Raw genomic sequence first — 68,846 nt, forward strand, 5'->3', positions numbered from 1 at the left:
AGCTTGGCTCGAGCAGACAGGCTTATCCCCAAGGCAATGTGTAAGGTATTTGCATGTAGACACCACAATGATCCCCCCTCCGCACACCACAAACTTAGACCACACAGGTGAGTTATATCAAAAATAATATATCTTTATCTAGTTTCCGCAGTTGAAATCAAGCATCACAGGTTTACACAGTATTCGCTTTCTTGGTTGGTCGGGATCGTAAGACGATAGTCTCTAGTCTCTTGAGTGATTCGATACTCACTGAGAATGAATCAGTTTGTAGGCTCTCGATGTTTTAGGCAGCTACGTTGCTCCGGCGGTGTCGCTGCAATCGTTGTACAAGCGCTCCTCGGGCTGTTCGGTGCAAGGATTCCACAACTCCCTCGACGAGCCCCCAGTGACGATGTCGACGTCACTAGTCAGCCACTCACAGCGCGGCTTCGTAGAGCAGGGAAATACGACTCTCGATCTGCTTCAGGCCTCCGGGTCACGGCAAGGCACGTGCCGATGAGCACGCCGATCTCTTCTTGATGCGGCAACCGGTGTCGGGCCCGGCTCGGTGCAGTACTCTCCAGCAAGATAGAGAGCAGCCAGCCCACCTCACAGGCAGATGTTGAGAAGCTTGGTAGAACAGTCCACGGTCCCTGCGGCACACAGCAGCGCAGGTGGGACACAGCAGAGTCTTGAGTTCTTGGCAACTTTTCTATCCCTGGGTTGCGAAACAGGAGGCCAGCTCTTCTCAGGCCCTTGGAGATTCAGTTGAAGACACAGCACACAGCAAAGTCTTGTTTGGTCAAGTGGATAGGGTCAGCACACAGCAGGACCCCTTCTTCTCCTTAGCTTCAGTCGTTACGCCAGAACAGGTCAGCCTTTAGAGCACACAGCACGGCAATCTTCCTTTAGTTCTTCAGCGGTCCGTCTTTCAGCAGAGGTTCCTCTCGATGGTCGAATCCAAAAATCTGTTGTCAGGGGTCTTGTACTTATACCCCTAGAAGTCTTTAAAGTCTTTGTGCAAGTGGGTCCTGAGCCCAGTCTGATCCAGTTCTGGGTGTTGCTGGAGCACTTTGTTTTCCTGGCTTCTACATTCTTTTCAGAGCGAGGGGAAAGGTCGTCAGCCGCCCAGCAGGAGGTGGAGCCAGCAGAGTGGCAGGCAGGCACAGCCCTATTCAATCCCAGGTGCTATCTCCTCCCTCCACTCTCCTTGCGATTGTCGCCATTCAGCAGAGGGCTGACTCAGCCAACCTCCCGGGGGATCCCCAGCCCCTGTCACTCTCAAACCAGACAGTCAATCCACAAGCGCGCCCAGGCACACAGAAGGGTCAGACAAGAGAACAGCTACTCTCTAAAAAGTACGGTTCTCCAACTCAGGATTTAAAAACAATCTCTCCTAAAAGATGTGTTATTAAATGCTGAGCTCAGGGATATCAAACACTCATGTCTTATCTTGTTCGTATGAGAAGATAGGCGGATAGCCATTGGCACCCGCCTCCCTCATGTTAGCCTATGGAACAAGATAACCTTGCAGTAGTGAACACACAAAATGGCCGGTGTTCACTACCAGAACATGTTACCTGCACTAGTACATGCTCTACCTTCTACATACACTGCACCCTGCCCAGGGGAGTACCTTGGGCCTTCCATAGGGATGACTGATGTGTACGAAAAGGGAAGGGTTAGGCCCGGTCAGTGTGGACACTGGCCAGGAGGACATGGCAGTCCGGGGACTGCAGGCAGGCCTGCGGCGGCAGGCCTGAGACACTGTTTTAGGGCTACACAGGTGGGTGGCGCAATCAGCGCTGCAGACCCACTAGTAGCATCTGTCATCACCAGCCCTGGCACACACAGTGCACTTTACTAGGGACTTCATGGTGATACAGATATGCCAATCAGGTATATCCAATCAATACGATATTTTACACAGGGAGCACTTACACTCTGGCACTGATTAGCAGTGGCAGAGTGTCCAAAGCATCTAAACCAGCAAAACGAAATCCAGCACAGCATCAAAAATCCATGTAGCAGAGGCAAAAGATAGGGGAAAAACCCACGCCAAGGATGTCAGGTCTAACAATTAGTTAGACCAGGCTTCTTGTCCTTTGGTGGGGGGAACGCAGTTGTTTAGATATTTTTGAGGTATGGGAGATTTGTAGGAAAATGTGGACGAGCAGGTGCTGTGTTTCCTACAACATTTACTTACTCTGCGATGAAGGCTAAAACACAGTCTGACAGTGTAAATAAGAATTGGCAAACTTTAATGTGCTAGGCATGCAGAAATATTCTTTGCAATAATTAGTACATCAACGTCAGACTCATGGTGCTTGTTTAAATTACCACAGTCCTAGATAACAATATACATGTATCATAAACAATGTTCTAAATAAAATAAATAGGGCAATATGCCAGTAGCAGTGATAAAGCCGCAAAACCAGATAAACTCAGGAGTACATGCCAGAAAGTTGCCAAATCTTGGGCAGTTGTGCATGGGCTTACACAGAGGCGGCTGAAAATACTGCTAGTAATCAACTAGGCAAATTACACAAATCTTTCCCAAACCAGAAGGGGAAAAGAATGCAGAGATCAAAAATATCTGTTGCTTGGTGCCTACACGGTCTGTGAAAATGAGCGCCGGAGATTCGATTGCAATCTGTACTTCATGCATCAAGTGATCATTAGAGCAAGACTGAGGTCAGTGTGTGTAACATTAATGTACTACTTGGCGGCCATACTGGAAGGGGTAAACATTGATCTGCTGTTGAATTCTTTAAATCGAGGCTCTGGGATACACCTGTAACATCAGTGTGCTGTTGCTAACCATATTGGAGCAGATAAAAGGCTTCAAAAATACATTTTTACTGGTGGCAGGGAGACTCTGGTAATCTTTTTGCCCCAACCCCGTCCCTAACCCTTTGGCTTTCAGGGTCGTTATTGTATAGTGGTCGCCTGAGACCGGTACTTGGCATGGCCTGGAAAGTTTTGCCTAAGTTTACAGAACTTTGATCGGTGTTGCCATTGGTGAACTACGTGGAAAAGAAGGTAGACAGGAAGTTCAAGATTAAGTATAGGAAGTTTGGTTGCTTAGAAGTTAATACTTGCAATCATAGGCTGTAGGGGAAAGTTAAAGTTGCTAAACATTGAAATGCACTACAATACAAATGAGATAGTTATGGGGTGAGGTATGTGGTTGGGACAGTAGGGGTGGGGGTAGAATATTGTATAGTTCATTTGATGTATAGGGAGGTTTTAGTTTTGTAAGGAAGATTGCACAGGTAAAGTAAGTGATGTGTACCTGCTTCAAAACAGCGGCCTTTTTCACACAATACAACTGGTCTGTTCTGCACCCATCCCTCCCAAGGGGCTCTGGGGACAGCCAACCACAGGGAGGTCCACCCCTGGGCAAATTGGGGTGGTTGTGCAGCCCAGGGCTGCCATTTTGTATTTGGGCTATTTTGGAGTCCATTGTTGACCAACAGCCTCATGGGGGCTGTTTTTGGGCTCACTGCTGCCTTTTTGGGTACAGGTGACCTGGTTACTGGTGGAAGAGAGTCTCTGTGGTCATCTATTTGCCCTGCCGCCCGCCCCAAACTTTAGCTTTCAGGTTTTTTTTTTGTTTGCTTTGCGGTCTCGTTGTTGCAACAGGTGCGCAAGTGGGCGGGTCGTTATTGTATAGTTGTCTCTTGAGACAGGTGCTTGGCGGTGGCCTGGAAAGCTTTGCATGAGTTTACACAAGTTTGATTGGCATTGCCATTGGTGAACCACATGGAAAAAAAGGGCAGGCAGGAAGTTCAAGGTTGGTGGCGCCTGGGTTCCTTTTTGCTGATATGAGTGTTGCTGGGGATTCCTGATCTGTGCATGTCAGTGTTCTAGGCTATACAGGGGAGAAGTGGTTCAGTGGGTGTCTTCTCAATTGGTTTGTTCCTGGTGTATGGTGGGAATTCCTGGTCATTCACAGCCACCAGGGCCTATATTGAACTTGAAAGACTCCTGGAAGGGGAAAAAGTAATAGTCGCTCCTTTTCCTCTGTCGCATCTGTAGCAGAGGGGCTGCAGAAGCAGTTAATAAACCTCTACTGCACACTGACCATTTTGATTTCAGTGACCGAGGACCTGGTATTCTTTTGCTGAAGCAGCTAGACTCGGAGCCAGGATATGGAGCATATGCTGTAATCTGGAATGCAGTGCTGATAAGATGATTGTGTTGTGTTGTTAATACTCTAGTGCTTGAGAAGCGCCACATTCAGGTGCCCATAATGTAGAGGGGGGTGATAGCAGGCCGTATTTATTGATTTTGACCAGTATCATCCCACCAAACGCTGGGCATCAAAGGGTTTAGTCCCCACAGTAGGTGCACCCAAGATTGCCAGGTCCTTTTTCTCAGGTTATCCCTGATTCTGGGCCCGTTTGCTATAAGCAGCTGGAAAATGTGAGTGGGGGGCTATAGTGGTTCATGGATGACGATGAGGGAGGCGTGGGTAGAGAAAGCAGACTCTTATGTGGCCAGGATGAGAGTCTGATGCTCCAACATGCTGTAGAAGGTGGTCAGGTGGAAGCCGGAAGAACCTCTCTTCCTTCGGCCTGCCCCAAAGCCCTAGTGTTCTAGTTCTGATACAATTGGGCATTGTGTTCCCGCACCTGGTAATCCCAGTGATACCGTTCCAGCCTACTCACATTCTTTGGCACATTATTTTATTTATTTTGCTTTGTAGTCTGATTTAGTTTGTCATATCTCTTCCTCATTCTTGGACTGAAAACAGAGTGTTCTGATTGCGTATTCTCCAGAGATCTGGAGCCAGAGGACATAAGGGCCTGATTTAGATGTCAGCGGACGGGTTACTCCGTCACAACAGTGACAGATCTCCCATCCGCTGAAATATAAATCCCATAGGATATGATGGAATTTATATTTCAGGGGATGGGTTATCCATCACCGTTGTGATTACTTACTTACAGATCCATAACTATTTGTATTTCAGATACCCTTCTCAGTGGACTATGCAGTTTTCATAGTTCAGTTTAATACTATGACTGGGTTAAAGATGGCTCCATTAGCCCTTTGAATTCCTTAAAACTGCATTGTGGTCTTCTCACTTCCTAACTAAGCCTGGGCGGAGTTCGCGGAGTTCAGTGACCCAAAAACCGCAGTTGGTCATGCCTGTTTGCATTGATTTTCAGCGCCAGTTGTTGGTCCTGCGTTTGATAATGAACGTGGATGGCACCATGCACAGCGCAAGAGAGCACTGCTTCTGTTCTGCTGCTGAAGTAGATTTTCTACACGAGCAGCAAGTTTCTCAACGCGAACAGGTTTCTCAACACGAGCGGTAGCGCCATCCGCGACCGCCTGCATTGAGAAATACGAGTAATAATGAGTTGAGAAATCTCACCGGGAGGTGGATTTTTCTCGCTGCACTCGCCAACTTGATGTTTGGTCACGCAAGCGGGGAAAAAAACATCGTTGTGGGATCAGACTGACTGTCGTAGCGTTTGCCCCAGGGAAAAGGTTCTGTTTGTGATAGTACATATATGGTTATTATAAAGGAACAGTGGTCCCATTCAATTAGAGTAAATTAAGGTGCCACAATTAGTACAATGAAAAATTGGGTTTTATGTTTGAAGACAATGCAGAGATAACTAGTAAATTACAGTAAATAGTGAGAAAAAAGTAAAACAGTGAGTGAGTTGGTGGCAGGGTAATAGGAAATCAGCCGATTTCCGGTACCCAGGCAAGTGATTTAAAAGGTGACTTTTTGGTGCTCGAAGGTAGTTGTTAACAAAAAGTCAGTAAGACATTTCATACTCTGACATTTCAATTTGCAATACAATGGAGTTTAGAAATGGTTGTTGACGACGTTTCGATCCCTTAGCGAGTGGTGGGATCTCTTCAGGACAGGAGATTCTCAACCTCCTCCGAGTCCCGGCCTGAGACGGTATCTGACGGGCCATTTTTCTACTCATGGTGTCTCACCGCAATTCTGGTAAGCCTCAGCCCGACTCACTACAACTTGCGCTCACGCACTCCCCTACCTCCTTTTTACTCTCCGGTTCTCCTGCAGGCTCAATTTTCCCGCCTCCACGTAATTCTGAACATTCTACGATTTCCGGACTTCAACACTAACATTCGTAATTGTTGTATTAGACGCTTTTGCGCATCACACACCACCCATTGTGGATCATCCTCTTCCCGCACCGGGCACTGTAAGTCTCTTCCACTTTGATAATTTAATTCTCTGCACCACCCTTGTGGCACTCCTCTCTCCTCGTATATTACTAATTGCTCCAATTTTAATCCACTCTCCCTTCGCCTTCTTTTATTCTTTCTAACCTCCCTTCCTAACTTTGCATATTGTTATTCTTCTCCCCCTCCCCACTAGGCTACCTCCCAGGCAAATAATTGTCATTCTCCTATCCTGAAGAGATCCCACCACTCGCTAAGGGATCGAAACGTCGTCGACAACCATTTCTAAACTCCATTGTATTGCAAATTGAAATGTCGGAGTATGAAATGTCTTACTGACTTTTTGTTAACAACTACTTTCGAGCACCAAAAAGTCACCTTTTAAATCACTTGCCTGGGTACCGGAAATCGGCTGATTTCCTATTACCCTGCCACCAACTCACTCACTGTTTTACTTTTTTCTCACTATTTACTGTAATTTACTAGTTATCTCTGCATTGTCTTCAAACATAAAACCCAATTTTTCATTGTACTAATTGTGGCACCTTAATTTACTCTAATTGAATGGAACCACTGTTCCTTTATAATAATGTTTACACCCTTGGTCCCTTCTGACTCCTAGGGTCTCCTTGTTCCTTATAATAGTACATATATGGTTAACATGGAAACCAGTATCAGTGAAATATGTAGGCAGAATGTGATCTATTTCATTGTTTTATAATAATACAAATATGATGTGCTTTGTTTGATTGTTAAAGAAGGGAATCTTCAAGACGCATGCCGACAATATTCTGAACACATTTGACCTTCTGAAGCAGTTTCTGGAGAAAGAAAAGGAAAAACTTATTAGCAAACTGGAAGAGAAAGACAAGGAAAAGATGATGAAGATTCGAGAGAAACTGAGTGAACTGGAGAAGCCGCAATCCACTCACCAGGACCTGATCGAAGAGATACAGGGAAAGTGTCAGCAGCAGGATGTGGAGCTCCTGAAGGTGAGAGTTAAATGTCTAAGGAACTAAAAGAGTAGAGTTCCCTTGAGGAAGTAAGTGTGAGCAGTGGGATCTAAAGCTACTACAGGAGAGAGATAACTATCTGTAGAACACTGAGAGCAGAAGTGTCAGCTGCAACATGAGGAACTAGTAGAACAGTTTTTTAGGTCGAGCTAGACAGTGCAGGCACTGTCTCTTCGAGACCTGCTGTAATCAGTATGTGTACATCAAGTTCCTCCCATTTTTGCAAGTGCTTTACATTTGTCTGTCAGTGTCCTTTAAAAATCCTTGCTTGCTAGTAGTCAGTCTTGCCTCCTTTCTCTCTTCTGTTCCTCCCACAGAGCAGGGGCCTAGCACTGTCTCATTCCGCTATAGTTCTTAATCTGTTCAATGTGGGACTCTTTCTTTCTTGGTTTCCTGCTCTGTTACTGTTTGTATGTGTTCAGCTTCTGCGCCCTAGCTGCTTTCATTTAACTATTCTTCCTCCCATCGCCTCAATGCCACCGTTGTGTTACTGCTGCCTCTCCTGCCATGCTTCCCACTCTGTTGCTTGTTCAAGTAGCACTCAAGATGTACTTCTCCATGTCATTCCTGCTTCGTATATACAGTAGAGGTTGAAACCAGCGCCCGTTACCATCCCCTTCCCTACTTGCATATTCAATTTGCACAAATGCACTGCGAAATGTAAGTTTTAAAAATACAATCAGATACTCCAACTCTTTACACTCAACGACCTGTTTGTGCCCAAGTATCTGCTTATTTATACAAACATTTAGAATAAACATGCATCATGTTTTCATTTTTTCTACTGCACAAATTCACTGAATGTTCCCAGATAAGACCCATATGCAGTTCAGGAGAGCGATAGCAATCTTTGCAGCCATGCCTCTCCTTTCACAAGACAGCTATGAACTATTCAGCCCCCTTTCGGCACCCATCCCTCCTGCTGGTAATGTCTCTCTTCACCCACAAGAAACAAATTAGCCAATCAATGTGTCTACACATTTCTCCCAACAGAAACCTACCACCCTAAAGCAAGGAGTGGTACAATGCAAGTCACAAATATAGCGGTATTTTCTTCCTCGCACATACCTATGCAGACTGCACTTTAAAGACATGGTTGTAGCCGGTCTGACACAAATCGCTTTTGAAACGCTGCGTATAAGAAAGAATATAGATAAAGTAAATTTTGTTAATGTAAAACATACTTGTTTAACGTAACTGCAGGTTACATTATGCAAGGTTTTATTTTTGTTAAGGAACGGACTGATTCAGCTATTTGCCCGCTATGCTGGGAAGCGTAAATACACATAAACTAAGCCACACACGAGGCTCTTGTCTTTTCTTGGTCATGCTTCTCAGATTCTTTCGGACACATCCCTTTACGGCCTCGTACCGGTAGGTTGCTTTTCATTTTGTCATACAGGGAGTGTCTCGGGATACCCCGCTGTCATATGTGCTTTCTGGAGGAGTGGGATAACCCTGCTGATTTTACATCCCCTAAAGATCTCCTTCTTATCTTGCAAGTTAAGCTGAGAGTGGGACTGCAGGCCCATGTGAAGTGTTTTATAAAAACAAGAAGAACCGGGGCTGCTTGTGTATCCTGAGAGCTATATTCATTTAGTGGGGTTACCTGAACAAAAGGTGCCCTGGGCACGGTTTACAGCTAGGTTCTTTTACACAAGGACATTGCATAAACATGTGCAAAGCACTTTGAAGTAAAATCGTCCAAGCGGTCACTTAGATTACTTTGATTAAAAAAGGCTCCTTCTACATGAAGACACTATTCAGAAGTACTTACTTCACAATTGCATAGAAAACTGCCGTCACGAGCCACCATCTCCTTGTACAAAAGCTCCGAAGACGAAGAAGAAACTCATCACATCAAAGGTACTTTATTTGTTCAATAGTCATTCCAAATCTAACTGTGTCTCGGCACTTAACGTCATATTGGTAGCAAGTCATGACTGGAAAACAAGAGATCCATGAACACGACTCTCAGGAAAGTCCTAGAGATCTGTGAGTATAACCAGTCCTCCCCCTGCCATTCTGCTGCTCCCTGAGCAGACTAGAGTCTGTAGATGGAGCCTGGCCACCTTCGCTAGTCAAGGGCTGCTCCAGCTGCATCGACTATCCCTGTTTTCCAACCAGGGCACACGTCCTAAACAAGCATTTGCAATGGAATAGGTCTCGCATTTACGTGAGTTGGAGCTATGGGCATTGTAAATGACAATGCCTTTTATTTATGCGTAGGGACTTGGGAAGCTGTTTTCCTGCCTGTTGGGGACAGTCCGTGGCACCAGCAACACCTTAGTGGGAATTTCGTCCCAGGGTGTAACATCCTCACTCTCACCTTCCTGCAGAGCTGCAACGACCATCCTCGCAGAGCCACACTAGACCCTGGTGGGACTTCAAGTCCCAGGGTGCCCTGCGACCTAATTCAGCTGCCACAGGTGAGGAGCTCTACATGCGCTCAAAAGCGCTGCTATCTTTCCCGTGGCGCAGGATTTAGGAAGCTGTTTTCCTGCCTGTTGGGGACAGTCCGTGGCACCAGCAACACCCTGGTGGGAATTTCGTCCCAGGGTGTAACATCCTGACTCTCACCTCCTTGCAGAGCCGCAATAGACCCTGGTGGGACTTCAAGTCCCAGGGTGCCCTGCGACCTAAGGCTTCCTTTGTTGCATTGAGGCCTTCCAGCTTGCCCACCACTAAATATCCTGCAGTCGCTGTTAATTGGTCATCCTGCAGTGGACTCTAAAGATCTGTGCTCAAGGAAGAACATACGCTTCAGGAGTATACGTGTTTTGAATGTGGCTTCTCACCAATAAGCCACACTCAATCCCTGCACTCCCACCTGGGAGGCAAATACTTTTGAGCATGTCTTACCACTCCTGGCACAGCAAGACTTCAACACAAAACAAACAGCACCTTTTGAAAAGGGGTTTTATTTAATAAAATGCAAAGACTTTATCACTTTTAGAATAAGGCTTGGGGTTTATTACATAATACTCTCTAAACAAAGGCTATCTCAGATACCAAATGCATAAGATTCAAATATATGTAGCAAACTTATAATCTAAAGGCACAAACTATAATACTGATTAATAAACAAGCAATAACTGATATAAGATAAGATACACTGGAGGTCATACAAGAGATCAGAAAGATATATATATATATATATACTTACACACTCAGTAGAGGATCACTCTGATGTGCACCTCCCACACCACAAAGAAAACACCTCAAACGATCACAGACACTGGCTCACATCACAATGGCAATTGCAACAAAACTCAATACATCACCTGGTGCATACACTGCCCACTTCTGTCTGGGGGAATTACAGCCGGGGACCAGAGCTCAGCAAGCCAGGGTTCAATCCGAGATAGACACGTCTGCCCTCGCCTGGAATCCAAACTCCCAGTTTCTCAGCCTGCAACCCTCAGCTTTAAACACACTAGAAGATTCGTGAAAGACCTCCTCCCACCGCCAGAGGAATTTTACCAGAACTGGCCAAGTTCCAAGCAAGCATCCTCATGGCAGTAAGGAGCTCTCAAGTCTCTTCCTCCATTCGCACTTATTCCAGCCTCTGTCTTGACGAAGCTCTCACAAGGCCTTCCACAGTACACTAAACAAAAACAATCACTCAGGAAAACACCAAGACTTTGAATGTGAATAACCCAAACAACTTGCAAGCACTGCTGTGCATGCAGCAGCAAGGTAGAGTCAGACATGAGGCCCTGTCAAAGGCAATAGTCAGCACCTATAATTCTCATCCACACAACTTACAAGCACCACTGTGCACACAGAAAAGTTTGATGCAAGGTAAAGTCAGAAGGAAGGATGACATGAGGCCATGTCAAAGAAAGACAGCAAGATTACAGGATGGAAGAGAAGCGAGTATATGCAGGACCATCCTACATTAAGGCTAGGGTAAAATAACACCCTAAAGTCAGTTAAAAGGGTGGTGGTCGGAGGGTGCCAGACTACAAGAGTGGCACTTTCACTACAATACGGCTGAGCGGTACCCGATATTTCACCGCAGGACCACTTTGACAAGCACCCCTCAACGGCAAGTAGACTGGGTCCTTCTTGGCGCCCTCCTTACCATCACAAACTCTAATTGTTGTATGCCTATGGTTGCTTGACCCCACCTACTGTGATCCCAAGGGGTGTAGACTCTACCTACGAGCCTAACAAATTCTTTTGGGTCCTTTACTTACTATATTTTCTATAGGCGTGTGTGTTTGTTTATTGCCTATTGGACTGTTTGACTTGCATAAAGGGCATGCATATTTGGGATTCCTCCTAAGTTGAACAATGTGGAAACGTACTTGTGTTACTAAAAAGTCCGAGGCCCAAATAAACCCTTCCTCCCCGCCCCACCTAAACTCAATTGACAGAATGCTACAAAGGGCTATAGGCGCTATCACAACAGAAATAGAACTCACTGAAAGGCATCTGTCAATAACTCCAGATCTTTCCTTTCCACTAGTAGTTTTGCCTACTCCTAATATTATTCCCGCAGTGCCTGGAAATGCTCCCCCCCCCCCCCCACAACAAGTAAATGTTTAGACAATTGTAACTAGAAAGGGGAAAGTGGGCGCAGGCATTCGCAAGAATGGGAAACATAAGCAAGCAGGTGGGGGGGCACCTAAGAGCAAGAAAGCGAAAGGGGGGCACGAGACAAGTGCAGAACACACACCCAAGCCAAATCCAATAACAGAATCCACTGTTAATACCGGTAAAGATTTAAAGTATCCATCCTGGGCTCAGACCCTACTGGCAGACCTGCTGACCCAATTCAGAGCTATTCTAAAGGAAGAAGTTGCCCCTTTAGTTGATCAAATAAATAACCTGACAACCATGGGGGATCCAAGGCAAATGCACGTCAGTGCCAATACAATACAATCTGTAGTGAGGGGGCGTGATTCCAGTTGCCAGAGAGATCCTACCAGCCAGGCTCCCCTAGACAATCAAGTGACACCTAGGACTCAAGACCCCATTATCCAGTTGATAATTAGCTCACTGCCCCGGCGTACAATGGGGGCAAGTACGGACACTGAACCCAACTATGAGGAAACCTCACTGTGAGGCTGGAAATAATGCTATAACACATACCATGCGGAGTACCCATCAAAGCACCAACAGTGTACCAGGGCCTAGCACAAGTAGAGAAGAGTCGGGGAGGGAAGAGTGTCCAGTGGGTAGGTTGGAAGCAGTCACCCAGCCAATCATAAACCTTCCACCAGCCTCATCCCCCTATGTGATCATTTTGGCAGGGGTACCATTACCTAATAATACCCAGAGGGAGTCACAACTAGACGTGAGGAATAAAAGTTTGTTTTGGCTAGCAAGGCATAGGTAGTTCCCCTATGAAAGGGCTGGGGAAATTCTAAGGGTCCAGAGAGTTGCTTGGGTGGGATCCAGCAAAAAAACAATCCAAGGGGACAGTGTGGTCATTAACTTTAAAAATCCCCAGACTGTACGCAGGCTACTAAGTCAGAAATTTAGCCCCATAGAGCCCCACACAGAGATGAGAGCCCTCCCGCTTGACCATTTCTATTCCCAGTGCTATAACTCCGTTAGGGCAGATGTAATCTCAGATTATGACAGCCAGCCTATTGACCACCAGAACCCTGGCTGCAGGCACCCTCCCACCAGACCTCTATTCTATAATCTGCCTGTAACCAACAGATTTGGGGCACTGGAAGAAGTGGACTGACAACCAGGGATAGTGGGACTGGGCCATGGAAAGGGCATTCTGATGGCCCCGAGAGGACGAGTAGAGCCTGGACATGGGGATCTAAGCCAGCCCTCCCACCTAGAGGTAGGGCCAGAAACACAGGCTCGGGCTGTAGCCACTTTGCAGGGGTCCAAGGGCCCTGTGGGCCCACGAGATTTCCGCGGACCCATATCTCTCAATCCTTCTGCCTCTCCCAATAATACTACACTTAGGGCAAACCCACCCACTGTAATGTAATGTAATGTAAAGTCCACTTCTATAGCGCTGCTATCACTCCAGAGAGTATCTTGGCGCTCACCCAACTCCGATGTACGAGATGGGGGGGAAGAGGTAGACAACATTTCGCACAAGACACTGCATCTTTAAACCATTGCTATGCAAGCTGAATCGGACATAGAGTATACCCAAGTTTTTAGTGCTTTCCTATATTGGGTTTCATCCGACATGGAACGTAAGAAAAGGGGGAGCTTGTTCCAGGCCTTGGCGCCCAACACGAAAAGAGATTTACCACCTTTTGTTGTCAGTCTAAATTTAGGGATAACTAACAGATTCTGACCCACAGACCTTAGACAGCGTACCGGATTATATCGTCTAAAGCCCTGGCTTAGATATTTAGGGCCTTGATGGTGAAAAGCCCTAAAGGTGATCAAGAGGACCTTAAAAAGGATCCTCTTTGCAATTGGAAGCCAGTGTAGAGCATCCATTGCCGCGGAAGCTGATGATCTGCGTGGCCAGCCTAATACTAGGCGGGCCGCTGCATGTTGGACCATTTGTAGTCTGTGGAGTACCGATCTACTGGTTCCAGCATATAGCCTATTACAGTAGTCCAGCCTGGAAGTAATCAAGGCTACAGCAACAGTTTTCCTGGCTGACAGTGGCAGAAGATCGAAGAACTTTCTCAAGGTTTCAGTAATATGAAAACATGTGCCAGCTACTGCAACAGCTTGTTGTTTGAAGGATAGCTGATTGTCAAATGTAATGCCTAAGTTCCGGACTGATGTGATGGTATTGGGGGGAGTTTCCTCATCATCAGGCCAACATCCTTTCGGGGAAAACAGATTTTCTTTTCCAACTGGCAGAATTTTCGTCTTACCGGCATTACATTTAAGGTGGTTATTTGTCATCCATTTAAATGTTGCAGCTAGGCACTGTTAGACCTGGCATCATTGGCATGAGTCTCTCCTCCATTTTTTCTGTTTGCCTCCTCTGTTTACGATGTTTTTGCTGGATTATTGCTTTGGGCACTGTGCCACTGCTGATCAGTGCCACAGTGCAAGTGCTCCCTATGTTAAATTGTACATTGATTGGTGTTACCATGATTGGCTTGGTTGACTTACTGTTCAGACCCTAGTCTAGTGCACTGCGTGTGCCAAGGGCGTGTAAGTTAACTGCTGCTGGTGGGCTTGCAGCACTGGTTGTGCCACCCACAGAAGCAGCGTGCAAAATGTGTCTCAGGCCTGCCACCGCGGCGCCTGCGTGCAGTCCCTGACTGCCATGTCGACTTGGTAAGGAAACCTACTTGCCAGTCTCTAAACCTTCACTTTGCCACCTTTCAGACACCTCTATGGTAGGCCCTAGGGCAGGGTGCATTGTTGGTAAAAGGTAGGTCATGCCCTGATGTGTGTGGCATGACCTAATAGTGAATTACAGCCATTTTCGTTTTTCACTATTGAAGGGCTACCTGCCTCCAATAGGCCAGACTGGGCAGACTGATTATTAACTCCATTATAATCTATCTGACTCAGGGAGCATGGTAGCAAGTCGAGTTTAGTATCCCTGAACTCAGAATTTAATAACACACCCTTTAGGATGGATGGTTTTTAAATTCTATGTTTGAAAATAGCACTTCAGAAAGTGGCTATTTTCTTGTCCAACTATCTACCGGTCTCTGCTGGTTTGGTGTGTGTGTCAGGGGCTGAGTGGCTCCAGAGGTCTGAGTGAGTCAGTGTGGGGTGAATGGGGCGTTTACACGTAGAGTGAGGGAAGAGTAGCCTGCCCTGCCTGACACAATACTGGCCCCGCCTCCTGCTGGGCGACTGATAGCCCTGCTCCTACCAGTGACAATACTGGCTCCGCCTCCTGCTGGGCGGCTGAGGACTCTGCCCTGCCCAGTGAATAGGCCAGGTGCCTCTGCCTGGCAACACCCACAACAAACCTGAGATGGTGGGAATCGCCCTGCTTGGACAAAGGGAACAAAGGGAAAAAGGGGTATAAGAGAAGGACCCCTGAACCAAGAACTCAGATCACTTCTGACAAGGAAACCTGTACCAAGGACAAGAAGCCTGCTGATCTAAGGACTTGCCTCCCCTTTCTGCCAGAGTGCTGTTTTGCTGTGGAGGAACCTGAAAGCTGCTTCTTTATTTTTGCCAAGGAACAAGGAGAGAGGAACTTGGTGTGTACTCTCTGAACACTTGCTAGGAAATCTCCAAGGGCTGGAAGAGTGCCAGTCTCCTGCTGAAGTCACAGGGCCAAAGGACTTCACCATTTGCTGAATTGCTGGAAAGTGTTGTTTCCAGTACACAAGGGAAAATCTGCAGTCTCGACGCCGCCGACGCCGCCGAATCCAGCTCGACATCGTGAGTAACGGCTCCAGTGTCCCGAGCCTTCGACGCCGGCCGCCGGGCCCGATCGACGCCAGCAGCAACGCCAGTGAGCAGTGGGTATCGGCCCCGGCTCCAAGTGACCCCGTCTCGACGCCGGTATCGACGCCAGTGAGGAGTGAGTATCGGCTCTACCTCCAAGCGACCCCGTCCCGACGCCGCTGCTGATCGCATCGACTCGACGCCTTCTCGACGCCTTGAGCGCTGCTCCAGCCCGACATCCCTCAACACCGCTGCGGATTGACCCGACTCCGAGGCACGATCGACGCCGACCTCGACGCCGACATCCCGACGCCGTGGATCATCGTTTTCTTCGTTTCTCAAGGTACTGTACTTGTGGGGTCTGTTGCGACTCCAGGCTCGACGTAGCGCTCCTCGCGGTCGACGCCGAACCTTGGGAATCTTGTAGACTCGACGTCGTGTGACTCCTGTGGGGGTTACATTGTTGCCAAAGAACTGTGCTCAGAAGAATACTTTGCTAAAGAACTATTTGCCAAGAAGAAACCTTACTTGAACTATTATTTTTCCTTCCAAAGAGTATTTATTAAGACTGTGGTATATTTTTGTCGTTATTTGGTCTTGTGCTAAGCCTTATATAAAAATACTATTTTTATAATAACTTCTGTGTCGTGTCCATCTGTAGTGTATTCACTTTATTACTGTATGTGGTCATAAATGCTTAACACACTGCCTCTGAGATAAGCCTGTCTGCTCTGCCAAGCTACCAAGGGGGTAGCAGGGGTTATCTGAGTGTGTAATCCCCTTGCCCTGACTAGAGTTGGTTGGTCCCTATTTGTCAGAAGTGTATACCTCTGCCAACTAGAGACCGCCGGTTCTAACATTGGTGGTCAGCGGTGGGATTTGAACTTTGCATTTATGACTCATGTGCAGTGATTAGTGTACGCTACATAGTGAAAGCAGACCATAGCGCAGCCACAGTCTGTTTGGTAGGATTGCCTATTTTTGTTCTCCGCTTTCCTGGAGCTTATTTTCTTAAACACTGCCAGTTTTGACCATGGAGAGTGCCGGAGCTGCTACACCTGTGGAGAATGTTGTGGGGGAATTCGATAAGGAGAAGATAGATTCCTACACGCTAAAAGATCTAAAAGGATTTTGCAAGCAGTTTAAAGTTCCTACCACAGGTGTCTCAAAGAAAGAGGGCTTCCTCAAAGCGCTGAAGGCCTGGTTAGAGGCCAGAAATCCCTCTGATCCGGTGGTGGTACCGGAAGAGGAAGAAGAAGAGGAAGAGGAAGAGCCCACAGGTGGGCCAGTGTCATCTCCAGGCAGTAGTGCGTCCTCTAGGAGCCTTTCCCCCGAAGAATTGGAAGACAGGGAGAAGGAGAGGGGGTACAAGTTAGAAATGGCAAAACTTAAATTAGGAGGGCAGTTGGAATTAGAGAATGCGAGAAGCAAGAGAGAAGCTGAAATGGAGAGCAAAAGATTAGATTTTGAGAGAGAGAAATTAGCGTTTGAACGTGAGAAGATGGTGAGGGAGATGGAGCTTAAAACTAAGAGTTTAGAGTTGAATCCCTCTGGTGGCAGCACTCCATCTGTGCCTGCAGAAAGTAGGTTTTATTTTCCTAAAGATGTGATCAAGGATTACAGTAAGAATGAAGATATTAGCCAATGGTTTAAAGCGTATGAGTTAGCATTGTTGGCCCACCGGGTCCCTGAGAAGGATTGGGGAACGGGGTTGTGGAGCCGCTTTACAAACGAGGGGAGAGATACCTTGTTGAGCCTTCCTGCTGAGGATAGGATGTCTTATACTCATATGAAAGATGCTTTAATGCTGAGATATGGCTTAACCCCAGAAAAGTACAGACAAACCTTTAGAGAATGTAAGAAGTTGCCTGGTACTACGTGGGTTGAATATGTGTCTTTTTTCTGCAGAACCATGGATGGTTGGATAAAGGGTAGCAAGGTTGATAGTTATGATGCTCTTTATGATTTGTTTGCTTGGGAGCACTTGTCTAATAACTGTTTTCCAGAGCTACGCCAGCACCTTGTTGATAGCAAGCTATCTAACCCTAGAAAACTTGCTGAGGAGGCGGACCGCTGGGTCAGTACCAGGGTCCACAAGGGTCCAGTGGGAGACTCAGCCAAAGGTGGGCAGGGTCCCCAGCAGAAGAGTGGGGGGGACAGGGGTAAACAGAGGGAGTTTCAGAAAGGGCCCCAAAGTAGTCCCCAAGGGAACCAAGGGAAGGGTTCCCAGCCTCCCCCTGTAAAGAAGCCAGAGGCCCCGACAGGTAAACCTGTTCACAGGGGCCCCATGACCTGCTATGCCTGTAAGCAGGTGGGACACCGTTATTATGATCCCCAGTGTCCCATGAAGGATGCGAATGCACCGCCGCGTGCACCCCCTCGGCAGGTAGCGAGTGTAGCCCTGGGAGGGGAGGAGATGGGTGCCCCCGGTGGGTGGGGTCCCACAGAAATGTCCCTGGTCTCTTTAGGAGACGTGGAAATGGTCCCTCCAACCCCTCTGCCTAGTAACACTAAGAAATATAGGCAGTGGGTGACCATTAATGGCCATAGGGTGGAAGCTCTCAGAGACACCGGAGCGAGTGTGACAGCTGTCAAGTGTCACTTGGTGTCCAGAGAGCAGGTGGTCCCTCATGCATTCTACCCCGTTGTAGCTGCTGACAACTCACAGAGTCAGTGTGAGGTAGCTCAAGTTCCCTTTGAGTGTGGGGGGGTCTCAGGTACTCTTCAGGTTGCTGTGAGGCCCGCCATGCCTGTTGATTGTCTCCTGGGCAATGATTTGGAGGACTCCCCTTGGGCTAAGGTGGAGAGAAAATCGCATCTGGAAATGTTGGGTCTGCCTGAGTGGGTGTGTGCGACCACCCGGTCCATGTCAGTCAGTAAGGGTGTTGATGGGGCCCTGGAGCCTGAAAGTATGGCCCAGATCCCAACCGTGAAGAGAAGAGGCAGGGGGCGCGGGAAACCGTCCCCCATCGTTCCCGCGGTCCAGGAGGGAGCAGACCCTGAGGGGGATGCCCTGGAACCGACAGGAGAACAAGTGGCCGAACTGGGAGACCTGCCCGAGCTGACCCATTGGCAGCAGGATGGTGGTCCCTCCAGGGAGGAATTTTGTGCTGAACAGAAAGTGTGCCCTTCTCTCGTGGGTATGAGGCAGCAGGCCTCAGCCCAAACGACAGGTGATCAGTCAGGATCACATTGGGTCTACTGGGAGAACGACCTCCTGTATAGCGAGCCTAAGGCTGCTGAACCTGGGTCAGCCCGTGTGCTGGTGGTACCCCAGCGCTTCAGAGCCTTCCTACTGGGGTTGGCTCATGACGTTCCGTTAGCTGGACATCTGGGGCAGGACAAGACCTATGACAGGCTTGTCACCCATTTTTATTGGCCCCAGATGAGAAGGGATTCAGATATCCATTGTAGGACCTGTCAGACTTGCCAGGCAAGTGGGAAAAGCGGGCGGAAGCAGAAGGCTCCCCTCCAACCTTTTCCCGTCGTCAGTACCCCCTTTGAGCGAGTGGGAATTGACATTGTGGGGCCACTGGACCCCAAGACAGCCATGGGCAACAGGTTTATCCTGGTCTTGGTGGACCATGCCACCCGGTACCCGGAAGCCATCCCTCTCCGAACAGTGACGGCCCCCGTGGTGGGACGGGCACTGATGGGTGTTTTCTCCCGCATGGGGTTCCCCAGAGAGGTGGTGTCAGACCGGGGCACCAACTTCATTTCGAATTATATGAAGTCTCTGTGGAAGGAGTGTGGGGTAACCTACAAGTTTACCACTCCTTACCACCCTCAAGGTAATGGGCTGGTTGAGAGATTCAACCGGACCCTAAAAGGCATGATCATGGGTCTTGAAGAACCAATGAGGCGTAAATGGGACGTCCTCTTGCCATGCCTGCTGTTTGCTTACCGTGAGGTGCCACAGAAGTCTCTAGGGTTCAGCCCCTTTGAGCTTTTGTATGGTCACCCGGTAAGAGGACCTTTGAGTCTGGTTAAAGAAGGCTGGGAGCAATCTCCCAGGAAACCTCCCCAGGATGTATATAGTTACATGCTGGCCTTTAGGAACCAGACTCGGCGCTTCAGAGATCTTGCTCAGGCAAATCTGGAGGCCAGCCAGGAAGAGATGAAGCGGTGGTACGATCAGAATGCCACTCTGGTTGAGCTTCAACCTGGTCAGAAAGTTTGGGTCATGGCCCCTGTGGAACCTTGTGCGCTCAAGGACAGGTGGACCGGACCATTTGAGGTTGTGGAGAAAAAGAGCGATGTCACCTACTTGGTGGACTTGAAGTCTCCCAGGAACCCCTTAAGGGTCCTGCATGTCAACCGGTTAAAGCCCCACTTAGACAGGTCCGAAGTGGGCATGCTCCTTGCCACAGATGCTGGGATGGAGGAGGAGAGTGAGCCTCTTCCTGACCTCCTGTGTGCGAAAGAAAAAGATGGGTCAGTGGATGGTGTTGTCCTCTCTGACACACTGACCCCTGAGCAGCAGCAAGATTGTCGCCATTTGTTGGTACAATTCCCTGATCTGTTCTCCTTGATCCCTGGTGTCACTCAGTGGTGTGTCCATGATGTGGACACTGGGGACAGCCCTCCTGTGAGGCACAAGGCCTACAGGGTGACTGACAAGGTCAGAGCATACATCAAGGAGGAGGTCTCCAAGATGTTTGCCTTAGGGGTGGTTGAGTCCTCTAGCAGTCCTTGGGCCAGCCCAGTGGTCTTGGTCCCAAAGGCTGCAGCGCCTGGTGCTTCACCAGAACTTCGGTTCTGTGTGGATTACCGAGGACTCAATTCGGTCACCAAGACTGACGCGCACCCCATCCCCAGAGCTGATGAGCTCATCGATCGGTTGGGGGCTGCCCGGTACCTTAGTACGTTTGATCTAACGTCTGGGTACTGGCAGATCGCCTTGACTGATGGGGCAAAAGAGAGGTCTGCATTCTCCACACCAGATGGGCACTACCAGTTCCGGGTGATGCCCTTTGGGATGAAGAATGCCCCTGCCACATTCCAGAGGTTGGTTAACCAGGTATTGGCCGGGCTGGAAGATTTCAGCGCCGCCTACCTGGACGATATAGCAGTGTTCAGCGCCAGCTGGGAGGAACACTTGCGCCACCTCCAGGAAGTGTTGTTGGCCCTGCGCAGAGCAGGCCTCACAATCAAGGCTAGTAAGTGCCAGATTGGGCAGGGTTCAGTGGTGTACTTGGGGCACCAAGTAGGGAGCGGCAAGGTGGCCCCCCTGCAACCCAAGATAGATACCATCCTGGCTTGGGAACCGCCCAAAACCCAGACTCAGGTGAGAGCCTTCTTGGGTCTCACGGGTTACTACAGGAGGTTTGTCAAGGGGTATGGCAACATTGTGCACCCCTTGACCTCGCTGACTTCCAGGAAGCAGCCGAGACTTGTGATCTGGACTGACGCCTGTCAGAAAGCCTTTGACACCCTGAAAACTGCAATGTGTACAGCACCGGTCCTCCAGGCACCCGACTTTTCAAAAGAATTCATTGTCCAGACGGACGCTTCAGAGCATGGTGTGGGGGCTGTTCTAGCACAGATGAATGAGGAGGGCCGAGACTTACCTGTAGCCTTCATCAGCCGGAGGTTACTTCCCAGGGAACAAAGGTGGAGTGCGATAGAGCGTGAGGCATTTGCTGTGGTCTGGGCGCTGAAGAAGCTAAGACCCTACCTGTTTGGGACTCACTTCCGGGTTCAGACAGACCACAGGCCCCTCAGATGGTTAATGCAGATGAGGGGTGAGAACCCAAAGCTGTTGAGGTGGTCCATTTCCCTACAGGGGATGGACTTTACGGTGGAACACCGCCCTGGTACAGATCACGCCAATGCTGATGGTCTGTCCAGATTTTTCCGCCTTAGTGATGAGGACTCCCTGGGTGAAGGGTAGTTCTCCCCACATTTCAGCTGGAGGGGACACGTGTTAGACCTGGCATCATTGGCATGAGTCTCTCCTCCATTTTTTCTGTTTGCCTCCTCTGTTTACGATGTTTTTGCTGGATTATTGCTTTGGGCACTGTGCCACTGCTGATCAGTGCCACAGTGCAAGTGCTCCCTATGTTAAATTGTACATTGATTGGTGTTACCATGATTGGCTTGGTTGACTTACTGTTCAGACCCTAGTCTAGTGCACTGCGTGTGCCAAGGGCGTGTAAGTTAACTGCTGCTGGTGGGCTTGCAGCACTGGTTGTGCCACCCACAGAAGCAGCGTGCAAAATGTGTCTCAGGCCTGCCACCGCGGCGCCTGCGTGCAGTCCCTGACTGCCATGTCGACTTGGTAAGGAAACCTACTTGCCAGTCTCTAAACCTTCACTTTGCCACCTTTCAGACACCTCTATGGTAGGCCCTAGGGCAGGGTGCATTGTTGGTAAAAGGTAGGTCATGCCCTGATGTGTGTGGCATGACCTAATAGTGAATTACAGCCATTTTCGTTTTTCACTATTGAAGGGCTACCTGCCTCCAATAGGCCAGACTGGGCAGACTGATTATTAACTCCATTATAATCTATCTGACTCAGGGAGCATGGTAGCAAGTCGAGTTTAGTATCCCTGAACTCAGAATTTAATAACACACCCTTTAGGATGGATGGTTTTTAAATTCTATGTTTGAAAATAGCACTTCAGAAAGTGGCTATTTTCTTGTCCAACTATCTACCGGTCTCTGCTGGTTTGGTGTGTGTGTCAGGGGCTGAGTGGCTCCAGAGGTCTGAGTGAGTCAGTGTGGGGTGAATGGGGCGTTTACACGTAGAGTGAGGGAAGAGTAGCCTGCCCTGCCTGACACAATACTGGCCCCGCCTCCTGCTGGGCGACTGATAGCCCTGCTCCTACCAGTGACAATACTGGCTCCGCCTCCTGCTGGGCGGCTGAGGACTCTGCCCTGCCCAGTGAATAGGCCAGGTGCCTCTGCCTGGCAACACCCACAACAAACCTGAGATGGTGGGAATCGCCCTGCTTGGACAAAGGGAACAAAGGGAAAAAGGGGTATAAGAGAAGGACCCCTGAACCAAGAACTCAGATCACTTCTGACAAGGAAACCTGTACCAAGGACAAGAAGCCTGCTGATCTAAGGACTTGCCTCCCCTTTCTGCCAGAGTGCTGTTTTGCTGTGGAGGAACCTGAAAGCTGCTTCTTTATTTTTGCCAAGGAACAAGGAGAGAGGAACTTGGTGTGTACTCTCTGAACACTTGCTAGGAAATCTCCAAGGGCTGGAAGAGTGCCAGTCTCCTGCTGAAGTCACAGGGCCAAAGGACTTCACCATTTGCTGAATTGCTGGAAAGTGTTGTTTCCAGTACACAAGGGAAAATCTGCAGTCTCGACGCCGCCGACGCCGCCGAATCCAGCTCGACATCGTGAGTAACGGCTCCAGTGTCCCGAGCCTTCGACGCCGGCCGCCGGGCCCGATCGACGCCAGCAGCAACGCCAGTGAGCAGTGGGTATCGGCCCCGGCTCCAAGTGACCCCGTCTCGACGCCGGTATCGACGCCAGTGAGGAGTGAGTATCGGCTCTACCTCCAAGCGACCCCGTCCCGACGCCGCTGCTGATCGCATCGACTCGACGCCTTCTCGACGCCTTGAGCGCTGCTCCAGCCCGACATCCCTCAACACCGCTGCGGATTGACCCGACTCCGAGGCACGATCGACGCCGACCTCGACGCCGACATCCCGACGCCGTGGATCATCGTTTTCTTCGTTTCTCAAGGTACTGTACTTGTGGGGTCTGTTGCGACTCCAGGCTCGACGTAGCGCTCCTCGCGGTCGACGCCGAACCTTGGGAATCTTGTAGACTCGACGTCGTGTGACTCCTGTGGGGGTTACATTGTTGCCAAAGAACTGTGCTCAGAAGAATACTTTGCTAAAGAACTATTTGCCAAGAAGAAACCTTACTTGAACTATTATTTTTCCTTCCAAAGAGTATTTATTAAGACTGTGGTATATTTTTGTCGTTATTTGGTCTTGTGCTAAGCCTTATATAAAAATACTATTTTTATAATAACTTCTGTGTCGTGTCCATCTGTAGTGTATTCACTTTATTACTGTATGTGGTCATAAATGCTTAACACACTGCCTCTGAGATAAGCCTGTCTGCTCTGCCAAGCTACCAAGGGGGTAGCAGGGGTTATCTGAGTGTGTAATCCCCTTGCCCTGACTAGAGTTGGTTGGTCCCTATTTGTCAGAAGTGTATACCTCTGCCAACTAGAGACCGCCGGTTCTAACAGGCACTCTTTGAGATTTTCTTCGGCGCCAGCCTGCTCCCTGTCTAATACTAGAATAAGTTGGGTATCATCAGCATACGAGATGGTACTGATCTGAAAGGAAGCAATCAAGTCTATCAGGGGAGCCAAATACAGATTGAAAAGTATGGGACTTAAGCTCGAACCCTGGGGAACTCCAGAGCTAAGGGCCTTTGCTTCAGATTGGTACTGGCCCAATACTGTAATTTGGTGTCTGTCCCTAAGAAAGTTTCTCAGCCAGGTCAGGGCTGTCCCATCTACCCCTGCGGCAGCTAGACGGTCCACTAAGATGTTATGTGAGACCGTATCAAAGGCTGCCGACAGGTCAAGTAGGATTAGGACAGCCTTTTTTCCTTGGTCAATGGCCATACGGAGAGTCTCAGTTGTAAACAGTAGGGCAGACTCGGTAGAGTGTTTTGACCGAAAACCTGACTGATTATGATGTAAAATATAATTTGCTTCCAAAAAACTTGTGAGTTGAATGTTCACAAATTTTTCGGTCAGTTTGTAACCGCACACCGCCCTGATGCCCTCAGAGAAATCCTATATACAGGTAGCAAGTTGAAGATCCTGTCTTGGAACGTTGCTGGCCTCAAAAGTAAAGCTGTCTTTCCCTGACTGGGGGATTTTGTGGACCAGTATGACATCTGCATGTTCTAAGAAACGTGGGCAAGGGACGACTGCACAAGGGTGGGATTTGCATCCTTTAATATACCAGCTGCTATAAGAGAGAGGGTCAGACCGTCTGGGGGTTTATCCATTTGGGTCGGCTCACACGTGGGCTGTATAGCTAGTCCCTTGTACACTTCGTTCAGTGATATCCAATGTGTAATGCTTAGCTTTCCAACTAAGCTGAAGCTTGCCCTTATGAATGTCTATTCCCGACCTGTAAGTTTGAGTAAGGAATCGCCAACCCTTGATGTACTAAACTCCTTTATTCCTACCGTCCCCCCGCAACATGAGGTTGATCGTTGGGGGTGATTTTAACTGCCAATTTGAGCCCCTCCCTAGCATTCTCGATCCAATCTCCAATGAAGAGGACTCCCAGTGGTCTATTCCTGACCTGTAAATCCAGCGGATCAAGGCCTGGTCCCCCCTGGCACTCCAAATCAACGCCAATCTGCTAACTCACTCCCTGAGAGCGTGCAATGGCCGCACAATCTCTGATATGCCAGGAAAATTAACATTTAATAGAATTGGCCACGCTTCTCTCCTGTACTATATCCTAGTGGAGACTAGATCATGGCCTAGGGTCCTTGACTTTGCCGTTCTACCGCGGCACGATAGTGACCATAATGCTTGGGCACTGGTTTTGAAGGTGCTGGACTCAGGTATTGCCCCAGCTAGTAGTCCCCACCCCCCCCCCCCTCCGAGAATAGGTCAACATTTACTAATAACCTAAGAAGAATAAAGTGGGGGGTAATAAAGCAATCACCTGGTAAGTTGAGTGCACTCTATGAAGTTGTAGTACCAGTCCTGCAGGAACTTAGCAGCGTTTCTGCTGAAGGGGACAAGTTAGCCCCTATCAATCAAGTCGGAGAACTCCATGTAAGCTTGGCAACCAAATTGGCTGATATATTCTACCCGAAAATGCGCCCCAAAAAAAGAAAATCGGCAACTCATTGATGGTTTAACAATAATTGCTGAAAGGCGAAACGGGCCCTGATAGCAGCCATCAAAGCAAAAAACTAGCTATTAACAAAATGTAAGAGGGCTTTATATAAAGAGGCTGTCTGCCAAGCAAAGCAGTCCTGGGCAGTGAACAAATGGGAGGACATAAAAACCGCCCTATTAAATCGGGATATGAAGGAATTCTGGGCCATAGTTAGAACAGGTAGCAGGAAAGGTAACCCAGCCATAGAGCCGAATATACCAGCAGAAAAGTGGGCTGACCATTTTCAGGCGCTATACACAATGATGCTAGATCCTGGCTCCCACAATGGCAGTCACGCTGACACCCAAAGGGTCTCGTGTGTAGACACCGGTCTGGCAGTTGAGGTAATTACTTCCTCACCTAGGGATACCGATGGAGTGGTTGTTGGGATCACCCTTCTCGAGGTCTCAAATGCAATCAAGAAACTTCCCGCAGGCAAAGCACCGGGATTAGACCGGCTACAAGGGGATCTTTTTCGAGAAGAACCAAGAATTTGGGGTCCCTATCTGTGGTTACTATTTAATGCTATAATGAATGGCATGCCGATCCCCGATACCTGGGCCGGGGCAGAAATTGTCCCAGTCTTTAAAAAGGGTTCTCCACTACTCCCTGCAAACTATAGACGGATCCGTTTGATCGATGTCACACAAAATCTGTTTGCACGGGTACTTTTAGACCGTATCCAGGGGTGGATGCAAGATAATTATATTTTAAGCCCCTACCAAGCCGGATTCAGGAAGAACACTTCCACCGTTGACCAAATATACAGACTCCAACTTATATTTTGGAAAACGGTGACAATGGAGGGTGGCAGCCTCTATCTAATCTTCGTGGACCTGAAAACGGCTTTTGAGTTGGTGCCCAGAGACAAACTATGGGGGGTACTAACAGATTTGGTAATTCCTTCCTACCTCCTAAGCATGCTTATTAGTGCTGCATGATGCCAACTATGCCCAAGTAAGATGTGGGAAAGGGGGAGAATTAACCCCACAACTCCCAGTTGACAGAGGAGTGAGGAAGGGCTGTGTGCTCGCACCAACCCTGTTCTGCCTCTTTGTCAACGCACTTATTGCCCGACTTACTGAGGTTAAGGACAACGATGCCCCAAAGTTAGCAAACTCAAAGGTTCCAGCACAGATGTTCGTGGATGACATCCTCTTGATGTCTAAGTCGCCGATGGGAATACAGAGGATACTGGACAGTTTTGTCATCTTTTGTAATAACAGGGGGCTGGAGATAAATACCCAGAAGACCAAGTGTATGGTCTTCAACCCAGCCAAGAAAACACGCCCTAATCCCCATTTAGATGGCACTGTCCTGGAAAGGGTTCCTGTATTTGACTACTTGGGTGTCACCCTTACTGAAAATATGGACTGGGGGCCACAAATTGTCAAAGCTAAACTTAAGCTAGCACAGACTACTGGTGGGATTGCTAAATTACTGAGGGATTCCTCCTATAAACCTACTGGGCCTATCATTGACATTTACAAGGCACAAACAAGGGATGCCACAATGTATGGGGCTGAACTCTGGGGACATTTTTCTTGCAGTTATCGAAGCAAAGTCGAGAACAGCTTTTTAAGACAGATTTTGGGTCTCCCTTCCAGCACCCCGTTAACCCCCCTGCGGCTAGATTTAGGTATAAGGCAGATTGGAGATGAGATTGCCCCAAGACCCCTAATTTTCTGGCGTATGTTGTGGGTGACCCCGGAACTGGCAGAATATCAGACCGAAACTAAGGAACCTTTTGGAGAAAGAAATTGCTGAAATTAACTTGCCTGAAGTAGCTAAAAAGAACTATGCCATTCTGGAAGGCATTTTGAACAAATTTGAGGAAGAAACTAAAGAAAAGAAGGCACGCAAACTTAAACGGGATGAAATAGATTACCGTAATGGCAGAGTTTTTACATTTGCTAAAAAATTCGATAATTTGGTCAGACAGGATCAACAACTGACCAGTAGTAGATCATCTCTACTTAGTGCAGTGAGTTCCGCTTCTTCAAGTAACATTTCAGGATCAGGAACGGAGGGAACCACAGAGGGGGTTTCTAATGTACTTCCGGGTAACAGTTTTTTACGAGAAGTACAACGTATAAGGATAGGCAACAAAGAGAGCAACAACAGAGTGAGAGAGGACTCAAGAGTAAAACAAGGAGAGGCACTAGGGGGGGTACCAAATCCAGACACAAGAGAAAGAGTAAATACCAGATCCTGGAGCAAGGTGAAACAATAAATAAAGACAACAACAGAATTCAGGTTATCAACTTATCCAATACTACTTTGTCCACAGATATGATCTCAGTACTAAGTAAGGGTATGGGATTTTGCCCTTCTCCCATGTGTGATATGACCAATGTAAAAATAGATCTTTTTAAATTTTCAAGAAACCTTAAACTTAAGAAGTTCTTTGCTACCAGTATTGTTCCCAATAAACAAGGTGCTGTTGATTCAATGGTTGGTGATTTATCTATTCAAGATCTTAGGGATAGAGTTTTACTATTGTCCATTACAGAAAATGAACAGGATCCCATTACTATGCATAGGGTTCTACAAGATCTTGACTGTACGACGAACCTAAGGGAGGACAGTGGTCTTAAACTTAAATCGAAATGGGTACCACACCTTGCCTCAGGTAATTGCATAGATTTATTTCAAAAGATGGTTGAGAAGGATTTAGATGCTTTAGAAAGAAATATAAATCATCGTAAATCTTTCCCCCATGTTGATAATCTAACACCTACTGAAAGACTTGCACTTAAACAACTTAAGGCTGATACGTCAATAACAATAAGAGAGGCTGATAAGGGAGGTAATATTGTTGTAATGTCTACTGAATACTATGTAAAAGAGATTCTCAGTCAACTAAATAACACTGCATGGTACAAGAAACTTTCTAGTAACCCTATTTCATCTATCAAGACTGTTATTAATGAGCAACTCAAAGAGTGGAACACAGTGGGCTTACTTAGTGATGATGAATTTCGTTATCTCCTGATTGACAAACCTAGATTTCCTTGCCTTTATTCAGTTCCTAAAATTCACAAGGATGCAATTTCACCCCCCGGCAGACCTATTGTGTCGGGTATTGGGGGACCAACCGAACGCATCTCTGAATTTGTGGACACCTTTTTGCAACCCTATGTTCATAACTTACCCTCGACTATTCGAGATACGAAACATATTTTGAACACTATTACTGACATAACCTGGGATGAATCTATGACTCTAGTTACATTAGATGTGGTGTCGCTTTACACCAACATCTTACATGAACAGGGGTTACTAGCATTACGCCATTTTTTGGACAAGAGACCAGTTGAATTTCTGGAACATTCAGACATGATAATAGCTATGTCAAGATTGATTCTAGAACACAATGTATTTCTATTTGGGGGAGAGTGGTACCAACAAACGTGCGGTACTGCGATGGGTTCCAGATTTGTGCCGTCCTTTGCCTGCCTCTTTATGGGGTGGTTCGAGGCGAGGCATATCTGGGGCCCATCAGGTACCAGATGGCAGGAACATATTATGTTCCTTGGTCGTTACATAGATGATTGCCTTTTAATTTGGACAGGTGGTTTGGATGAATTAAATGGTTTCTTTGAACATTTAAATAGTAATCCGTTTAATATGAAATTTACAATGTCCCACAGTAAACAAAGAATAGTTTTTTGGGATGTGGAACTTTTTGTTGAAGACATGTGCATTTACAGTCGTATGCATAGAAAAGAGACAGCCTGTAATTCAGTGCTGCACGCAGCGAGTGCTCACCCTAGGACGCAAGTTAATTCTATTCCCTATGGAGAATTCCATAGAGCACGTCGTAATTGCAGCAAGGACTCTGATTTCATAAAAAATGTTGCAGATATTGAAGCAAGATTCATAGATAGGGGCTATGATAAAGATACTATTAATACAGCTAAAAGGCGAGCTAATTTACTCAATAGAAATGATACTTTAAAAACACATCATAACCTTAATGATAAACAAGAACAACAAGTGAGAATGATTACCAACTTTCACCCTTGGTCTCATAAAGTGTTTAATATACTTAAACGCCACTGGAATCTCCTTACATCAGACTCTGATCTTAACAAACTATTGACTAATCACCCAAGTCTTACTTACCGTAAAGGCTTAACAATTCGGAATATGGTCAGCCCAAGTTACCCTAAGAAAAATCCGGATACTATGTCATGGCTACATAGAAGCAACTTGGGTTTTCATAAATGTGGTGATTGCAGTATGTGTAAATATGCTTTATCGGGTATAAGAGAATTTGCGTATAATGGGTCCAGAAAATTTCATATTAATCAGTATATCAATTGCAACACTAAATTTGTGATTTATATTATTATTTGCAAATGCTCAATGATTTATGTGGGTAGTACAGTCAGAAACCTTAAAACCCGAATTGCTGAACATTTCAGAGCTCTATGGATGATAGATATCCAATAGTTCATCATGCCTTAGAGTGTCCTGATCAGAGTAAACCTCAATCTTTTAAATTTCATGCTCTGGAAACTGTACCAAGCGACATTAGAGGTGGCAACCGAGAACTAAAGCTGCGGCAGACAGAAGCACGTTGGATTTTGAGATTACATGCGGTAAACATGGGTATCAATATTGAGAACGAACTGCAATACTTCTTGGGTACATAATTTATTCTTAGTACTCCAATTATTTTCATTATAATATTCGTTATAGGTCACAAAGTAGACCTTAAATTATTCTCACTAGTTACCTTACATTAATTACTGAACATCCCTAATAACTCATGTACCTTTTCCCCTTATGTCTCTCCTTTGTATTACATTATGATTGTAATTTTTTACTTTGAAATTTTTCTGTATAATACTCTGTTTGAAGATTACGATATTGTGTAATTGACCTATCCGTGGACGTAAATCTCTGTACATTTTATTACTGTGTGCCTTTCTCTAGTAGGAACATTTATTCTCTTGGGCTCAACTTTGTTTTCCTGTAACTTTACTATTTTCTCCTTACGTTTCAGTTTGACGTTTTATTTGATCTAGACTAATATAGCCATTGTGGCGGAAAATACAAGAGTTCTGCTTATGTCCCTTACTTTACTTCTAATTTGCTGTTACAACTTAATTTGTTAGAGATGTTCATCTAACAATATTATCTGACACTTATAAGTGTTAAATTAGGGCCACTAATTTTAGGTTTCAGATAAGTGTCCGTTTACGTATGGGGTTTACATTCCCAATCCAAGATGGCCCGTAATTTAAACGCCTAGGACGCGATGGTCGGTCTAGATTGGTGACCCGTTACTTGATTTATTATTTTAATTTGTTTAACAGTAGATTTTAGGAGTCATTCGACCTAGTTCATTTACAGTGTTAAGACCTCTTCATTTCCTACACAAATTGACTTTTTACTTAGTTTATCCTACGAATATAATCACTATTCCAATATGGCGCTTACTGGTGGTGTTAACTTTGACCTACATAGTCCGTTTTCTGAAGGGGTTATATATTCCCTTTCCAAGATGGCGCGTATTACAGACGCCGAGGATACCACGAGTGGTCTAGATAGTGGACCCTATCCGGTTACTTTAAAGGTAATTGCGGGAATTATGTCCGGTTGTCCTACCGGATACATATTAATTTGATCGTTGCAGACTGTGGTCTTTTAATTTATATTGGTATACTTTGGTTAATATAATTAATTTATAGGCTGACGTTAGAGAGCCGCTATTTTGTTTGCCCGTTACTATGCTAGTATACGTTAGGTCATTACTGCTTATACTTTTCGTTACCTATTTGAATCTATTAATTTACTTAACAGAGTGAGTATTAGTATGAATTTATAGCCCGACAATGTATCAACGATTTGAACTCTGATACGATTCAATTCGGTTCTTGTTATTTATTTTGTCCACCAGTTCACGCCACTTGCTTTACTTATTTTAGTTTTCATGATCGTAGTTAGCTTACTGTTGAGAAAGGCACTATGTACATTAGGGTTATCGTTACTAGTGAGTTTGGTACTTATGTTTTATTTCTACTCAATTTATTGCTGATTACTATTATCGTTCACTCAGTGAAGCTTAGTTCTAATTTTTGTTTCAGGATACATGGCTGATACCTAGAGCTGATTACCTATTAGAGATATATTGAAAGATAACCAGATTGGAGCCTTTCCAGCTCACGATTTTACTAGGTATGCTCTTCATTAGCGAAAGCCACTTGTCTAGTGGTTACTTAATTATTGTTATTTTGTAACTTTAGTTATAAAACCCTTTAATTGTAGGATTACAGACGTTGCGGTTCTGGCTCTTTGACTTACATGATACGTTAATAGATACTAATAAGAATTTGGTGAGTCTTTTGAACTTTATATTTACTTCATATTTGATCAGTTTATATAACTATTATAGGAAGCTCTATATGACATTTATTCTTTTTCCCTAGTTTTAATTTGATTCTTAATTATTAGAATAGTCCGATTTGTTCTTCTATTTTTATGAAAGTAGCATCTTCCTTTATGCACACTTCATAGTATTCGTATTGCCTTTTATTTAATTTCCCTTAACTCCCTATAGTTTATTATACTCTTTTCATGGTTTGGACTTGACTTTCATACATTTATCTTCACTGGGTTTTCTACTTCATCTTATCCTTTTTTACTCCCTCGATGTGCTTTCCTCTCTTTCCTATCGACACTATTGATCCTTTTTTTATTCCAATTCGGTGACATCACATATTATATCATCCTCCCATCATATTTATCTATTAAGTTTAAATTCATTATTGGAATAGTACTTAATGATCTTTTTTACCAACTATTAAATGTATGTTATATATTGATGTTTGAATATTTACACGCAACTTTTGTTGTTATCAGTATGTATTTGTGAAATTCAGTTATTTTTTTGCCTTTAGCCCTGATGAAGTCCATGACTTATTAATGTCAGGACGAAACACGTGTTGGCTTGCAGTGGGCTCGCAGCGAAGAGTGTATCACGGAATAAAGACAAGATATGAACATTTGGCATTTAAACCAAGGACTTCTTTTGTGATGTGTACTTAAACTATCATATGTGCTTTACCTTTGAACCCATTTGCTCGGTCTTCAAAGTTTGTTCAAGTTTGAGGTGAACTTAGTTTACCTAAATTACGACGCTGGTGGTCGTCGTATTGTTTACTTTGTAGCAAGGGTTCTAGTTTCTTTTCAGTACTAATATTTTCACTTCCCAGCGCAAATTGTCCCTACCACTGTGTTTTTTGTAGAAACTAAGGAGTTACTGGGTCTTGCAGGGGTAGAACAAATTGCTTGGTTCGCACACATAAGGGAAGAGTGCAGTAGGATAGGCAAACCAACCCTCTGGAGTAACCCTGAAGAAACATGTTCTGCAGTCTCACGTGCTGAACTGGTGAGAATTTATCGAACATATACATTGGAAGCCATGCATGGGAATCCGGATCTAGGCGCTCTGACAGCTGAATTCCTTACTGTAAAAGAGGAGTATAAATGAGAACCCTTCCTGGATGATATTCTACCTTACCCAGCAAGAAAACTATATCTTCAGTTTAGATTTAGTACCCTTCCTCTGCGGGCCTTCACTTACAAATGGTCTGGAACTGCCGAACGTGGGTGCCCAGCCTGTAACCATCAGGAGGAGTCAGAGCTGCATGTTTTATTTTTCTGTCCAGGCTACAAATCTGCAAGACAGTGTTGGCTTATACAGTTGTGCAGGAACATGGGGTTTGTGCACTGCCAGGAGGCACTTAGAATTCTGAAGTATCATACCTCCAAGCCCATTGTCTGTGCTGTTTCCCGTTTATTAAATTCAATGTGGCGCAGGCGTTGGGCTTTCCTAGAAAGAAAGAAAAAAAGATAATAATAACCACACCAGTTGCTAATGCATAGACTGTTTTACTGCTCATACTAAGGAGAGAGAAAAATGTGTTTTATTATTTTTATTGTTCCAGACTTTTACCCATGAAGAGGACTATTTTTAACTGAGATACTATACGTGTAATTCCTTGTATGTATCCTTTTATTTGCACTGATTCTATCAGACTCGCTGTGTACTCTTTGCTCTCTGCAATCGACCTGTTCTCTATTGGACCCATGTTGTGCTTTTCTTTTCTCGTTAGTAATGCACTTGCACTTTTCTGAGCTTACCAGCTTTGCCTATAGGCCAGTGCAGCTAAATTTCTTTTGCACGCAAAGATGTTGCACATTAACTTTTAAATGTTCGTTGGATGTGGTTTTAATCTTATATTGTCATGATTTTGATTGTACTGCATACATACTTTTATGGTCTTAACAACCAAAATAAAGGTTTTTGAACAATGCCACTAGCTTAAACGTGCGTAAATGCGAGACCTATTGCATTGCAAATGCTTGTTATTTATGGATTTTTCTTGTTATACACCGCTAAACTCAGCTCGAGAGCCATGATAAAGTGCTTTTGGCCGGAGAGAGTGTCACTGGGGCAGGGAGGTTGTTATTCACCAGTTATGGCCAATTATTAGACGTGGAAGATGAGCAGATTTAAGTTCAGTCGCTGGAATGAAAACCAACAACCTGTTTAAAAAGAAGGGCTTTCAGTCTCCTTCTGAAGTCCTACTTCTGCAAGATGGGTAAGAAGAGAGTGTGCCATAGTGATAAAAGGGGGGGGGGGGAGGTTGGCGCGTCTGTACTTTTCTGCATTTTGTATTGCACCTGAATGCCATACTTTTATCAAACTAAACTGAATTTGTCACTTTTTACCAAATTTACAAGCACATATCCATTCATTAAATATTTAGTTTTAAAACATTACTTTTCATTGATAAGGATGGTTCAGAGTCTTTAAAAATGTCTAAATTATGCAGGAATGAACACTGGAACATTTATAAGACCCTGCTGCCACCGGAGCATCCCTTTTTGATGCTCCGGTGGCGCAAAATGCAGAGCCATATTTACAAGGCCATACAAAACCAGCCTGCGTGGCTTTTAATGGCCTTGTATATATGGCCCCCTCTCATGCATTACTCTGCGTGAAAAGGCATTGCATGAGTGTTACAGTTGGTGTTCCCACGCAACACTCATGGATTCTGAAGCATTGCCAGATTTACAAGGTTTCTTAAACCTGGAAATACATCATGATTCTAGCACCTCCCCAAGGGAGGCGTTAAAGTGGCACAACAAGGAGAAATACCTTTATTTCTCCTCGTTTTTTGCTGTTTCTGAGTGTGCTGCATTGTACAGCACACATAAAAGGAGGAAAACGCCATCAATAATTGTTTTTGTGCAGGAAGGTGTTTGTTCCTGCTAAAAAACAATCATCCCTACAATGGCGCAAGGGTCACAGAATTGGCGCTAGGAAGCCAATTGTGTGCCAGCACAGAGGGAAGCAGAGGAATGCAAAGTATTATTGTAAATGCGACGTATCCCTGCACTTTCTAATGACGCAGCAAGCTAGGAGTGAAACATCTGTTTCATCTAATCTGTGGTCATACTCCACATTTTTAAAATGAAAGTTGTCTCCAATTCTCATTTTTCTATACTAAGTCAATATCCATTAATGAAAGTTTTCCCATTGTTAGCTGATCCCGTAGCTGTGGGGGTTGGGCATCAAGCATTTGTCAGCCTATACATTTCAGCACAGATTCTCACCCAATAGCACTTTTTTATCCTTAAAAAATTAATGAAATGTCTTTTCATTCCTGGCATTCCTGGCAACACCTTCCATATCAAGTATGTAAACCCTAATGTTTTGAACCTTACAGCTGCTTCAGAAGGTCCAGGATGTAGGCTCCCTCATGCTGTCCAAATAGAAATCATCTGATCATGATTTTAAGTCCATATTGTCTCCCTGTCCATTAGTCAATGACCAATCTCTATGCTATGTCCTTTGGGCTTTCTAAGCTACTAGAACAAATGTTTGAGTAAATACCGCCACCACCACACAATTAGCTTGGCTCCATTCCTACTTTTATTCCAAGATCCCAAAACTGGATCTCAAATTTCTGAATTGGGTGTGGTCCTTTTTCTGCTAGCCAAGTCATGGATTCTCCTGCCAAACACCCTTAGAAGGGAATCTGATCTTCTTATATTTAAGAAAATGTAAGATATTTTGGTTAAATGGCAAGTAATTGTCCCAGAGCACACAGCAGTCACCTCAATCCTGCTATAGATCTAAAGCAGCATGAAGCCTGTGGCTCTTTGTGCACTTTAGAATTGCTGTCTAATCTGTTACAATAAAAGATACCACATGCCACCAAAAGAGGTTACTGAGCGCTGCCTGTCTCAATGGTACAAGAACTCAGATACTCCATTACAAGCAGTAATGTCTGCTGATCTGGAGAACAGGCTGTCAAGTGGAAGCTTGGTCCACATCCACCGGAGGATTGTTGTCCATCAGAACCATAGTTGCCTCGGTCAATGCTCATCTGAGCTCGAGGGTCGCGAGGATTTTGGAGCCCCTATGGCAGCACAGATGGACGATGAATGCAAATGTTCTTTGCAGAGGTAGGAGGGTCCTTTGAGACCAGAAAAATACACTAGATTGTTCCACAAAATGGGGAGAAGGTGCCCTTCGTATTTCTCAATGATCAAAATCATTTCACTGACAACTGCTTGACTGTAATCCACTCCACCGCCCGTGTGCCAGCTTTGTATGAAGATAGCACTATTTCTTAAGACCTCTATTATCCATGTTTAATGAAGTTACATTATTTGATCAGTTTTTGTATTGAGCTCTTCTACCATTAGCATTGTACATAAGCTCTTTCAGAGTCTGTGCTCCTCTTTGAAATTTTCATTGACCAATTGTGTTTAGTTAGTAAATATTGCTTTGCCCAAAGTATTGTTGCTAAATAGGTTGTGATTCTTAGCATATTTAAAAGTCAGGAATTGCTTTTTGGGAGCACTCGATGTATGGAGCTGATATGATCTTCATATTCTCCATGTAGGTGTCCCCTTTTGCATTTTTATATATTCCTTTATTCAAGTGTATGCATTGAAACTGCAAATGCACAAATGCACTGTTTATTGTTTGTTTCGGTATAATCTGATATCTTAGTATTCTATTTATTTTCACTGGAACATACATAGGTGAAAAAGAAGTGGGTCCCCTATATTGACTGTTTATTTGAATAATACTCATCACAGTTTAAGTGGCGTATGTAAGCAGTATTATTTCATTATTAGAGGAGAGTGGAATCTTTGCTTGCAGGATAGTATAAGGTTAGGGCCGCGCAGACGAAAGCTGTAAACAACTTTACCAGTGCTTCGTTTGAGCCGGTACCCCATGGTGGCACTGTTTGTATAATTTAGAGATGAGCAGAACAGTAATTGTTATCAATTCAGTATTGTTAGACCGGTCAGCCTTAGGGTGGCTCCTCCCACCTTTTTGCTTTGGATCTCCACGTTTTTGCTGTTTCTTTTTGTTGGCCTTAGGACTCTGAGCACTTTACCACTGCTAAACAGTGCTAAAGTGCATGTGCTTCTTCCCTAAACATGCTCATGATTGGTGTATGTGTAATCATTATCATCAAATAACTTTATTCGGTTCAAATGGACCATAAAAGTAGACTGCCAAAATATCAAAGGTAAAGTACCTCTCACGGCGCGCAGGTGCGGAACCAAGGCTCGTCAGCCCAAGTCGCTCGAGAGAGCTTAAAGGCAAATACGAAATAGGTTGCACACTGCTCGTCATACCAGCAAATAGCCCCATAGAACTCTGGATAATGTAGTGGCAGCGGTGAGTACGCCTATGCACGAGTATGTCAGTATTATGCCATCCCTGGAAAAGTATAACATACAAACAAAATTAATAAAATGTACATGTCAAGTTAAAATTCAAGGTTCTAAAAGGAAAGCACCAATTTCATTTACAGTTCATACCGTTTCCTTATTAAAAATGCAATTCTAATAAAATGTAGTACTGCAGTACAGACAGCTTCTGTAGACAAGGAGCGTAAGAGGTTAAAACCCTCCTGATGGTTATGGGGCGAGTTTCTCTTAAAACTGGAATAAGGAATCGTGCCCTTGGCTCCTTGTAAAGTGTACAAAATAGAATAAAGTGCAAGGTGCTTTGTTGTGCTGAATTATTGCAAGGACAAAAGGGGTAGGGTTATTGCACCATCCAGCCTGTTTGGGAAAGGCCACTAAAAAGTGCAACGTGCAAAGCCGAAACCTAGTCAAAAGGAATTGGAACTGTACATTTGTGGTAAAAGACAAATAAAATAGTTGATATAAGTTAGTTAGTTAGTTAATACTTTATTCGAATTCAATATTCATGAAATCATAAAAGCAACATGTTCATACATGGACAAAAAGTAAACCGCAGTAAAAATTTTGTTAAACAGGACATACATAAATTACCTAAAAATTGATTAAACTTTTCCTTTTCCTTAAAATACTTTTTAAAAAGCCCAGCATTATTGACACACAATATTCATCCTGTAAAGAAACTAAAAACAATAAAGCGGAGCGACAATGTCTCCATGAACCATGTTTTTTTAAAAATGGCTTGATCCATCTTGATCTTTCCATCGAGTAAAATTTACAGAAACAAATTACGTGCAAGGTTGATATAAAAGGGACCGTTCGAAATGAGGTTGCAGCCCTGATTGCCGCCGCCAATTGTCCAACTCAACAAAATATGCATCTTTTCTGATCTGATCAATTTCATGTTTAATTCAATGCTGACAGGATCATAATAATGCCCTAGGCCTATTTTATTGAATTTTCCTTTCACATAGTTGAGCCATGGAATAGCCTCGGCATTATCCAGAGTCATACAATCTTTGATAATTTTCCTTGTTAGCTCTTCCGATAGCCAGACTTTAGGATCAGTAGGGCGATGTTAATTTGATCCGCAATAAAATCCATCCCTACCTCAGAGTGGCAAAACGCCGTGGAGGCACTTTTTGGGATCATCAACAATCTTTTTATAAACTTGTTTCCTAGCGTTTGTAATTGTGTGCTTTTGTGATATCCCCATACTCCTGCCCCATAGGTAGCGACAGACAAGCATTTTGATTTGTATAAAGTAATTAATTCCGCTACCGGCTTGTGGCCCAACTTACATGCGAAGCGGAAAAGACCTTCCACTGCACGGCTAGTGTTCTGCACCCTTGATGTAATAAGATGGTCCCAGTTCAGCTTATTTTTAAAAACAATCCCCAAGTAAGTAAAATTGGAGACCTTGTCAATTATCTTGCCCTTTACATTACATTTTCTTGATTTAGTTTGACTTGGGCCACAGACCATAATGTAGGGTTTAGTAAAATTAACTTTTAGGTCCAAAGCTAATATAACATCAGTAAAAACGTTCAGGGACTTCTGTAAACTATTTGCAGTTAGAGACATTAAAACCGCGTCGTCCGCATATGACAGCAAAGGGACCGGTTTGCCTTCAATTCTTGGGAAGTCTAATTCCTGATCTATTAGGGCTGATTCTAGGCCATTTGTGTACAAGAGGAAGAGAAAGGGGGCCAAAATGCATCCCTGACGAACTCCCTCTGTAGAAACAATGGGCCCGGTCCTCTCTCCCCAGGGCCAAATTGTATGGCTACCATATTGGATGCGTGCAACCTATGCAGGAGAGTGACGAGTGGTTCCTTAAAACCCACTTCCCCGATCATAGACCACAGTTTCCCCCTGTTGACCGTGTCAGAAGCACTGGACAAGTCCATGAAGGCAAGGTGGATTGACCCCTTCCTTGCCTTCATGTACTTGCCCATGATCAATGCCAAATTGAGGCAGTGTTCATTTGCCCCCATGCCTCTTCTAAAACCATATTGAGTTTGCGACATTAGCCCAGATGAATCTGCCCAGGTCTCAAGGCGCACTAAAATGACCCTCCCCAGTACCTTAACCGTGGCGTCAATTAAAGAAATGGGCCTATAACAGGCCGGGTCTTCCTTGTTTCCTTTTTTGTACACAGGTACCACTATGGAGAGCAAGAGAAAGTGAAATCAGTTGCACTCTCCCACTACCGAACATTTCAATCACACAGGCAACTGATTAAACAATGTTTTGACATTGCGGTCACCGGCGGCAGACATAGCAGCAGGACTGAGGTATTTCTGAGGTGCCTGCTCTTTGATGAATGTGTGACTACAAGACGGCACCATCCCGCACAGAACGCATGGCCCTTGAAGAGACACCCTAGAGGAAAACCCTCTGGAAAAAGAAAACAAGATGGAAAGACAGGTGAGAGCATTAGGCCTCACACGTTTGCATGGAGTGCGTGCAATAAGACAGGCAGGGACATTGACGAGACAGCCCCGATGAAGGCCCAAGACCCGGTTGGGCTAATGGCGCGGGCCAAAACATGTTGGCAGTAAAACAAGGGTACAATTGAACAATTGTTTTTCAATAGAACCCTCAATATTCATGGTTATATATATTTATACCCCAGGTATCTACTCTATAAAACTTTGGGTATACCGCAAGGAACTTTTAACATATCACTCTTCTGGGTCCCTGCATATCCAGTTTTGCTTTATCTAATAACTCCTATTTCCCGCTAGGGTTAATTCCACCTTGGTAGTATCATCTTACCAGGGTGTGGTTAAGCGCCAATGATAAAGCATGTCACGATAAGTGAGTGAGGAGTCTACTCCAAAATCTTTGGATACTCCATCAGAAGCAAGCCGAGTACACTTGACATCCTGTTATGAAGAGGGAACTGGATAAAGTTCCAAGAAACCCTTGTTTAATCAGTTGCCTGTGTGATTGAAACGCGATTGGTGTATACCTGATTGACCTATTTAATTTACATGTAAGTCCCTTGTGAAGTGGTACCCCACATACCCAGGGCCAGTTAGTTAAATCTACTAGTAGGCTTGCAGCACTAATTGTGCCACGCACACAAATAGCCTTTCAAACCTGTTTCAGGCCTGACATTGCAGGACCTGTATGTGCAGTTTACTGCTACTTTGACATGGCATTTAAAATCTAATTGTCAAGCCTTAAACTCCCCTTTTATTACATATAAGTCATCCCTAAGGTAGGCCCTAGGTAGCCCTAAGGGCAGGGTGCTATGTAAGTAAAAGGTAGGCCATGCACCTTTATGTTTTGCATGCCCTGTAAGTGACAAACCGCCTATTTCGTTTTTCACTACTGTGAGGCCTACCCCTCTCATAGGGTTGCATTGGTTATTCCTTAATAATCCTTTAAGATGTAATTCATGATCAGAGAATAGTAGCTTTTTGATGTTGCATAAGTTGTAAATGGTATTGATAAATCGTACTTACTGGTGAGGCTGGTTTTGTGCATTCCCTCCAGTTAGCCACAACACAGGACATTCAACAGCATCTTCATTCATCTGCATACTGATGGGTCATCTTGGGCAGGAGGAAGGCGAGAAGATAACACTGCCTTCCCTCAAAGGGCTGATTCACCCCCACCTCCCCCCATAGCCATGATGGCAGACAGGACTGGGCTGAAAGGAGACGTCTGCACTTCAGAGAGTTGTTTTGAAGTCACCCCCACATCAAAGGTACTTTTGGGTAGAAGTACTGGGTCTCTGACCCATCTAATCAGACACTTTTTGGACATATCTGCCCATTGTCACAAGGAATTGATTTGCTGCCAAGAGGGCCTGCCATTCTACTAACTGCTCTACTGTGTTGACCTGCTACTTGTTGAGCTGCAGGCAGGACTGCCACTTTGCGGCCTGCCTTGCTGTGCTGGCCTGCGGCCTGTTACTCTTGCACTGTGTGGAACTAAGAGTGTTATCCAAGGGCATGTTGACTTGCCCCCTGTTCCTAGAAGTCTCGGGCCATAAAAGACTTCCATTGCATCTTCTGGGCTGCCGTGTCTGCCTTTCCAATGAAGACTACTGTGTTTGCTGCGGTATTTTACACCCGCACGTGACTGCGATGTATGCTGACTGTGAACGACGTATCTCAATGGGGATTGCTGTGCTTGCCACTGTATTTTACACCCGCACATGTCTACATTGTGTGCCGACTGAGAATGTTGTATCTCAACGAGGATTACCCTGGGTGCTGCTGTATTCAACATCCGCACATGTCTGCGCTGTGTGCCGACTGAGCCCGCCGAGTCTGGCCCGCCTGAAGGAGGTCACTGCAGCTGCTGACTTCACCACAGAGGCGCAGCTCGCAGGCAGCCCAATATGGCTCACGCCCCCTCCCTTACATTTCAGAAAGGAGAGGCTGATGGCAGCACAAAAGGTTTTGTGAACTACGGACTGCTGGGCTTACTTTGGAACCCCGGTCTCGAATGGCTGGCCACAAGCTTATCCGTCACTAAGTGTTAAGGCACTACTTGATTATTGTTTTACTGCTTAGATCCTTACTCCCTATCAAGACTGTAACCATCAGAAGAGGAGCACAAGGGCTCTTCCAATGATGTGATTATCTGCTAGTTTTATATATGCAGAGCTTCAAAAGTATGCATGTGACTTTGGTCGTTTTAGTCTTAATTGGTTCAGAATATACTAATCTAGTTTTCTGTGGAGTCTTTTTGTGGTGTATTTAGTGTGTTACTGAGTGTGCGTGTGTGTTGCACAAATACTTTATACATTGCCTTGCTTGATATGCCTGCCTACTCGGCACCAAGCTGCCAGAGGGTGAGCATTGGATATCCTAATGCTGACTAGAGTGGTGGGTTCTGCATGGCTTGGCTTAGCCAACCAGACACCCCATTTCTAACAAGGATACATTAAAAAATAACTAATACCTGCTGCCCAAGCAATCTCTATGGCTTTGGAGGCCTGGAGTAGTCTGAATGGTCACACTTGTGGCAGTATGATGGTTGGTACTTGTGTTGGTGCTGCCATTGGCGACGCTGGCAGTGGCAATGGGTGGAGGTAGCTGCTGGCCTCCTGACTGGAGCTCTGGCACTTATTGTACAAAGTAAGCACTAACCATTTGCTGTCTGAAGGCTAAAGGAAAGCACATAGAGCCTCCAAAAGGCCTAACCGGCTGCCCTGGAACAGCATTGCTGGTGAGCGCAGAGGAATAACTCACAGCTGTCTTCCTATGAAACAGTACTTCTGCTGTTCCATTCAGGTATGCGGGTGAGAACAAGGCCATCTCAGAAACTCTTATTGGCTCCCTTCCTTCTGGTGGTAATATTAACTTAGTTAGAGAAAGGAAGGGAGGGGTAGAAAAGTTACTGTTATTATGTTGCAATATGTCATACTGGTTTGTTTGCAAATATTGTAACTAACTTTTGTCTTTGTAGTAAACACTAGTCATATTATATGCACACCTTTTATTAACATCATCAAAGTATATTCCTGTTGTAAATTCTTGAGTGTGTCTATTCATGGTGAAAGGTGGTTTGAAGCCAATAAATAACAGCGACTTCTGTGAGTAACTCGAGACTTATTGTTGCTAAATATATACCTTCCTCATGTGATGTTCAATGGGTTATGTGGGTTACAGTCCACTGGGTTCTCTGTCTCATGTTGGTATGTTGACTACATTTGTGCTTTAGAGGGTTTAAAGAGTCCATAACTTGTGCAAGATTCTGGAGAAGTTCCAGAAAGATTTAGGATTTCAGATCCATGTTCCAAACGATTTAGACATTTTTTGATTTTGCTAGGTTTTACTGAGGTGGTTTATCCATCGCAGTTATACAACCAGGTAAGGTATTACGGAAGGCGCCCAGATATAAAAGAGCATGCTAGGGTACGCTTCATCAATATATGGATTCTTGACTCTGATGTCTCATTCCTGAGCAATTAGAAGCACTGGTTATCATTTAGACTCCACGAAATAGCTGAAGGAAGCTGGTTTTTGCTTCCCTTGTAAGCTTAGCAGCAAGATGTCATAATTCAGTATGTAATGTGCTTCATTAGTTATTAATTACCTGGCATAACAAACACCTTCAGTGTTGAATCCCAGGCTGCAGAGTGGCTCAATATGGACCAATGTATAATTCAGAAAAATCGCCAACGTCAGATGCACCTTAGTGTCTGATGCTAAAGAAATCCATGAGTAAAATCATGTGTTATAAATATTTATCTATTTACTTTCTCTCTAGGATGTGCAGATCATCTTGAGCAGGTATGTTCTTTTCCCATGGACAACCAAGTCTCAATTTTGTCAATTACATGAATTCTTATTTTCACTTAGATTATGGTACAAGTTTTTTTATAACTCATAACATTCACTAAAAGTAGTATTTTCGTGGTATTGCTACATTACAATAGTGTTAACTTGTGTATGAATTTTAAATGGCAGGTTAAGTAGTCTTGTTTTAAGAAGGTCGCTGAACTAAGCATGATTTGAGCAACAATAATGATTTGCTTACAGTGTGCTTCTAAGATAAGGTGTCTGGTGAATCACGTAGCAGCCTGACGTTCACAAACAACAATATCAAACACCTGTGACCAGGTTAGTCATATGTGAAAGCAGTAAGGGTGTCCACTTATCCTGTAAATGATGCATGATGTTACATGTTGTACACTTTTCCACAGGGTGCCAGTGTAACTGAGTGTTGGTAAACTGAGTCCCCACAGTGTGGTTGAAGTGAGGACATGGGCAGCAGCATTTTGTAGCGGCTCAGTTTCTTTTTCAAGTGCCAGAAAGCCCCTGTAGATGCATCTGGTTAATCCTATCTAGACCAAAATGACAAGAGAGAGAACATGTTGTAAATACTCCAAGTGTAGGAAAAGTAGTCTTAGTGCTTAATGATGATTAACCCAGCCTTTTTCAGAAATGGGGTAAGCAGCAAAGTCCGCAAAGATTGCTTTCTGCCATCACTGATCCCAGTGAAGAAATGCTGGAATGTATCCACTATGAAAACCTTACATTTAAAAGGATTTCACTTCCACAACCACCTGCCCAGGACTGAGGCAGCCTCCAAATTTATACCTGGTGTTGGCAAGTGTCTCAACTTTATTCCATTCCAAATAGCTAATGAGTTCTTGTGCAGATCCCTGCCCCATCTTGACTGCTGGGAGCTTTCTTAGTCTTACATTTTTATAACATGAAGACTGTATGTAGATCCTAATTCCTGAGAGATCCTCCACTCCTCTATCTAAACCCGTAGCACAGATTCGTATTCTACCATCGTTGGAGATCTCTCATGCCTCTCATGAATCGTTGCCTGGAGAAGGACATAGGTTTGGGTTCTAAGAGATCCTTATTAATGGCAATCCCTCTCTGGATAGTAATTTTCACTGTACATCTTTCCTTTGCCGCTCTGGTCTCTTTCAGGATGGGGCACAAGCTCAATGCTGGCAGTATTAGACCTGCGTCTGTATAAGCGATGGGATCCTGGTAGTCAGTCACTATGAAATGAGCATTCCCCAGTGCAACTACTGCATGAGGATCTAATATGGACACACAATGTTGTGACACCTGGCCTGGTTTCTCTTACTAGTGTCTCCTGCTTGATTCTCACCTGTATAAAGTCTTTTATTTCTCAATTATCTACAGGCGATGTTTCCTGTAGTATGTGCCTTGCAGTCATTCATCACTGAATGACTCTTACCTCTCTGACACTAACACTGTCGAAACAGAGGTAGGGTACTTCCTTTACCATTACACCCCTGGTAAGGTAGCTTATCCACAGCTTCTAAAGTGCTCCATATTTCCACAGGTGGTGAACTTCATCAGACAGGGACATCCCATGAGAACCCCGATGGGCTTTTAGACTGTTTTGCAAGTAGATGGACAGAACTCTCCTGGCTCTTGTCTTCTGATTTGGGAAGAGTAAAAAGAATGAAGGTCTTGGCACTGTGTAGATAGCTGTGCCATCTGCCTGACATTTGGTTAGTATTTTCATCTTGAGAAAAATCCATGTATGTATGACCACTGGATATGTTCAACGTATTATATTGCTTCAGTCTCAGAATACCAGGTTGTGGTGGGCAGGAGTGCACCAGAGATGTATCCAATTTACAGCCTTGTGTTTCCTTACAAGGCTATGGGGAGAATGAATGATTAGTATTGTCTGGATGTCACACCCTAGAATGCACATATAGGTGCATTTAGATCCTGCAGTGTCCTACATCCTAGATAAAAGTATACTTTGAGAGTGAGTCATGTGGAGGTTAGGGTCACTTACAATATTGTTCCTAATCAACAGGTGTGATAAAGTGAAGACTCAGAATCCTCAGCAGGAGCAGACTTCTCACAGCATTGTCCAATATGCCTCATCGCAGGATAAGCGGCTGAAATTAATAGGTAAATAAATGTCTAACATCGAGACAAGTCATATCTAAGTGGGAATTATTTAAGTTGCAGGATTGGGTGCATGGCCAGGGCTGATTTGTGCACTGGAAGCCAGTAGAGCTCCCTGGAATGCAGTGCGAGATATGTGGGGCTTGGAAGGTTTAGTGTGATTATGGCTGCAGACTTCTGGATAATTTGGATTTATCTGGTGAGTTGTTTGCTGATCCAGGCATGGCGGGCATTCCTGTAGGCCAGCTTTCTTGTGACTAGGGCGTAAGTGATTGATTTTCAGGTGCTGGCAGCCTGCCATTGGAAGACTTTCATAAGCCTCTTCAGGGTGTGGAAGCAGGAGGCGGTGATCACATTGATTTGGGTGGTCATATTGAGGGCGTTGTCGATGACAATGCTGAGGTTCTTAATGCGGGGGTGGAAGTGGATCCCAATTCAGCTGACCACCTGGTAGACTACCAAGATGATGAGTTATTTCTGAAGATCACAACTTCTGTCTTGGCGGTGTTGGGTTTGAGACAGTTGTTTTTCATCCAGTCTGCAATCTTGATCATGCAGGCGGCAAACTTGATCTGAGTGTTGTTCGACAGGGAGAGTATGTTGAGTGTTGTAAGCCTAGGAGAGAACGTTGATGGCACGGGAACAGATGATGCTTGTGAGTGTGGTCATGTAAGTGTTGAAGAGAGTCGGGCTGAATGAGGAACCTTGTACTACTCTACAGAGAAGGTTGTGGGTATCTGATGAGTAAGGGGGTAGGATACTGTATCGAAAGCTGTGTCTTCTCTGTCCTGGATCGTGCGCAAGCCTCTTTAGTGGCAAGGAGATCTGTTTCTATGCTGTGGTTTGACCTGAAGTCAGTGACTTGAGGAGTTGGTGGTCATTGAGTTGGTTGGTGGGACATTTGTTGCAGATTTTCTCCAGGATTTTGGCTGAGTACGATAACATGGAAATGGGCCTGTAATTAACTAGTGTTGTGGGAGTCATTCTGTATCAGGGTGAGAGTTGTTTGTGATGGGATGTAGTCCTTGAGTGAAGTTGTGGTTGAGGCAAGGGTCCAATAGGGTTCTAAAGCAGATGGACTGCATGGCTGTTTTGTCCATGTTGATGACAGGCCATGTGGCCATCGTGGTGTTCTTCAGCATGATCGGGAGATGTGATGCGATAGGTCGGTTAGAGGTTGTACATGCTGGTTATCTTGCAGCAGAAAAATTGTGAGAGCCTGTTGCATTGGTCCTGTAAGGGGGTTGCTGTTAGAGGTGGCTGCTGGTGAGGTGAAATATTTCACAATAGCGAAGATTGCTGCTGTTGGAGCTGGCGTTGATGCAGTTTTCAAAGCACTACAAATTTGGTCGCCCATATCTACTGGCAGTAGCTTCTCAGGGTAGATTTGAGGGTGATTGAGTCCACATTGCCTTGGCTCAATCTCCACCTGCAGTCAAGTTGTTTGCAGTGGTGCTTTATCATCCTTAATCCTTCTGTGTACCAACTAGCTTGTGGTCTGGATCCTTGTGACTTTGCTGAGCTTGAGGGGAGCTACGGTGTCAGTGCAGGTGGTAATCCATTTGTTGAAGGTAGTGATGGCACTAGGTAGGCTGTTGTGTTCAGTCTGAAGCTCTTGGAGTTTGGTCATCCAGTCTTCCTCTGTAATGCTGTTTCAGTCTCTGTGCTGGCCTTGTTGTAGTGGCTCTGTGATGGTGTGAGCCAGGAGTGGTGAATTTAATGAGAGCGTGGTGAGTTCAGGTTATAGCCATTAGCTTATCAACAGAAATGTTGTTGAATGTGGTGAATATCGGGGCCAGAAGGTTTCCAGTGGAGTGTGTGGGTCCTTTTACTCACTGGGTGAGTCCAAGGTTTCCTAGATCATCGGGTAAGGCATTAGCATTTGGGTCAGCGAGGGATTCCAGGTAAAAGTTCAGGTCTCCAAGAAGGAGGACGTTGCTATCGTCGGGGATGAGTGATCCGACAAAGTCTGTGATGGTGTTTGCAAAGTTGGTGCGGAGATATGGTGGTCTTAAGATGAGGGTGCCACTCATGGTAAAGTTGTCTGTTATGTGGAGTTTGAAGGACAGGTGTTACATGCTGTTGAAAAGGAGATGGCGCAACAGAAGGGATCCCTGCTGATTATTATGACAATTTTACAGCCTAGGCAGCCCCCATGACCCATCCTCCTCTTGTTGCTGATGGAATTGATGCATTGTGAGTAATCAGTTTTTCCCCACACCGTACTTTAGGAGGCTGAAGATTATATAATTCTGACTATATTAAAATTCGTTTGAAACTGATTTTTATATGAATATGAAGTCTTATGACTTTTGCAAACATCGTTTTTGTTAACTGTTTTGTATCCACACATTTTAAATGGCATAAAATCCTACTTTTTAGTAATGCAATAGTTTATGAAGTGAACTACTCCTAACCAATTCTCAAACCAGAAATTACAGACAAATGTAAAATAGCATGGTTGAAAGTTGTGTGAAGAATCAGGGAGACTCTACGCAATAAGAAATATAATAAAATATAACTATTTAACATATTGATATGAACTCATACTACAACAATGGTAATGTCTCATTATTTTATGTGTTTTCAGATTACAATTAATGGATGGATACTTATGTCTTAAATCTTTTAAATTCTTTCAAAATTGTCCACTAATTTCCTTTCTAAACGGATGTAGAATATTTCATCATTTGACAGAAAGGATATCAATTTGGTCCTTCCAGTATGTGACAGTGTTAATTCCAGCTACAATCATTATGGGAAATTGCCTACTTATGTTGCCTAACTTTTTTATAATAGTATTGTTAAATTTAAAAAAACAAGTCCCATTTCCATGAAAGAGTTAAGTTAAATTAAGTTCCATTTTACACCACATACATTTTCAAAAAGTATTTAGTTTAAGGTATGCAAAACCCATGGCTTATAATGTTTTGAAATCACCGTCACATTCTGGTTGGAATGTGGTATACCATGAATAAACCTGTTGTAATGCACAAAGCCAAATAGAGGACAACATGTAACTGTTTTGAAATGTTAATTCCTTTTCCTACTTATAGGAAGTGAACTCATCTTACACATCACAATTTCCTATCAAAAAAGCTTCATTATATATTTTTTCAACATTCATAATGCTTGTCAAATTATCTTCTTACCTGAGATGATATGGAGCAGCAGCAGTAGATGATTTTTGCTAATTGTTTGCTAATTCTCAATGGTTTTTGTGATGGGTATAGAAACAATGCTCTATGCATGAATTTCTGTGAGCTTCACATACTGTTATAAAGGTCATTGGTTGAAACCAAGCTCATTTTCTTGAGCAATGTTTTCAAGATGACATCGGTCATGATATGATGACGTTACTTGCTACCTAAGTTAATCCATCAATGACGGTTTAGGGACAAACAAGCAATTTTCTGAGTATGCCAAAAGGAAACCTGATGGGTCAGATTAACAGACTGCCTGTTGTAGAATTTTTGCAGTAGTAAAATATTATGACAAACTCACTGCAAAATGCTATTCATAAACTGCACTTCACTAGTACTACTACAAAATAGTAGTAAATCCAGCACTACACATGGCCAACTACTGGTAGTACAACATCCCCATATAAACAATAATGGTGGTAGGAACATTAAATAAAATCCAATAGGAAATGTTAAATTATATTTTAAAATAGTTTAAAATATCAATAAATTTAATATTAATAAAAATTTAAAAGTAGCACTTATTTTTTAATTTAAACATTAATATAATGTGTTAAAATATAATTAAATTCTTTGTAATTAATTCTGTGCATCTCTTTTAATAATTATAGCATAATAAAAAATGTATTTTTTCTTTTGGTGGGAATTTATTATTTGTGAATGGGTTACTACCTCCTTTGAGGAGTCTGTAAAATAATGTTTTATGACCGCATTTCGGTAGCAAAACATTAATACATACCACTACGATTCAGAATTTGGAAGAGATGCTCTAACAAGTTACCAAATTGCAATTTGGCGTTTGTACAGTTAAAAAGCCTGCTTGCGAATTCGTCTGCTTGTAACTTCAAAAAATACTTTCTACATATGGCCCATGATGGTCAGCTGACTCTAGCAGGCCACCATTCCTGTGACTCTAATCAATGATAGAGGGTCTCAATTTGCGACATACCTTATATATTTTAATGAAGTGGGTCGAATTGCTATTCAGTGTAAATTGGTATTTTGTGAACCAACCTATTAATACATAGGTTGTTTCACAAAATACCAATGCATTTTGGTGAAGTTGATGTGCAAATTGCACCCACTTCTACTGAATCGATCTTAGTCGATTCCTAATAATCGTTATTTAAATCAGTTTACAATTTCTTGATAGGAATCTGAGTACATCAGGCCCTTTCATTCCTCTCTTCATCCTTTGCCTAGTGACGTCCCTCACCAATCCTCCTTTAGTCCAAAGTTTGTTTGAGAATTCCTCTGAGTTCTTAATCCTATGTTTTGGATGGTCATGAATGCGCAACCCACAAAACCTTAAGTCGTTCAATGAAAATATCAATTAGGCCCAGTCTCACTTCCACACTTCTGTGGTGCCACCGGATGAGTACTAATTTGTTGAAGCTCCGCAGTGAGAAGATTGAGATTGTGATTTGTGTGAACCTTGATGTGGTGGCCCTCAGTGTTAGCTTCTGCCTGGAGTCATTTATGACTGTTAACTTATTAAGAAGCAGGTCAGTGAGGTCACTTCATATTTCCTTATTCATCTTTTTCTATACAAAACGTCCCCCTTCTTACTTCATAACTGCAGCCAATGCACAGTTCCACTGCTTATTCCCTCACACCTGGACTGTTGTAATTTATTAAATCTTGGTCTCCCGGCTTATCCTAAGCAGCGTCTGTAACTGATTCAAAATACATACAGCAGAAGGTCTCTTTCTTGGCTTTTTTACTCGTTCTTCTATTTCTCACTATCTGAACAATGCATTGGTTGCCTATGGACAAGTGCATCTAATTAACATCAGCAGCGTCCCCACTTTACCGATCCTTTTTCCAGTACTTCTAGCCTATGTCAACATCCTAAAATCTTCTTTGATTGCATTGGTTGTCGCTCTTTCTCAGACCTTGCTGTTAAACACTGGAGTTCCTTGCCTGTCAAACTTCATTCTGTGACTGACCAAATGACTTTGCAAAGGCAACTGAAGAATCTCCTCGTCCCCCAACTCTTATCTCTCATTTGTTCTCTTCAGATATCCTTTCAGAATCAAGACAACTCTTATGGGTATGGGAGAGATTGTACATATTATAACATAACATCTTTTAATCAATCAGTCGGTATTTTTAGAGCAGAGCTTCCCACCCGTGAGGTTGTCCAGATGCTGGTTTGCTGGGCCTAGTCAAAGAGACAAGTCTAGAGTCTGTTCCTGATGTCCATTAGTAAGTGTGATGTTCAGATGTGGAGGTTGTTCCAGGTCTTGTGCTGACAATATTGCATATCAACCTCCAACTTGTTACTGCGTGACTGTCTTTGATAAATCTTCCTGGGTCTCATTTGATCATTGGAGATGTATTTTACTAAGTGCAGACATAGAATCTTTGCATACAGACAGGATCCCCACTTCAGTCTTTGAAATGAAGTTTTGCATACTGTAAGCTATATCGAATATTGCAACTAAGATAATAACCATTCAAGAGTTGCGTCTGTGTGGGTTGGAGAGAGTAAAGTGAGAAAGATTGACGGGCTGTTAAAGCACTAGGGATACAGGTAAGAATTGACTAAAATTGTTTGGCATCTAAGACAAGATTTCTTTTTTATTACAGGAAGCATTACTGTAGAACTGGGTAAGGTAATTTATTATAATATATTTTTGTTTTTAACTCCTTTCTTATTGTTTTATTGTTTAATTTTCATTTCCTTACTTTCAGAGTGGAGATACATGAAATCCTACGCAAGTGAGTAAACCTGATTCCCATTGATAGAACTGCACACCGTCTTTCTAGGCCTCCTGTAAGTGGTTAAGACTATGAATTTGGGTTATACTGTGCCACTTGTGGGATTATATTCACCGGGGTCACACAGGAAGTGCAGTGATATCTTGGGGTCAAACTGAACCACATGCCAAAGCTAAGACACCCTGAGGTTCTACTGAGCAGACCGAGTCTACAGAGCCTTTACAGAGACTAGGACTTTGACAACATTGGGATATCCTGAATCATGGGCGAGGTTAGGGTCATAATGTCACAAGGAGGGACTAAGACAACAGGGGCGTCATGGAAGGTCATGGGATGAGCTATACCAAAGGCCGTACCAAACTACAGGAAAGACTTTGATACCCTGGAGCTGCATTGAACCATAGAGCATGGAATGAGGTTAACAGGTGCTTGAGAACATGGGCTAATACTAAGACATGGGAAGGGCTCTGCTAAACCGGAGTCCCAGTGCAGTGGCATTACTCACCTGTCGTTGAAAATACAATCAACATTTTAGCCTTCCAGTCGATATACATGAAATAATGGGCAGGGATTGTTTAAAATCAGGTAAAATTACAATTTCATAACATGTATTGAACTTTATCAGTGTTGCATATCCATATCTCATTGAACAAGAATAGCTGTGTTTCCATGGTTCTAAAGGTTCTGTGTCAAGCAGTACAATATGTTACTGCTTTCGTGACTGTTACCGCATGCACTTCTGACATCAAGCCGAGGACTCCAGGCATGAAATGTCTTCTGGGACCATGTTATGTATTAGGGCGCACTTTGCCTGTTTTCTCCTGTTGCACCTTAAAATATTTGCTCCGGGCGCAAACAGAGTAAGTGCGCTCTATTACATAGAATACTTTGCCCCTAGGGCAGCCACAAACTCATGCTGAATCACAGAGCGGCTTTGAAGCAGCCACTCCGTGTTTCACTGTGCAGGCTGCAACCTGCCTGCACTTTGAAGAGGGATTAGAGATCCCTTTGCAGGCGGGTGTAGTCAGTGACTGCTTGATCCTGCAAGGGGATGGCTAGGGGGTCAATAGGACCCCCTTTACCCACTGTAGAGGGCTGGTCTCAGGGGGTACACTGTCAGTGCGCCTCCTAACAGCTTCTTTGCTTCTGTGCCTGTGTCTGTAATATGCCCCCTTGCAAATGAGGGAACACCCCGTGCAGATAGCATGGGTGCTTTAAGTGCAGCAGGGCTATTGGTATTACAGAAGGGCCGCACAAGTGTCTAGGGCCACTTCTGTAATACTAAGGTGCCCCGGGGGCTTGCAAAGCGGGCACAAACACCCAATGTGCCCCTGGGGCACTCTCTGTAATATGGCCCCTGGTCTTTTTTAAGATGAGCTCTTTTACATAGCAAGAATTGGCTATCCATCCACAGTCGACATAATGGCAATTGAATGATCAGGGTTTTCTGTCTAGAACATGTCTCCAAAATCATTTTTGTGAGTGTTAACTTCCACTGCCTTGCTAGATTGTTTACCTGACAATTCCAGCACCTTAAACTTACCTGGAGAGGCAAGCCTTTTAGGTGGTTCTCACTGACTAATGATATGCTCTGAAAACTTGATTAAACACCACCATTTCCCATTTGACACCTCAGTGAGTTGAAAAACTGTCCAGTGTTCAATTGTATGCATGGCCACCATCTATTCTGCTGCCTTACTGTATTCAGCTGCCTGTAATTTCTGCTTCTGAACTTCATCCTCAGTCTTGCACTGGAAGTCAAAAACTATTTTCACTTTTGGACTCACAAGCAGATTTCTTAGTAGTTTTTTTGCCTGCATATTTAATAGCAACTCCTGCAGGATTTCACATGGTATGATAATCTTATGCATCTCTGAGTCCTGATGTTCATACATTTCATGATATGACCTACCTAAACCCTTGATTACTGATCATACCCTACCTTATTTCAGCATCCCTGTGATTCTGGGAACTAGCCGAATCCCCTCCTCTCCCATCTCCCCTAGACCCCCAACTCAACTTGCCACCGTACACTCTTGTTCTCCCACCAAAGGCAACACTAAATCCCTCTCCTGCATGCTTGTAAACTGCCGCTCAGCTGTCTGACATGCGACTGAATTATCGGAAACCATCCTCAGTGAAACTATCGACATTGCCTTCCTTACAGAAATAAGGCTTAATGACCACTCGACGGCCATCCTAGACGAACTCACCCCCCTGGTTGCTCTATCCTTAGGAAAGACATACCTGACAGAATAGGGGGTGGTTTAGCTATAATCCACAAAAACGAACTGCAACTCACTCGTGTTAAGAACACAGACCACTTAACCTTCGAATACCTTTGCGTCAAACTCACTGTACTGGGTTCTTCCCCAATTCGTCTACATAACATCTACCATCCTCCAGGTGATCCTCTTCCCTTCGCTGAGGAACTTTCAGATCTTTTTACACAATCCTCACTGTCCAACTGGAAAAATCTCTTTTTAGGAGAGTTTAACATCCACTGGAACAATGTTGTTGATCCCAAGTTCAGCCACCTCATTAATCTTCCAGAGATTAATGACCTTATTCAACATTGTCACACTCCCACCCATACCAAAGGGGCCACTCTCGATGCCATCATTTCCAACATTGACTTGGCCTCCCTTTCCACCATTCTCCCCATCGACTGGTCTGACCATCACCTCATTCTGTTCAAGATCGAATCCACTCCCCTGCTCCCCCACCACTAAAAATTGTAAACCTATGAAATGGTCCAGACACATTAATCAAATCCCTCCTGGTGTACTTGAGTTTAAACTCCAAGCGCAACTTTTTCTCAACCCTCTCTCCCAAGATGCCAGTGAGCTCACCAAGCTTTTCAACAAGACCATCAATGATGTTGTAGACCTTTTAGCCCCTCCCAAACTAAAAAAGCAAAGAAACATTCCATTCCAATCGTGGTTCAACTCGGATCTCAACAATGAAAGATGCTCACTTAGACTGATGAAAAAACATGGAGACAACACCCCTCCCCCTTCCATCTAGCTCTCCTCCGAGCCGCTAGATCGACATATAAGAAACACATTTTCAATGAAAATACTACCTTTCTCAGAACACAACTCTATCATGCCAAAAACAGACCCTGAGAACTGTTTAACATAGTTTGAAATCAAACCTCTTCAGCCAACTTCTTCTCGGACAAAATAGCCAAAATTGATCAGTTCTTCCATCATACTCGGGTCTCATCCAATCCCCCAGCAGCCGCTGACATTACCTTAGACGCTCCTCCCTTGTTAACTCTACCTCCGGACTCTTCTGCTCACCTTCATGTTACCGCCCCTCCTGAATCTAGCTCCCCTTCTTACAACTGAAAAACAATGCATCCTGGCTTAATTTCCAGCCTGTGTCTGAGCTCGAAGTCTTCAATATCATTGCCAAACTTACGCCGTCCTCACACACCAAAGACCCTCTCCCCTCTAACCTTGTCCAAGATCTAAATCACATTATTGCCCCTAACTGGACTACTATCATCACCTCCCTTTCCACAGGTTCTGTCCCTGACTCCCTTCAACTCTGTTAAATCACCCCTATTGCTAAAAACCTCACTGCAGACCCTAATGACCCAAACAATCTCCGCCCCAATCTCTAACCACCCACTTCTCTCCAAAGCCCTTGAAAAATGTGCTTTGCTCCAATTGGATAAACACATTAACAATTTCAATTTAATTGACTCCTTGCAATCCGGCTTCAGAAAAGGCTGCAGCACTGAAACCGCCATGCTAAATATAATTGACATCCACTGTTCCCTTGACAATGGGCAGTCCTGCCTTCTTCTCCTCAACCTCTCTGCTGCCTTTGATACTGTCAACCACAATTCCCTACTAAGATCGCTCAAGATTCGCTTTGGCCTTAACAGTCTTGTCTTCAAATGGTTCGCCTCGTATCTCCAACACAGAACACAATAAATGAAAAACGAATGCCTCTCAAACCCTACACCTGTCTCCCTAAGGCTTTATTCTCTCCCCCTCTCTCTTTAACCTCTTTATGGAACCCTTTACCCTCATTTTGAAACAAGCTGGAATCAATTATCACCTCTATGCTGATGACACCCAACTTTACTATAAGATTAGGTCCCAGACTTCATCTTAACAATACACTGAGCAAGATCCAATCCTGGTTATACTCCAATCATCTCAAACTTAACCCCAAAAAAACTGAAGTCATCCTCTTCTCTCCAAAAAACAGGCTCCCCATCCAATCCTGGTTCTCTGACCATAATGCCCTCAACTGTTCGCTCTCCATATCCAACTCAGTGAAAACACTTGGTATCACCGTTGACAAAAACCTAACTCTTAGCGACCACATAAAAACCTCAGCTAAAGGTGCTTTCTTCACTCTCCGTCATTTGAAGAAAATCAAACCCTTCATTCCACCTGAAGATTTCCAATGGATTGTCCAATCATTAGTACTCTCGAAAATTGACTATGGTAACGCTATCCACACAGGAACCCCTAAAGTACATCTAGCCCCCTCAGATCTGTGCTCCACTTAGAGGCCAAGATAATCACTGACTACAAACGTATCTCCCCAGCCCTCAAGAATCTTAACTTGCTCCCTATTGAAGGTAGATCCTACTACAAGACAGCATGCATTACTCCGCTGTACCTCGCAAACAAACTCAAAATAGCGAGCTGCTCCAGACCACTGAGAAGCAGTAATCCTCTCCTCCTCGTCCCTCCCTTGTCAAAAAGGAAAACCACACAATCACGCTCCTTCTCCGGAAATGCACCTAACATCTGGAATGCTCTCTCAAAGAATCTGCGATGTGACCCCTCCTACCTCAGCATTAAAAAAAGGCCTCAAACATCACCTTCTCAGCAAGTTTTGGGGTCCATAATCCTAGCCTCTGACCCTCCACCCGGCTTCCCCTGTCTTGATTCTCCTTTACCTTTACCATCCCTCACCTCTCCCCACTCCCTCTTTTATTTCTCACCCTGTTTCACTCTCTCTACACCCCCCTTTTCTTCCCTTTTCTTCCCTCTCCTCCATCTACTACCCCCTCCCCTCTCCTCCAAAAAATCTCTCTGTTCTACTTTACCTCCTCCTCCCCAATTTGGTTCTTCCCACATTTTCTTATCTAATTATACCTCATCCGAGCTCAGCCAGAATCTTTTTTCTCTTACCCTCACTCTCTAAGTAACTTTACCTGTGCTTCCTGTTACGGTTTAAAATAGCCCTCCCTGAGCGCCTTATCTGAAAGAAACACGTTAGTTAGATTCCTCACCTTAGAATATCCCCAGGCTGGATCCGGAAAGATTTTTGTAGCAATACCCCTTGAGCGTCGCTAGGCGTCTTCTGCGGCTCTGCGTCCGTCGTTGGCGCCGTGCGCCGGAATGACGTCGTCGGAGTACTTGGACGCCGCCCTCGCGTGCTGAGTCAGTTCTTCTTTTTTCCGCGCCAGTAAGCGCCGATCCGGGAAGAGCTTACCACTAGTCATTTTTTGACTAACTTTTTCGACTCTTTTTGCTCATCGACTCGACTCTGGTGCCGGTAGCATGCCTGGTTTCAAGGCCTGTGACGCCTGTCATCGCTTGATGTCAGTGACGGATCACCATCGCCGGTGCCTGTACTGTTTGGGGGCCCACCACGACGCGGAGTCGTGCCTGGATTGCCAGGCCTTGATGTCGAAGGCTAGGCGGGAGCGGTCCCGTAAGCTTCTCGAGCTTCGGCACTCGGCTCCGCGCCGCTCCCGGTCCAGGAGGAGGTCCAAGGACCGGTCGCAGAGCTGCAGCCATCGTCATCGCTCGTCTGGGTCTTCGGGTAAGTCCAAGCACTCAAACATTCTAAGAAGTCCAAGAGGCGGCATCGCTCTTCGGACTCCCCTCGCCGGTCGCGCGACCCGGCCGAGGGTTCGAGTGGTTCCAGCCCCGCGGTTCCGTCTGAGCCGCAGGAGTCGCGTCTGCCCTCATACCCGCCGGTCCCTGGGACTGATGCGACTCCGGCGGAGGTGTAGTTTGGGTTGGCGTGTGGGCTCTGAGCAAGGGTGTTAAGCTGTTCATTGTTGACTTTGTTCCGGCTGCAGCATGTGATGTGATGAATGTGGTGTGGTGTGGTGATTTTTCTTGAAGATGTTGTAGATGCACCAATGGCCAGTCCAGTTTGGTGGGTGGCTGAAAGTGACCTGGGAGGTAGCCGAGGATCTGGGGTCAAGCGTGCTTCTGGCGGAGTGGGTGGGCGTTTTGACAAGCTGACTGAGTCCGAGTTTGACTACCAGGGTGGCGGAGTTGTTGTGTTTGTGGTTCTTGAGGTGGAGGTTCAGGTATACCAGGAGGATGTAGTCGTTGGAGGCCATGGCATGCGTGCTGAACAAATTGGCGATGGTGTCACAGAATTGAGGCCAGGGTCCAGGGGTTCTGTAGACGAGGGTTCCTCTGAGAATGGGGTTGCGGTATGTGTGGATCTTCAAGTGCCTGAGTTTGGCGGTGCTGAGGGTGTGGTCATTGATGTGTGAGCCCCAGAGGGTGTTGTGGTTGACCATGACGATGGCAAGTCCACCTCCTACTCCGTTGTTGCGGTCCCTGCCAGTGATCTTGTAGCCGTCCAGAATGGCTAGGGCAACATCGGGCATGGAGGAGGCCTTTAAACATGTCTCCCCCAGGAAGGCAACATCCGTAGAAGATGTATGGATTGTGTCCACAAGTTGGATGGGGTGTTTGCGTACTGTGTATAGCATATTGTGTATTTGATTGCGGTTATCCTTGTGCTGGGTCAATGAAAAGGTCAATTAGTAATGTATGGGAACGTCCTGTGGATATGCCTTGCGATCTGCACATCAATATGTCTGTGAGTCATGTAGTTGGCATTCAATCTGTCGCTCATCACATTTCTCATGTGGTTCCATTGTGCTAGAAGCCCCACCCACCTTGGATAGGTATACAATATTCCTACAACGGAGTATAGATGACACTATGTACCATATGCATAGAATAAGAGCAAAGCTATGTGTCAAGTATGCATGTCTTCCATAATGTAGTGAAAAGGCTTATACAATCCAATCAGTTTCCAGGATGATGTCAATATATGTGTACCACTGCGGGTGTAGTGTCCATGCATAGACTTTTCCTACATGTAGCACAACAGATGGCAGCCCATGCGCGGTTCGTCCTCATGGAATTCCACACGGATTATTTCTAGACTATGGTGGCGTTTAGAATTTCGATGTCCAGAGCCATTTGTTTGTGGGACAGGAATCAGCCTCCTATCTGATTATTTCGCTGACAGCCTCATCTCATGTTTAGACGTATCACAGACCCACTTTCACAATTAAAGTTGGTACAGGACTTACAATGGGTGTCCCACAGATGATGGGATGTGTATGGAACAATCAATGAGATGGCCGATAGCCATGATGACCCTGGGCAGCATTGTTGCGTTTGCAATTCATGCATGGACTGCCGGTGAGCATTTCTGCCGTCCAGACACTTCAACAGCTAGGCATGGGTCCTTCTGATGTGATCCTTGGAACTGTACTACTTGATTGTCCCTTTTTCCCCATGGGACAGATAAGGGATGATGTTGATATTGCTGTGACGTGCTTTAGTGCACACGGTAGGTGACACTACGAAAGTATGTCAACACACAAGTGTGGCACATCCTGTGTTCAAATTTTAGATTCACATTCATGACAACATAAGACTTATGTCATGATGCTGTGACGCATCCTTGATCCTATGTCTTGATGACTGAGTAGCTGCAAGCTATGGTAGATCTGTTTGTGTGTTGGAGATTAGACAATACACACTAAAACTATTGTCTACATTTAAGTGCTCATTGCATGTATGCTGTGAAAACCAAGCTGACGTTAATTTCACCCTGCTAGTACTACGTGGCATGATGCATGCCATCCAATTTTAGTATTGTAATCAATTATGAGTCTCCTTGGTGTGTAGATGGCAAGCACATCTCTGTGTTCCAAATGGAAATTGCCACTACAGTGGATTCCTCTTTTGGAGTGTGAAATGAACGGGCTAGTGGTAAATATGCAAGGGAAGAAGTTCTTCTTCCATGACAAACTGTGACACTGTCAGAACCTAGCATCCATTGCAGATTAATGTCCACATGACTCCATGACTGATACAAGGCTAGCCAGATGTCATCTTTGTGAGGAAATTATCAAATGTCATGATGCCTGTTGACTGGTTCTTACATTCATATGGCTCATCATTAATTAGTTTCTATGTCAAGTGTGGCAATGATTAACATGCAACCATGACATTCAGTTGACTGCACAGTATGTGCCGAGCTAAATCAGTACTTCTGTATTGGTGTGTGTGGGCAACAAATGTAAAAGATAATTTGCCCAAATGTTGTTTACATTACACATGACAGCATGCATTTCCTATGAATTTATGTCCGGCATGTTCTGGTGAACTGACACATGTCCACCTTTTCATACAGATAACATGAATGCAGGAGAAGAGTGGGCTTTCCGCATAAGGACGGTCCGATACCAACACATTCTCTCTGTGGCCAAGGGAGCGGGCTGCAAACACATGGGTCACCAACCCCGCCGCAAGGGATGGCATGCAGCCACAGCAGCATCCTTTGACTACTGTGGCCTCAGCAACATCTTCTGCCTCAGTTGGCCCCACACCAGCAGCCTCTGGACCGTCAGGCGGACAGGCCATAGATGGCCAGGGAATGGAGACACTGATGTCCAGACTGAATTCAATGGACAATAAAATAGATACTTTGGCAAAGAAATTGGACACGGTCCAGCAGAGACTGGAACATATAATTACCCTCATATAGGGGTAAATGTAAATATTGTTGACACATAGTGCTTGTACATATTTTAAGTTTTAATAATCCTTTTGTTACTGATTGTAGATTTGTTTTTATATGTAGGCATAGTTAGATTAGATAGGTTTTTTAGATGTAGATTTAGTTGTAAGATTTTTCTTCATAGGGTTTTTTTAATAACTTTTAGGGGTGGGGGGTAATGTTATGTGTGTTACTAGTTTATTTAAAAAAAAAAAAATTGAAAAAAAATATATATGTTTTTGTATGGTATTATAGTTAAGTATGTGTATGTCTATTGTGCATTGATGTGTTAAGGGAGGTGGAGGATGATGTTTACTTGTCTGCGTGATCATAGTTTAGCTTAGGTTAATTAAGTTAAGTTAGGTAGTGTAAGATTAGTTAGTTTATATTTTATATTAGTTAAGATATGATAGTGTGTTACTTAATGTAATTTTTAGTCACCCTTTTCTTCTTTTATTAAACCTTTCTTTACATACATTGGACTATATTCTATGATATTCCTCATTTCATATGTTGTATGTGTGAGTTGGTGGGCACATGGACTGTGACCACCGGTTCCTGTTTGAGTGCATCATATTAGCACATTCAGGTAGGTTTGTGCTACATGTCTGACTAGATGTACATGTTCATGCAACACCTTTGCTTTGATTTTGTTGGTAGCCAATAGTGGTCTGACACATACATACGTTTTGGATTCTAATCAGGAGTTTTGTGCCAACCTCTGCATGTGAATCTAGCAATATTGAGTCTCTGCTGGGTACGATGTTGACATATGTATGTAAAATACAGCTTGCCTCTTACACAGATGTACGCACTACACATCTGATCCCTCCGTGTTGTAATAGCTACACCATGTTCATGTACAAGTGGTCATAGTGTTACAAGTGGCTAGTTCATATGACTGTACAACACAGCGTCTGTATATAGACATACTTACAATTTATGGATGGTGTATGAAGTAACCATGTTAAAAAATTCTGGCCATTTTGTGTTTGCATGACAACAATATTTTTAGACACAACGTCATCAATGGTGATGTCTCTAAATCATCTTTTGCAGACAGGAAGTGAGTTTTTGTGACACTGGCAGAGCTTTTCTCAGCCCCATTTTGACAGAGATTCAACCATCCACTGTGTGGAGACTTTGTTAAGTTTTGTACTGTGTATACGTCTTATGTTGCGCACAGCTTCCCCAGCAAAGGTCCCTCCCAGCACTTGTAGCAAACACAACAGGTGGACGGTGACAGTAGGAGTCCGGAATTTAAGTGAAGAGGTGAATCTTGATAACCTCACAACAGCCCAGAGAATACTCCATGATGCAAATGTTTGTAGTGAATAAGTTCAAGACTTGAGCTGCTATTGTGAAGGAGTTGCACACGACAGCTCACACCCTCCTTACCCGTGCGACAACCACTAGCTGTTGACCTATTGCTCTGATGTGGCAAGAGGTGGTGTATTGTGACCGCATGTAGGGCAAGATGGCAGGAGGGAAGGATTCAAATATGTTATACGCAATTCTGAGAGGCTTGTACTCACTACTCTGGCTACCGCAAGCCAATGAAGCCAACAACTGGGGCTGGTGTTGGAGCTGGTTCTATAGGGACCGATTAGAGTCCTGGCAGCTGTGTTTGTGACCCTCGCCAGTCTCACAATCTCAGAATTGTTTGTCCCCAGCTATAGAAAGGTGCAGTAATAGTATTTCTTGGAAAATAGATTCCTGGACAATAACCTGAATGATGTATGGCTTGACAACAATAACTAACAGCAGTGTGAACCCCCGTAATATACCAAGACACGTTCCAGCCCCTTTGGTAGTCTAGGCCTGGAGGATGCCAGCAGAGTCTCCACAGACACACAGGTCTGTCAGCACCTGCTTATGTGTGAGTGCACAAACAAATTTAGAAGGCCACCAGCATTCACTCCACAGCTTATGATCTTTAATCACCAGCAACACCTCTGACTTGCTGGAGCTAGAGGCACTTGGCAGTCATCCACCCAGCAACATCTGCTAATTTAATCCCGAAATTGGGAACATCCGGCACACAGTTATTGCAAAGTGTAACTTGAAAGTGCATATCATCGGCATGTGCCACTACTGTGAACTCTCACCACATGGACAGCGCAGGTGATGGTTGGGGATATGGCTCAAGATGTGTTGGGGTCAGCCCTGTGAGGCATGGAGATGATAGGGGGATTCATAACATGGAAGCTCCTCTCAGAAGGTGAACCAGTCCATTGCAATGGCCACTTTGGCTGCCTACTCCAACCTTAGCAGTGAGATCTGTTTGGACACCCTATCGGAAGCTGCACAAAGATCACAAGGGACCAGTGTCAAAATACGTACCTCATCCAAACCTGCAGTTTACACTCCATACTTTTTTAGATAAGCTGTATTTGTGAAAGTTGTGTCCCATGTGGGTTACTGTTGGTGTTTACAACTCTAAACAGTGTAAGGAGACGGCATTCAAGCGTTATACGGAATCCTATTCCTGCAAATGCATCCGCATGCTACGCCTCACTAGGTGTGGCAGATAGTGGCACATTGATGACCATGCTTTGACTTTATCCAAGTTTTAGTGATGTAGAAGTTTGTCTGCAGTGTACAGCATGCATTCATTTCAGATATAAGCCTTCAGGGATAATTTGTGTGTGAAGAGGTGCACATTCATGCCCAAAAAATCACCCACCATGACGCAGGCATGCTGCTAGGGTGCATACACCGGAACATGGCAGAGATCTTAGCACCAGCACAGGGGAGAGCACAGGAATGCAGATTTTACTTTGAATATGTGTGGCATTTCTGTGTTAGGGAGGGGCTTGTGGTGATGCGCTGCAGCACATTGATGAGTGACATTCACTAATTGCTACATGTGACAGCATGTTTTTTCACATCTAATTCTTCATACTTACAAACCTTTAGCTTGTACTTACGCACTATTCCACGTGTGTCTGGATTAGCAATCATACATTATACACACTGCTAATGTTGAGTGGTACAAACCGGTCACAAGGGCACATTGTCCTTGACAATCAAGTGTAGAAACATCAGTCGTTGACATGTTTGAGAGTGTTGTGAACAAGATATTTTATTTTTAACGGAGGTTTTTTTTTATACATTGTTAGTCACAATGTGTCTTACTTCATATTTTTAACAACGAAAACATGTTGGGTGCCGCAGTTTTACTATTTGTCTGGAGACTCTTGTGTGGCGGACATTGTTCTCATAGCAGTGAATGGTTGGTGGTTGTCATACGACAACTGTGGCGTACACTCATTTATTTGGATGTCTTCCTCTGTACATGTGTAGCAAATTCGTCCTCGGAGTCTTCAGAGTGTGGGTTGGTTTCTGGGTTATGTGCAGGGCATGTTGTCCCACTGCTACCACCAGCTGTGGCAGTGGATGTGTGTGGGAACACATGTTCAGGTGACAAAGTTCACCATTAGAGCATTCAGCATCATTTGCTGATTTTTAATCATAGTCAGCAACTCACCCTGAAAAGCTGTGGGTGTTGACATGTATTGTTCCTGACGTTGGTGCATCTCTCTCATTTGGTAATCAATACTTTGGAGGTGCTGGGCTAGATCCCTGGTGGCACTTTGTGTTTGCATTTGCACATGCCTCTGACTCATAATGTTCGAAATGTTTGCCAGTGATTGTGCAATCCCCGGTGTTTGGTTTGAGCTGGCTTGCTCAGGGCTGATGTTCACCAACTCTGGATTTAGGCTTTGTAGGATTGCTTGCAGTGTGCCACCCATGCTCAACACAGCAACGTGTACCTCATTGAGGAGCTCCCGCTGTAGAGAAACAGCAGTTCTTTGAAATTCACGCTGGGTGTTCTCCCACTCTGTGCTCATGTTTGTGGGTGCAGAATCTAGTGGGGCTGGGGCTGGGGTTTGCGCTTGATCAGCAATCCCACGGTTGTCAGGCTCTGGAGGTGGTGTAGGTGACCGGAGAGTTGCAATAAGCTCCTCAAGTGTGCCATTGTCAATGGAGGGAGGGTTGTCTTCAATGTCGTCCAACAGATTGCTGTCATCCACCTGTTGCGATGTGGAAGCAGCATTATGTGTAAAAGTAAGATGCAAATCTGTTAGTGTTGTTTGCATGTTCAATTGTATAGATGTTTTGTGAGAGGCATCACGTGTCTTTTCCAAGGTGATCTTTGTAGCACATTCTAGCGATCTATGTCCTTAGGCACACAGATACTTTATACTCAGAGCCACTTGAATGGACTAAGCACCACTTATTATTACATTAGTCTTGCTGTTAATCGGTATGCATTGATGCTGACCTGTGTACTTACACCACAATGGTAATGTTGCTATTAGTGGTAGCTGACATTTCAGGGCAACACTGCAAGTGTACATTAGTGTGTGATTCAAGTGTGTTGTCCTCCTTTAAAAAACAAACTAATGAGATGTGTCCCTGCACATTTTTGTAACATTACGGACCATGGGTGCCATCTACGACACGCACTAGTTAGCATGAGTTGTGTTTGTGTCAGCCTATCACCTACTAAGGACACACTGTTCCTCCAGCTCTCACAATACAGTGTGACGTGGCAAGATTTGCTGTTGTCCTCACTAAAGACTGCCAGGAATACTGCTACGATATCATTACTAACCACACCATTGGCAAGCTGAAAGGAAGTCACAACACCACCAGGCGAGGTGATAAGTTTATTAGGTGGCAACTCCCCGGCAGCAACTGCCGTAGATAGAATATTGCACGTTCCACGCAGGGAACCTTACAGGAATGTTTGATTAAGTAGAATTACATGAGAAATAAGGCCAATAAAGCACATCATAAAATCAAGAGAAACTGGAAAGTTTGATTAAGTAGAATTACATGAGCAATAAGGCCAATGAATCACATCTTAAAATCTCGAAATTTGGCAGGAACAAACTTCAACCTGGAGGATGCACCCCTCAAAGGAACCTGGTCAGAAAGAACCCCACTTCCCCTCCCGTGAACACTGGAGGGCACAACAGCAGAAGGGGAATGAACACCCAATCTTTCATTAACTACATCTACCATGGGTTTGGGTACAATGGAAACAGAAGACTTGTTTCAGACTCTTCCATCCGTTAACACTACGACATGGTCCTTCACTGCAGATACTCTTATAGGAGACGAGAAGCGAGACTCACCCTTGCGGAGAAATCCCGGCTTCCTGATCCTCACCCAATCACCCACCTTGACGTCAGGAAGATGGCACCACACCATCCCTAGTGTCATATTTTGACTGAACAGCGGCTCTAACATCAGTTACCACAGACAACTTCAGAGCATCCACCACCCTCCTGGACATCCACTCCTTGTTCAGTTTTGACCCCGCTACTCTTCCCCGAAGCAAGGTAAAAGGAGCAACGCCAGTACTGACGTGCGGAGTCGTTCTCACAGCCCACAACATATCATAAACAGCCTTGCGCCAATGCAAACCATTCACTAAGGCAAGCTGCAGGTGCCAGTGAATCGAAGTGACCACACCACCAGGTGAGGTGATAAGTTTATTAGGTCCAGTCGTGGCAACTCCCAGGCAGCAACTGCCGTAGATAGAATATTGCACGTTCCACGCAGGGAACCTTACAAGGAAGCGTTCTACATTCTATGATAGATAGGTCCCAACACAAGCAATGTGTGAACTAGTAAAAAGATTATAGCCAAATGAGAAATATATTCATCGAGAAGTATTCTTGCATCAACTGTGTGTAACTTAGCCTATGAGTCAACCTACAATGTGGGATATTAAGCTAACATTGGTTATAATGCTACATGTATTAGGCTGGGCCCAGTACCTCACAGGGCATCAAATCTCCAAGGAGCCCTGTGAGACGGTGGCCTGATATATGCTGTCCACTAGTTGAACTGTGCACCTTGTACCAGTCCGAAAGACACCACCTGATGATAGTATGAAGACACCCTTTTTTGAAAGCTATCCTAGTGGTTGGTATGGAGAGTAGACTTAATGGGAATTTTAGAAGGACTGTAAAGCAGGATATTTTTAACAGTGTATGATGTCTGGAATGATCAGATGGAAGGAATAACGCACCAGGTATATCTTTCAGATATATGTCTTTAGGTTAACACAGCAGTGAGGACGCAAGTTTTCTGACGCATCGCTGCGGTGCGGCAGCGATGCGTCACTTTTCATAAATCTGCCCCAGATTTATGTTGGTCTTGCGCCACTTTTACACCGCCGTTGCGTTACATTTAGTGACGAAGCGGCGGGGTTTTTTTTACGCAAAATTTATAAGGTGATGTATCTATGGAGATGTGTCACGTAATCGAAGATGCGACGGGATTCAGTTGCGTCAGAATCGGCTGCGTCGCGTATCTTTTAATGTATGCAAGGTAGGCGTTCCCAACCAAAAAGCGACGCATTACTAACGCAGGCATATTGATGTCATTTCCCTGCATCGACGCATCTACGCAATGCGTCACGCAAATAAGATAATGCGTCAGAAAACCTGCGCCTCATAAACCCACACGCAAGAAATGACGCAAGTTCACCAGAACTTGATTTAAAGTGCCGCAGAGCATTTTGGAAGCACAGCAAGCAACATGGACCTGCTAATCCTCCAGCTGGGAGTTGCACAAAGAAGACAACAACCACCACCACAACCAATCCCACTACCTCACCCTCCACCATTACCACAAAGGCAGCGCAGGGGAAAGGAGCGCATCTTCCGTCCAAGGACCACCCTCATTGGACTCCGGGACGAACAAGTCATAAAACTGTATCGGATCAGGAAAGCGTCCATACTGAATCTGTTGCGGCAGATCACACCACAGCTCCAGGCTCCAACTGAAAGGGGTAACAATATCCCACCCCTGACAAAGCTACTGGCGGTCTTACATATGTTGGCCTCTGGATCATTCCAAATAACTGCTGCACAAGTGGCAGGGGTGTCAGTCATCTTTCTCCGGTTTCCTCCCTTCGGTCTTGGATGCCATCCTTCATTTACACCACAGTACATACATTTTCCCGACACACACCAGCTGCAGATGGACATCAAACAAGGATTCTATGCCATTGCTGGATTCCCCCATGTGCTTGGAGCAATGGACTGCACCCATGTACAGCTCGTACCACCTGCAGCTACGGAACACCTTTACTGCAACAGAAAGCACACACACTCCATCAATGTCCAGGCCATTGTGGACCATCGGGGACAATTTGTCAATGTCCTTGCTAAATACCCTGGCAGTGTGCATGACTCCTATATCTTCAGAAACAGCATCATCAGTGAACGTTTTGAAAATGGGCAATATGGCAACGGGCTTCTTGTAGGTAAGCACAAAATAATGTATATACAAGTATATTATGCAACAGCAGCTTCTACTATGCCACATTACAGCCACATTACATGCCCTTAGGTCCAAATGATGCAATACATCAATGTGGAAATGCATTGCCACATATACACTATAACCACACAACATACTGGACAAACCTGCAGACACAAATAGAAGCATAACTTAAAGGCCCAAGGGACACCAGATAGGAATGCATGGAAATATCACACATCAAACTTTGTTGATCACCAAGTCACACTGACGACATATGCACACATGGCATCTAACTCAAATTAACTATTGAAAGGTGCAGTACGAAATGCATGTAAATAGCAAAATAATACTATTAGAATGGGCAACAATGTTTATACAAGTGCACATAGCAATTACACACCGTAAGCATGTATTGGTGCACCATCTGATAAACTGACCTGTTCAGGGGCCAGATTGCTCATGTAGGTCAGCAAAGGGAAGGAGCACGCCATCCTCATACCAATCCACAATATCAGCCATACCCTTTGTCTGCCAAACAGACAGTCGCCCCTGGTCCCACAGTGAACTGATACCTCACACATGGATAATGCGATGTCACGTGCATATGGGACATCAAGGTTTGCCCCTGTCCAGCTCCCCATCCAACCACGCCATGCTGTTTTGAGTTCCCCTGGGAGGCTGCCTATTGGAATATGGAGGTACAGTACAATTTGAGAGAGTATTTGAAGGGCAGGGCCCTCTGCCCCTGTTCCACAGTGTCCGGCAAACAATCACCCATGTTCTGCATGAACCCTGTAAATTGGTCTGCTAGATGATATGAGTTGCAAAAAGCAACTGCCCATCCCCCCGCTTAGCGTGCACACATCAGAGCAGTCAAGGCCACACACTATCTACCCACCCCACACAGGAACACCATAAACATGGACTTGAGTAGTTGCAACGTTTGCGCAGGTAGCCATAGGAGACATAGGACACATGCCATGTATACTGAGGTCAGCCTAAAGTAACACGTATCTATTACCTTCCAATTACAGCTGATCAAGGATATGGAGTCCAGATGTGGGTGATGACACCATTTGGCAATCCAACCACTGAAGAACAGAAGGCATACAACCATGCCCATTGCCGGACAAGGAACATCATAGAACGGAGCTTTGGAATTCTGAAGTCAAGGTTCCGTTGCCTCGATGTATCAGGCAGAAGGCAACTTTATTCCCCGGAAACTGCCTGCAAAATCATTCTGACATGTGCAATCCTATACAACATCTGTGTCAAAACAAATGTGCCCTGGGAGGAGGAGGAACAGCAGCCTGGACAGGTGGAC

The 68,846-nt window shown here is 44.7% G+C and overlaps 1 long non-coding RNA gene across 2 annotated transcripts; it reads left to right on the top strand.

Moving 5' to 3' along the window:
* The first annotated feature begins 7,090 nt into the window (after window positions 1-7,090).
* LOC146869255 (uncharacterized) lies at window positions 7,091-60,707 on the top strand. 2 transcript variants are annotated; one of them, XR_014981362.1, is made up of 5 exons: window positions 42,079-43,376; window positions 45,406-45,503; window positions 51,296-51,316; window positions 51,401-51,427; window positions 59,867-60,707. It is a non-coding gene; the product is annotated as an uncharacterized LOC146869255 (long non-coding RNA). The 2 variants fall into 2 exon arrangements; XR_014981363.1 differs by lacking the exons at window positions 51,296-51,316; window positions 51,401-51,427; window positions 59,867-60,707 and adding an exon at window positions 7,091-7,148 and having other exon boundaries at window positions 43,354-43,376; window positions 45,406-45,467.
* The last annotated feature ends 8,139 nt before the right edge of the window (window positions 60,708-68,846 follow it).

Source organism: Triturus cristatus, chromosome 1_1 (genome assembly GCF_964204655.1).
Source record: "Triturus cristatus chromosome 1_1, aTriCri1.1, whole genome shotgun sequence".
In the NCBI taxonomy this organism is placed as follows: Eukaryota; Metazoa; Chordata; class Amphibia; order Caudata; family Salamandridae; genus Triturus; species Triturus cristatus.